This window comes from Cinclus cinclus, chromosome 2, assembly GCF_963662255.1.
Source record: "Cinclus cinclus chromosome 2, bCinCin1.1, whole genome shotgun sequence".
Taxonomy (NCBI): Eukaryota; Metazoa; Chordata; class Aves; order Passeriformes; family Cinclidae; genus Cinclus; species Cinclus cinclus.
In genome coordinates, this window is record NC_085047.1 from 112257420 (window position 1) to 112329508 (window position 72089).

General features: G+C 42.8%; 1 protein-coding gene across 1 annotated transcript; it reads right to left on the bottom strand.

The window, feature by feature from the left end:
- Positions 1 to 18176: 18176 nt before the first annotated feature.
- PDXK (pyridoxal kinase) lies at positions 18177 to 55388 on the bottom strand. The gene is made up of 11 exons (XM_062488146.1): positions 55264 to 55388; positions 36909 to 36963; positions 30481 to 30585; positions 27450 to 27533; positions 25715 to 25761; positions 24723 to 24808; positions 23839 to 23884; positions 21335 to 21446; positions 20251 to 20387; positions 19619 to 19685; positions 18177 to 18881 (listed from the first exon to the last, which is right to left on the bottom strand). Exons 1-11 carry the CDS (start codon positions 55348 to 55350, stop codon positions 18769 to 18771), a joined length of 939 nt encoding a protein of 312 aa, XP_062344130.1. The 5' UTR covers positions 55351 to 55388; the 3' UTR covers positions 18177 to 18768.
- Positions 55389 to 72089: the final 16701 nt, after the last annotated feature.

Here is a 72089-nt window from a genome sequence, read left to right on the forward strand (position 1 = left end):
CTGACTGATATCATGGGAAAGGCTTTGGGTTTCATCACTGACTAAAGCAGACTGCTATTAGGCTCCTGGATATCCAACACTACAGTTTTTTTCCCATCTGCTGTCCTTTTTGATCAAATGAGATACTCATATTATTCTAGGTGTGATGTGAGAAGAGGGGCAGACCAGCATCGGATGACTTTGATACCAGTTTATTTGTTAACCACACCACACCACACAAAGTCCTGCTTTGATGGAGAAATTGTCAAGTTTTCCTACTACCCATGCTAAATATCCTCTAGTTGGCATTCCTGCCCCTCTCAGGAGGGGAACCCCTGTTCTTTGGGTCACAAAAGCTTGTTCAAGCTCTTTTCACATCTTCATGTACGTACACTTACTCATCCCGACCTCCAAAAAATATGCAACTAATAAAAGGTCTGCACAAAGCAGGTTAGAATCTTCAACATTTCCCTTAACTAAGCACATCAAGAGGACCAGACCCAGTTTGGCCAGTAAACCCTGGATAACAGGGTTTGAATTCCAAGTCAGGAAGCCATCCAGCCTGTAACAACACTGAATACAAAAGGTCTAAGCTCTCCCCTGTTAATGAGCACATGCATCAAGAGGCAGAGCAACGCTGCCACAATGACTGCTGCTAATGAACAGATCAAAATATGTTCTATTCTCTTCTGTCCATATTAGCATTCTGAGGGAAGTTCCCCTAGTAAATTAAATCTTAAGCGAAATGATCGTTAGAGGGTGTAGGTCATTAAAGTGTATTGGAAATCCGCTAAAATGGGGGTAGAGTTGAAAGTACTTTTAATTAATTTAGGGTCAAATAGTCCTTGGGATGTCAAAATGGTCTCTCACTATAGCCCCCAAAACTACGTTTCCAAGAGACAGGTGAGAAAGGTGTCAGGATTTACAGGCTAAGGAGTGGCAGGAGGTAATTGGAAGCAGATGAAGCAGGGACAGCAGCACACAAACAGTCTCACCAGCAGAAGGTGAGCCCACACTGACAGCTGGGCTGTGTCTGCTCAGGTTACCACGGGCTTCTCGCTTCAAAGGCTGCCAGTAACACTCAGGTTTGTCAGAAGCTTCCCAGAGCTGATCTGGGCTCACAGCCCTCACCAGCCCCTTGGGTTGACCACAGCACTGGAAAAAGAAAAAGGAGCCTTGAAATGGTAACGAGCTGCAGACCAGACACTGCAGCCACAGGGCTCTCAGTGTGTCAAGGGACGTGGCTGAGAAAGGGCCTTTTTCTTGCAAGAGAGCCAGGTGAAATGATGGAGAAGCAGGAACTAAATCTGACCTTTCATTCCCCAATACAGCCAGCACTGCCCCATCTTCTCCAGGTATAAAGTGATGAGATGAGCTGGTACAGACTCCAGAAATGAAGTTCATCCATCATGCATGTTTGAGACCTGAGGGAAAGGTGATTAAAATGCCTAGATTTTTACAGATTTGATGAAAGTAGCTAATCTTCCATTGCAGGATAGATTCTGGGTGACCCTGGGAGAGGCTGGGAGCCTGCCTGAGTTGCAGCCCAGTGTCACATTAAGGAAGGAACAAATAACAATGTCTGTCCCATGGAAGGCAGGGAGTGCTCCCACCCTGTGGTCCTTTATCCAGATAACATATTAATCATTCAGGCTTTACAGAACAGAAGGAATTTACTTGCCTTGCACTGATTATTGGGATATGCTAATGAGTTCTCAGTCATAGCTAGATAATTACAGGAAGCATCTGAGACCTTAAGAACTGCATCTCTAAAACCAGATGTTTAGATAATGAGGTCCTCAAGAAACCCAGCTAACAGTAATTAAACAGATAAGAAATTTAACAGCACCAATTACTATTTTTTTCCTTAGCAAATTACCACTAAATTAGAAATCTCCATTTCTTTGCCCTGTGGTCATTTTTTAACCCGAAATGACAACGGGGGGGGGGGGGGGGGGGGGGTTGATAAAACATCTCAAAAACCTTTACTTCTCTCTGTTTTCACTGTGGATCCAAAGCAGGGAAAGGAGGGAAGGCAAATAAATGTCACTGAATTAGAAGTAAAGCGATGAGCACTGGGACACAGAGAAGAGTATGTGGAGATCAAATAAGAAATTTCAGAATGCATTAAAGAATTACAATAAATTGGGTGGTGATGACTCAAGGAGAACAAGATCTAAATGCTCCTTATAGGAATTACCAATGCCTGACAACAAATGGATCCTCAACTGGCAAAAGGTTTTTGCATGGAGAGAGAAGTCAGGGATCCCTCTGAGGTTGGAGAAGCTGCAATACACATCAGGGCACCTGCTTGGCAACTGGGTTTCAAATCCCTGCCCCAAAATACACACACTTGCCCTGGTAAAGAGAGCAGGAACATAAAATTTCAGAATTAAATTCAGAATATATCAACATTACAAGGACAAAGAACAGCATTAATGCTGCTCTCTATTGACAGATATAAACAAAACTCAGGGAACATGACTTGCAATTTTTTTCCTTTTTCTGTAACTGTCCAAAACACTTGGGATGTTAAAATATCATTAGGGGCTATTACTGGGGATTTCAGGAATGAGGGAAAGGCTGTGCTGGACAATGGATTGGAGTTTTTTGCTGCCAAATATCCCACAAAGGATGAGAAAGAAGCAAACACAGGCCCCTGAGTTAAGGTTTGAGTACAGCAGGGGCTGTTAATTAATGCCTTTAGCATGTCATGATCCACATTTGCTGAAATGGGAATATCAGGAGGGAATATCATGCATGGCCTGGATACAGGCAGCATTTGTACCAGCTCACTCAAGGATGTAATGTGCATGGACAGAGGTTCTCTTCTCCACAGTTTATCTGTTCCACCAACCTAGGATGTCACCTTGTGTGCTCAGGTTGAATGGGGTGGGGTTTGGGGTACAATTCTCCCACTCCACCCCAGGTCCTACAGTGGTTTCTCCTGTTTTTGTACTGAGTTTGGCTTCATATTCAGTCTTCCTCCATTTTATTATTGTCGGGGTGACCCTGTATGTTTCCATCCATTCTTCAGGGGATGCTATTTCTCTAACCTGTGCAGTGTCTGGGGGATCAGGACATTGCATATTCATCACCTCAAATTTCCTTCCAACTTTTCATTTTTCCCTCTTTTCTTCCTGTTTCTGTAGCAGCCCAATTTTCAAAGACAGTGATAACTCAGCTGCTTTCCTGCCTTCTATTTCTTCCTCGAGGTCCTGCTCCCTTTTATTATCATTCTTCAGGAACTGACAAGTAGCTGTTGGGTGGCTGCCTAGCATTTTACAAATAATTCCATTTCCCTCCTGCATGTGATCCTTGGCCACCTTTAGGTATTCTTCACAGCTTTCCAGTCATGCCAGCCATTACAAGTGCTCTCTTCAGAGGGTTCAGGACTTGGATTCCTTCCATGCTTTTGTAAGGAATCAGGGATATCTCTTGCCATCCTGTCCACTGTGCCACTTTGTTATGCATTAGTGGTTTCAGGTTGCTCTAAGTTTCACCATCAAAGATATTAGCAGAAGTAGGTTAAATATGAATTTGTAAAAGTGGGACTTAACAAAATTTGATAGCAAGGGTCACTCAATTCACTAATGAAACACACAAAGGAAAATTGAGTTAAAAATGATTTAGAATGATTTACACACAAACTGAAGATGCAAAAGGTTAAGGGCAACCCTCCCATTGATCAGAGAGGACCCTCTTGCTTTCTAAACCCCTGATAAAGCTTAGGTGAGCTAGGTCCAACTTTAGTCTCAGATTTCATCAATAGCTTGTATCTATAAAACTTTACTTAGGAGCACTTAATCATCGACTAAACATTTATGGAGTGAATCAATAGGATTTACTACAGTCACAATAGTGATTTAATTACAGGTCTGAGATCCCAATGAATGTTTATACTATACTAGCTATAAGGATTTAAATCAATTAACACATACACACACAGAGAAGAAAAAAATAAAGAGAAATACATCTATGAAGGATTAAATATATAAAAGTATTCCTGTTAAAAATTCCCTTTGAGTTCAGTGAAATGTTTCAAATATCTTGGTATTTCTCAATGGGCGAGGGTGGAGCCTTGAGGAGTGAGGAATTTTGTTGTCAGCTTTTGGTGACCATCCTCTGGGTATGGAAAACCTGAGGGTTGGAGAGCTCCAAGAGGTGTCCTGATCCCTTGTTTTTCATGCTACTCTGTCCCACATTCTTTAGTCCTTTTATCGTCTTTCTCTCAAACAGGGAGTTTCCAACTTTCCAGGCCTTTATCTCCTCTCTATCTTCTGGTTACTCCACCACTCTCGAAGGGTCATAAATTTAAAATCCCAGATACACAATCTTCAGCTCCCTTTGGCTTTTTTTATTGAAGCCTGTCAGGGTTAGTTTCAGCAAACCTAAGGTTTGGGTGATTTCATGATCAAAGTAACAAGAAGGATCTGGGAAGAAACTCCCAAGTGCTCACACAGGCACTGGCAAGATGATGTAAATTGGGATGATTTCTGGCTGCTTCATCTTCCCTCCCCAGGGCTTATAAAAGATTTCCCCAGGCTGACCTCACAATTCTGAGGTGGGTTAAGAGCCTCTAAGAAAAATGATGAAGAAAACCCCAGTCATTCAATAATAAATCAAGACCAAAATCAATTCATAATCACTGAGGTCATGAGTTAATGCTTTGGATTGAGTCTCCTGATTTTAGAATTAGAACCACTTTGCAGATCTTCTCTCTCAGCCTTTCCTTGGCCTTTTGCAAGCCCCCACAGGCTGTGTAGCAGCTCATTAAAAATGTTGCTTAGGGGTGCAAAAAGGATAAAATGGCTTTCCAAGAGCCAACTGCTCTTCTCCCCAGAAATCTCATTCTAAGCTGCAGCTCCTGTGCTCAGGACAGCACCCAGGACTGCCCTGTGTCCTCAAAATCAGCACTTTAGGATAAGGCCCATCAATTGCTGAAACACAGCCTAAAATTCTTGACTACACAGCACCCTGGGGAGAGATGTGCATTCCCAGCCTGCCACAGCAGCACCATCCAGGAATTGGGGTTTCCCTTGCAGGCTGAAGCTTTAGACAACTTTGTTTCTGCATCTCTATTATAGTGGTCATTTTTAGATTAATTTTGTTTAGTCTGCAGCAATTTCCTCAGTCAGCTGGGGCAATTTCCTCTTATGGCTGGGAAGAGTCATTCACTTCTCAGGGGAAAATTCACCAGCTTCAGTTCAAATGTTTGTGAGAGGTTTTGGGAGGAAGGGAGAAGGGGTAGGTGGGGATGACCTGAACACACCATTTTTAGCAAGGAGGAAAAAGCTCCACTGCCCTGCTTTGCTTTGGAAGAGATGCCCAGCTGGGGTGTCTGGAGGGAGTGATGGCAGCTCTGAGCCCAGGTATGGGGCACTACCATGACAGACCAGGAAAATGCAAATAACTCCCCTGCTACATTTTCTACAGCTATTAAATACACCTCAGTAAAGGTAATTTTATTTTGAATGTTTGGAAACAAAACTCAGAGTTGCCTTTCCATTTAAAACTGCCGTTTCTTTTTCCCCTCTTTGCATTTTTGTCCAGTTAACTCTGCGGATATTTCCCTGCACATTATCTGTGCACCATGCCCTTGTTTCAAAAGGTTTTGCCTGCTCACCTTCAACAATTCTGGGTTTTCAATTAGGCACCTCTTGGGGTTATCCAAGGCAGTGAGGAGCACCCCTCACCTCGGAGAGGGGAAGAGCAGCCCGGTATTTGGGGGATTCCTGGGGGGTCCCTGGGAATGGGGGAACAGAGAGGGGAAAGTTCCATCTCCCTGGAGCACTGGGAACAAAACAGGGAATCCACTCACCTGCCAGGGTGCTTTGCAGGGCTGGTTAGCCCAGGTTTGGCCACCATCAGAGCCCTTCAGCATGACAAAAGTTATGGGAGCTAAGATAGAGAATACCATGGATTTAATTAGCATGAACACTTTGATAACCAAGATGCTTTGGCAAGAACAAACAGCACAAGAAGATTGAATCAAGTAGAAATGTTGCAAAATGTATAAGTTTGTTTGTGTGATGTTTCACCCAATCAATGTAGTAAGAAATTACTAGCCTTCCTAAAATGTATATAAGCATACATAGCTCGCAGTAAAATTTGGATTCTGATCACCAGTCAGTAGTGCCTGTCTCCCTCTCAATCACTGATAAAAAGTGAATTCAAACATTTCCTACTGCCCCAATAAATCAGCAGCTGCACTGTTTCCCAGCTATTGCATCATTATTACTTCATGCCTTCCTCTGCTCTGCACCTGACAGGCAATAGAACAGTCCCTGTGGAGTGTGGTGGGGTAAGACAGCTCCACCTAGACTCTCCCAGAATATTCCCCAAAGGCAGGGCCTGGGGGAAAAGTCACCTGCCTCCTCCAGAATCATTCCAAAATCACCATGTCCCTGGTCCCAAGAGAAAGGCAGGAACAACCCTCTCCTTAACCTCATTTATCTCTCTGTATGAAGTGAGGATCTCACCATCTGTCTTTACCAAGTCCCAAGCAATTTCCTAAATATCTGTGCCCTCCTTCCTGCCCTTTGTCCCTGCACTATCCCTGGCAGCCTGGTGGCTCAAGGAGCTGATCCAGGTGAAAAGCAGTCCCATTTTTGGCTAGTTGTGGTTTCCAGCAGGATTAGCTCCCTGAAAAGCTCACTGTGGGCTTCCTTAGCCACTAAAGGGAGAGCTCTGGAGTGCCCTACACTAAATCCACCCCCTCAGCTGCCTTGAACCACGTGTATTTAACCAGGAGCACATGGAAGTCCCCCCACACGCCTGAAAACCTCATCTCTCCCTGCCCCTGACCCATCCAAGGCATCTCTGGTGCAGCCAGTGCTGCTTAAGCGGCTGCTGCAAGAACCTGAATTGTGTCAAGGGGGTAAAAAAGCCTCAGGAATACTGAAGAATTATTCAGATCCAAGGAATAACACAGGTGACCGCTAAAAGTATGCCTTAGATTATTTGGGTGTTTGCCCTTATTGACAAGGGCACCTGGGTTGTTTTTTTTTTGTTGTTTTTTTTTTTCTTTTTGTAGTAGTGATTTAGAAAACCGTTGTTTAAATATTAAACACAAAGCTCAACCTTTACCAGCATTAATAAAGTTGGGTTTTGCCCTCAAACAGCCTTGCTGGTTAACAGCACAGCCCAAAAAACCCAGCTGCAGGAGCCCAGGCTGAAGAAAATACATGAATGTCTTGATGCTGCATTAGCACCCAGGACCTAGCTGTGAAATGCTGGATGCTGGTACCAATGAAGAGGGATGTTAAATCCCTCCCTGGTTTCCCTGCAGCTGAGGTATTGCTGACAGCAGATCTAATTGCCTTTGTCCTAGCAGGCAGATAATGAGCATTGTGAATAATGCCCTGGCTTTCCAGCCCTCCTGAAGCCATTTGTGGGACCTGACTCATAATTCAGCTTGAATCAAAAGGCTGCCAACCTTGTGTATTACCCTCCTGTTCAGACTTTATGCTTATTATTCAGGCTAGCCTTTGGAATTAAAGGGAGGCAATAGCATAGGGAGGTGGTAGTAGCTTTTATTATTTCACTGATATTCCTTTTGGTTACATGGCCTGTAATGATCTTCCGTTGAGATTGCAACTAAACTTATTTATCAAAGGAAAACAGGTGTAAAAAAGCCCACCAGGGCTAACCAGCCTGCTCCATGGAGAGGGCTGGGCTTTGGGCAGTCACAGTCCATGGCTGGGACAGGAATGTGGGGACTCCAGCTCCTTTCATCCTCAGCAGCACTACTGGGCATGAACAGGGCATGCAGAGCCCAAAGGCAGAATGTGGCTTTTCTGTAGCAGGTAAACAACCTGTTCAGAAGCTGAGTTACCTCCAGAAATTCTCCCTGGAGTCACACCCACCTCCTGAGTCTTTTCCTCCTTACATTTTGTTCCCCCTGGCTGACTGGTCTCTGTACCACCACAGCAGCATTCAAACCTGTCACAAGGGGACAGCAAGAGCAATTCCTGATTCCCAGCTCCCCTGGCTGCCCCAGTGACCTCCTTTTTTTCAGGAGACACTCCTTTTTTTTTTGGGACACATGAGTGCCAAGTGTCTTGCATCACAGATCCCCTGGGCTATGTAGATAAATACAGATATAGATAGATACAGACAGATGCCATAGAATCATAGAATGGTTTGGGTTGGAAGGGATCTCATCCAGTTCCAACCCCCTGCCATGGGCAGGGACAACTTTCACTAGACCAGGCTGCTCAGAGCCACATCCAGCCCGGCCTTGGGCACTTCCAGAATGGATGAAGCCCTGAGCATTATGTAGAGATGGATGGAGCTGCATAGAGCTCTGTACACATCTCTATATAAACATTGATGTATGCATCTCTTTGCCTGTGTGCACCCATGTGAATTGATTATGGTATCACTGTTATCATGAATCTATAATTAAGTCACTGTTATAATTGTAGCTAATCCTATTGAGTCACTTTTAAAATGTTAAATTAGTTGATGATTAAGAGTTGCTAACCCCTTCTTCACCCTTAACTTTCTGTATCCATATCCTTTACCCCCTTACCCTTCTGCATCTCTGGTCTCTGTGTAAATTGTCCTAAATTGACTCTGATTTTCTTACATATGCTTCATCCACGTCCTAAGTAATAGAGTCACCTTTGCCACTGAACTCTAATAAAAGTTGCACTCTCATAAATTCAGATAAAAACCTGCTTCTTGCCAACACCTTTGACAGTGGCTTAACTGCTCAGTCTCACAGGGCTGTGAAGAGGGAGCAGCTTCAGCACTTTCCCCTAAAATATTCAAATCTTTTTCAGACCCTTACCCAGCTGCTGTTTGTTTGTATGAGAAAATAGGAGAAACAAACATGAAGTAGGAGCATTGGGCAGCTCCCAGAGCTCTGACGCCAGGTTGTGGTGAGACTTGGAATGCATCCCACGTTGGGAGTGCTGGGATGGAGGTACAGGGTCAGGAGAGACAGGTGAGGAGTAAGGGAGAGAGGTTGGATTGTACAGGCCTTGCAGATAGTGATGGTGTAGTTCAGAACCTTGGAGAGACGACAGGAGGGATGGAAAAGACAGGAAATTTGTAGTGGGTGTGTGTCACTGATGGCCCAGCATCAATGAGTTATTGTGTAGGCACTCAGGAGAAATGTCTGGACCTTCATCCCTGTGAAAGATTTCAAATTCCCAGACACCAGGTGGGAATGTAATTCTGCTAAGATGGGCAGATCTTGGAAATTCCTGGCTTTTGTAGGACATAACCTTTTATCACAGATACTCAGTGAGACAACTCACAAAGATGCTCTTGCTCTTTGTGGATAGCAGAGGACTTTTGTGGGATGTGGTGATCTGTGGCTGCCTTGGCCACAGCGATTGTGAAATGGCAGAGTATAAAATTTTCACTGTAATGAGTGAATATTCAGTGAAATGAGAAAAAAGGACAGCAGAGTTGCTACCCTGGACTGCAGGAGAGCAAATTTTAGGCTATGCAGAGAGCTGTTTTAATGGACTATGCTCAGAATCTGCTTCTGAGGGTTTAGGAAGCCCACAAGTGCAGGTCAGACTTTAGGAACCACCTTTTAGAACCACTGGAGCAGATGATTCCACTGTGGTTTGAGTCAAGAACGTGGGGCAGGTCAGCTTGGCTGAACAGGGGAATCCTTATGGAACTTAAGAGGAAAAAGAAATTATGCAATCTCTGGAAGAAAGGTCAGGCTTCACAGGAAGAGCACAGAGCTGTGGCTCACATATGTTAAAAAAAAAAAAAAAAAGCCAAAGCTCCATTAGAGTTGAAAGGGAAACACCACCAAGGGAAAAAAAACAGAGACCCATGTTTAGGAAAGGAAATTTATTTTATTGAAAAAAAAAATTACATTTCACTTATACACCATGAAAATACTGAGTTGTGTCTTATTTTCATAAGAAGAGGTCAAGACTTGCACAAGAAAACCACATTCTTTATTACAGCATTACTCCACGAGATGAGGCTCTGGTGGCATCTGCACTGGGCATTTTCACTAAACAGTAGAGCAGGGCTAAATGTGCTTTGGGCAAAAACCCTAAATATTGGCCTCTTCCAGGTGCTACTGCCCATTGAAGACATGGCACTCATTTGGTTAATACTGAATTATTTCTGAATTAGAGACAAATCTCATCGTTTCTCTACTCACACAGGTCCTAGGCAAATTCATAGCTTTCCTTCCCCTCCATTTTTAACAATCTTAGTTAGTTTTTAACATTCAGCCAGATAAAAGCTTGTTAAAGCAGTGTATGGGTTGCCAATCTCCCATCTCCCAGAAAGAAAACCCTGAAAGGGGATGCATTGCACTACCAAACACTGACAGCAAATGGCAGGATCACTGGATGGTGCTGAATTCTCCAGCGTTTCCTCCCATCACTGCAGCTCCAGCAACAAGCACAAGTTTCCTCCCCTACCAAGGCATGTATTCACATCTAGCACATGCTGTGCCAAATGCAGGACAGGAGTGCCTGCAGGTGGCATCCCAATGCCATCTGTCACAGCTGTCCCCCCAGGACTGTGCTCCAAGCCAGCTGTGACAGGCTCTATCACACCTCTGAAAACCCCTTGTGACCTAGAGACCTCTCGTGTGCAAAGTCTTATCAATCTGTCGGTGGAAATGAATACTAATGCCACATAAATTCCCAGGTGACTGCCCTTATTTATTTACTTGTTTATTGATGTCATTTTTCCCTTGCTTAAAGGGGGCAGGAAGGAGAAGAGCCAGACTTGGACAACTTTGACACCATGCAAGTGCTGTGAAAACAAACTTGACATTTTCTCCACCTGGTTCTCCCTATTATAGTCCCTATTTAGAGCACTGATTTATTCAGTGCTATTTTCTGCTCTGCTAGGCACAAGCATCATACAGATCATTAGGAACAGCCACACCAATTTTTTAGTACTGTTTAATATTTTTGTGACATAGGGGATGGGATGGATTGAGAACACCAAACTCTCCTTACTGAATCACTAGCTCTTCTTTCAAGTACTTTGTTCACAAATATTTATTTTCTTTACCATTAACAGTGCAGCTCTGCAATTAGGTCCTGCTCACCCAGTACCTCACTTCCAGGAGAGAGGCAATTTCACTCTCCCTCATTTTGAGCAGCTGCACTGTCCCAGACCCTCTCTAGCAGCAGCACGGGCACCTATCTGCTCCCAGGATGAGGAGTTTAGGGAACTAAAGAAGATTAAAACTTCAGGAGTTTTGACTGGATGAATTCCCCACTGATTCTAGCTCCTTCATGTCCCTTGTTATGGGTACAGGCAAATCAGGGACAGCAGAGGTGTTGGGAGAGGAGGATTAGAGCACAATTTTACGGTGCAGCCAAGATGGACAAGTTAGATCTACCACAGCAGCTGATCCTTCTCTCCCTTTCTTTTCAAAAGCACAAAAGCCAAGCCTGAACCATCTGAATAATGCAATTCCAGAGTCTCTTGGTTCTCCATGGCCTGCAGGAGAGATCTAAGGGAATTACTCCATGGCCAGGGAAGCAGGGGGCTGTACACCAGGAGCTTTGGGGTGCACAAAGAGTTGTGCTGAACAACAGCCTTGGTACAGCACTGCCCAACAAATCCCACAGCTCCTCACTGACCTCAGCTCCCTCTTGCTCAGTCACTCCTCCTCATTTCCCCCACAGGAGGATGCAGGCAAAACAGTCACTGCCACCACCACGGGGACACTGCACCCACAGATTCCCAGGGGAGGAAAAGCCAGGCACAACACATCCCCAGCACTGCTGTTCCCTGCCACAGCCTCCCTCCTCAGCAATACATTATTCATCTTAGTGACATTTCTCCTGATAACTTAGCAAAGCAGAAATGCTGCTTTTTTAACACATCCAGAAATCGGGAACTCTTGGGAGAAAAACTCAAGATAAATTCTCCTCTACTTTTTGCAGTGGTGATTTATTCGTAAGAGTGGTGAGGATGCTGCCATATTAATTAAAAGGGACATAACAAGTGATGCTCAGTTTTGTCAATCTCCATGTGCTCATTTATCAGAGGACAGTGCTCCATAAACTCCTTTATGATGCAGACTCTTGTGCTTTTTACAGAGACCCTGAAGGTCAACCAAAAGAATTAATCTGGACACTATCTGTGCTTTAGCCCTGGTCCCCCAGCCCTAAGAAACAAAAGACTCAGTATATTTAGCAAGATGAAAAAATCCTGCTCTGGTTTTGAACCCTGTGAACAGCTTTGCCTTTTGACTGAATGGGATTTTATCAGTAACTCAGTTCTCCTGAAAGGCATTTATGAACTTGAATTCAGAACAAACAACTAGCATTCTTCATGCTATTACAGTTGACAACCTACAAGGAAAAAATCTTTTCTTTCCCCACTTGTCTATTCACCTGTCTGTGCACAGGTTTAGCACAAGCTATGAATTAGCTTGGTCAGGTCCATATAATGGGAACAAGCTATTTTTGTTCTGTCTCTTGGCTTGTCCATGTATATGTTGCCATTAAGCACTTTTAAGACCCCTCTGTCTTATTTAATTAAATAAACAAACCCATCCCCAATTTTTAACCTAACCTAGATGTATTTGAAAATTCTTTCCAATGCAAAATTTCAGGCTTATGCCACAAAGCTTACCTGATTTTAAAATGGATAAGGTAGCAATATTTAGGGTTTTCTTGTTAAACAATGGTTATCTACCATCCTATTGCCTCTCTCTACAATCAAGCATACAAGCCTTACTGCAGGAAGGATACAACTTGTAATGGCCAACCAGAAAAATACACAAACACTAGAAAGCCTACAGTTTCATCAGAAATTAAATAATTTGCTATAACACAGAACTTCATTGTTTTTTTCTGGCATAGAAGTTGTTGAATTACTACACATACCTCAAGGACAATCATTTAAGATGTGTAAACAGGTAACAGGTTCACCTAGTCAGTACAAAGCACCACACAAACTTTAAGTACATAGAAAGTTTGCTCATAAATATTTCTTTGTTTAACAATTCAGCACTAAAAAAATATTACTTAAAAAGGCATCTTTTATTAAGTTATTCAGTTTGTCCAGGGCTGGTGGGGTTGTACTATCCCTACTATATTACAGCCACCTGACTCTCGTTCCAAACCATTTTACTTCTCTGGAAGAAAAGGCTATGTGTGGCTGGGACCCAAAACTTCAGCACAATCTATAAAAATATAATTCTTTAAGACCTTCTGCTCACATCCTGAAGGCCTACTCAGCCAGCCCCCCAAATTCTGTTTCCCACCCCTACCACATTGCAAATAAAGCTTCAACATACACACACACATACACACAGAGTACATAAATTACACTCCTCTACACACAGATTTTTTTCTAAACAGCAATGCAACCACGAGGGCAATAGGTAAGTGTGATTTCAGTGGTAACATATGGCACAGCCTTCTCATATTGCTGGTTTTCTCTCTCTGAATAATGTGCTGCCTTATTCACTGCTCTGCACGTGGGGGGATTCATTGCCATTATTTGCACTGTGGAAGCACTGAGTCAGGAATGCAAGCACATCCAGGAGCATCCCATCTGCCTCAAGGTCCTCTGCTGCCAGAGCAGTAAAAGCACCAAACTGGTGGCACTGGGGTGTCACCTGGCACTGGTTTCCTGGTGAAGCAGATGGGGGTTTTCCTTGGCTGTTGAATGCCACACCACATTCCTCCCTTCTGGGAAATGGTGAGAACTAGCTGGATGTCTCCTGAAGCAGTGCCCTGAGAGCAGCACCCCTGTGCTCAGGGCACACTCCTCCAGTGGCTGACTGAACCTCGGGGATTTACCTGAAATCTGCTCCTGCATGCACGTATAAACTCAATGGTTTAGTCACTTATTGACAATAATGCACTTCCAAGAGTTTTCATTTATTTGAAAGAGCTATTTTTGGGCTGTGATTGAACATCTTGAAGCTTAGTTTCCATGGATGACAAATGTCTTTAATGGACATGTTTTAGAAAGCTACAGAACTGCTCAGCAGGCTGTCACTTACCAGGAACATGAAGAACATGTGCTTTGAGGAAGAACAGCTCTCTGGCTATCTAATCCTGGGATTCGGAACAGGAGTGGAATGACTACAGTCAATAAGCCAGCAAGGGGATGTAAAATGTATGTGTTTCCCTTTATGAAGAAATATTTTAGTACCAGAGTGACCAAAATTTGTAACATGTCTCAGCTTATAAAAGCATTCTTCAACTGGACAAGAACCTTTACTCAAGAGAGGTGGTTTTCTTCAGTATGAACATAAACCAAACCTCTCCAGGACACAAGTGTAATGAAACAGCACTTTCTGCTCTCCTTAACCTGGGTCCCTGCTCTCCTCCTGCAAACCACCACCCTGGCAGGGACTCTGCTGAGTGCTGGCAGAAGCTCTTGTTCCCACAAGAGGAACATTTGTTTCTCACTCTACAGCCCTGTGTGCTCTACCCTGCATAGTGAAGGTAAAAATGCAGTGGAGTGCAGTTAAACACAAGAAAGAGATCTCAAAATGAGTTATGGTTCTTATTCTAAGCCCCTCTTCTCACCTTGTTTGCAGGAATAAAAAGCACAACACAATGAGGTCCTACAAATACAAATAAGAGGAATGCAAGGGAGTGGTGCAGAAGGCCAGTGATTTTCTTCCCACAAAATGTCTTAAAAAACCCCAAAAATTAAGACAACGAGGATGTTACTCACTTCCACATCCATATCTTACAGTAACATGATTACAGGGCAGAAATGTGCTCTCTTACATTAACTACCCTTTCTCTATCCTAGGACACAACTAAGGAAACATTTAATTACATCCACTTTATTCAGCAAGACTATCAAACCATTCTTGTGCTGTTTAATTCTGAAATGATTAACATATTTAAAAATAGGCTCTAACAATTTGTGTGTGCACAGTATAATAAATGTAGATGCTTTTATTACAATCTTCCTTGCTACATACTTTAAAATAAAATTAATCAATACAATCACCATAACAGTCTCAGACAACAAATTAAGACCATCCAACCAAGACACAGTTAAGATACTCAAAAGGCAGTATGAGTAGCTGGAAACCTTGGTCCTCTGATTCTTTTGTATAACACATGAATTATAGATTTCTCCCCACTTGAGATAAAAATCAGCACACAAACATTAACAATTCATACTGCAGGTTTCTGAAGTGTTTCAATTGAGTGTGAATAGCACTGATTTTAGCACAATGTCTTTATGCACCTCTCAATTCTCAGCATGTAGAGACTAATTCAGACCCAGAGTAGATGGTTTATAAACAACTTTTGGTCTCTCCTGCACAGGTGGCTCCAAAAATGAGTGAGTGGACTTGAGCAGCGGCCACAGGCACTGCAAATCACTCCAGGAAAACGGGGTCCGACACAAATTAGTTCCAGAATAGAGAAAGAATGTTAAGTGACGTGGAGTGGATGCAAACACAAAGCACTGACCTCTCCTAAGCCTCCATGTGCTCAGCAGAAGCCTGGCGTGTCCCTGGCCTCACACAGGTGGCACTGAAGCCACCAGTCCCCAAGTGGCAAGTCCTGGACTGCTGGTTACACCCTTTATGCTCTCAGGATGGCCAGGGAAAACCATCCATTATTACAGACTCCATTCTCTGGGCTAAAGTGCTTGTTTTCCTGTCATCAATTAGGACCTGTGCTAGTTTAGATTAACCTTTGATCTTTAACTAAAGGTTTGCAAGTGAATCAGGCAATGCTGGTCAGTCTCCTCCAAACCTCTAAATAAATTGTGGGTGCTGTCTGACACTGGAACTTTCCAGCTGCATCAGACAGACAGCAGGAACTCAGAAAAAGATACAGGTGTTATATGCACGAGGAGAGGAGGGAATGGAATACTAGACAAGACTGTGCTGAGTCTTTGAATTTTGTTCTGCACATGAGCTTTGTGTAACTCTAAGCAAATGCAAACGTGTACCTTGACATTCAAAAATACCTGTTAGCCTGCTGTGGCTACAAACGTTAGCTACAGAATATATTTACAGGCAATTTCTGATGTTTGCTCCTGGCAAGAGATGTTAAGCCCAATTCTTCACTGAAGACATAAACCTGACCTAATTTAGATCAGGTCAGTAGGAGTTTAGAACAGGTATCACATGAGCAACCCTCAGGGACTTAAGCAGATGAAGTCAGCAGCTCATTGCTACAGGATCCAGCTACTGTGAAACAGGAACTTTTGCAAATTGAGCATACTAGTATGAATATGCTTTTTTTTTTTTTTATGGGTATGTCACAGATTCTAAGGAAGGTGTGAATTACTGAATGGATCCATTCTCTGAAGAAGTGGGAAAAGATTACACCTGACAGGTATAAACTGCTCCAACAAACACAACACTTTGTCTTTTATGTCAAGATCACGGCTCATCATGGTTTACAATTAAAACCTTGTTTGCAAGGTAGCTCCAAGATTTCCAAACTCCAAGCTTCTTTATATCAGAGAGAACAGCCCTTGCCTTTTTCTCAATCCTCTTATGAAGTCTGTTTATTCTAATGGCAAAATAAAATTGTGCTGTCTCACACTTACTAAAAGGGCATTGACCATTGTCTGTACAGGCAAGGAAGTTCAGGATATTGATCCCTTCCTTCTAAGAGGATGGCAGAGATTATACACTTCCACATGAAATAGTCTAATTTTAAAAGATTAATAAACTCATAGTTATGTTTGGAATATGGCATGCAGCACTTAGTTAATCAATGTTAGAAACAGTTAAAATCCTTTTTGTGTTCAGCTGTTGAAACCTATCACCAGCTACAGTATTTAAATATATTTGCTGAAAGCAAGTATCTCAAAAGAGGTAATTGTCTTCATGGCACAGCTGCCCAAGCAAACAGAAGCTTACCTAAAAAAGGGGGGGAAATATTAGCATGGGTATTTTCCAGCCCATCTGGAAGTTTGTGTTGCAGGGAGAACAAAGTTTAAAAATCCAGTGCTGCAAAGACAGGCAGTTCAACCTGCTCAGAGAATCATGGAATGGCTGAGGTTGGAAGGGACCTCTGGAGTTCCTGTGGTCCAACCTCTGAGCAAGCAGGGCCAAGCAGAGCAGGTTGCTCAGGGCCATGTTCAGTCAGCACCTGAGTATTTCCAAGAACAGAGAATCCACAACCTCTCTGGGCAACCTGTGCCAGTGTTTGAACACCTTCACAGTGAATTACATTTTTCTGATGTTTAAATGGATTTTCCTGTATTTCAATTCGTGCTACTGTCTATTTATCACTTCTTTGAGCACCACTGAGAAGAGCCTGGCTCCCTCTTCACTGCTTCCCATCAGACACTTGTACACACTGTCAAGGTAGTTCACATCTTTTTACAGGTTGGGTATCAGCCATGAGCTCATATATCCGTTACTGACTGCTAACTTTAGCAACTGTTCACAACACCAAAATTATTATTGCTAGAAAGTTATTTCATGACAGTGGTTACTAAAAACTGTGGCAGTAGAGTCACATTCTGTAGATAAATTCCTGCTGATTTTTTTTCCTTAAATTCTCAAGTAACATGATTTTTTTTTTTCACTTTTGATGCCAAATGCAGGAGAGGAAATCAATCAGAAATGCCATTTCCATCCCCTTCTGCAGTCTGAGACAAGTAAAGCTCATCGACTCCATCTGGATTTAACATTACACTAGACTTTACCTTGGGACAAACAAGAACATGGATCCCATAGACAAATCCTACACAAGTGTGAGTGACCAATACCTGTCAGCAGACCTGCCCTGCTGCTTTAGTATGTGGCTGTGATACACAGCACACTGAAATGATTAAATATCCATTCTGAAGCCTTATCAAGCAGAACTATGCATTAATAGTAATACTACTACTAATAATAATAATGTATTTCTGTAATCTCTAATTGGAGTTGCTGGCAGAGACATTTATGAACAAGTTAATTTTTCTATTTCACTGCATTTGAAAAACACGTGTAAAAAACACTTTTGGTAAACACGTGTAACCGACCAGATCTTACTAAACCAAAAATACTGTAGTTTGCAGGTACATCCACCCACAATGAACAAACCAAGGCAGCCAACTTCCAGGGTATGAGCTGCTTTCCCTTTTGTCCTTAGTTAAAAGAGAATCAAACCAAATCAAATCAGAGGCCACACTTCTAACCAGTGCTACTGACTAAAGGCATGATCTTGTTCACGAAGATGTTTCTGGAGCAGCTTTTGGAGGAAAATCACGTGGGCACCCATGGACATGAGAAATAAGTTGTGACAACCAAAACTGTGCAGCTGTTCATGGACAAGAAACAGGAGCAGAGATCAGCAACGTGAATGACACCTCAAGGTCACTTCAGAGTACTAAACATGCCAAACATCTTCAGAGTACCCCTACACACAACCAGAACTGTGTGTGCAGCTTTAACCCTGCTTAGTTTCATAGCCGAGATACTGAATACCAGAGTAGGTAACCAGGTACCTCCAGGAAAAGGGAGCATGGAGCCAGCTCCATTGGCACTAGATGCCATCTTGAAATACATTTTCCAGTCAGTCAAGCATTCCATTAGCAAATTCTCATCTACAGTCTTTGGCAAGGCAGGAACATTGCTCTCTTGCCCTGGGTAATCACATAGACTAAGTGAATCTGACAAACATTGGGATACTTGGGAATATGCTTCAATGCACACTAACTGTTCTGTTTTTAAAACTGAGCAAGGCCAGCACATATATTTGAGAGTGGATATCTGCCTATGCTGGGCACTATTTCATGAAAGTCAGGTTTCTGTCACAGATCTAAGGCAAATATTACAAATTACAGGAAAGAAATGAGGACATCGATACATTGTGCGTTATTGGAGATGTGGAGCCTTTATAACACGGTAGCTTTCACTATGATCTCTGGGTTTTCTATGTCCTTTTTGCTTTGGACCATTCTCAGTTCCAGCTGGGCTGAGTTTGGTTTGTTTCCTTCTCCAGCTTGCACTAAAAAGATGACATCAGAATGTCATTAAACACAGCAGTATAAAAAGAAACAAGTTACATTGTTCTGTTACCCCTCCGATTTTCTCTACTTTCCTCCCTTCCCCATTCTCCTTTACTGCTCCCTGCTAAAGGCTTCCAAGGTGGAAAATCCAGGTCAGCACTGTGATTTCTTATCACCACTGTTCAACACCTCTCTCCAGGAAAGAAACATAGCTCTGTTGTTAATTAGGAAGTCACACAGACATGCTCAGAGAACACACAGATTTTTTTAAGAACTGAAAGATAGGAACTCCAAGGGCAGAGAAGCTGAAAAAAACTGCTCCTCACATTGGCCAATACAGCAAAGAAACTATTACTAGTTGATAAACCCCTCTCAGTGCTAAACACACTCTCAGAGGGACAGTGGGTGAGCTACCCTGTAGCAGGAGCTCTTTGGCACACCAAACCCAGAATCTCCTCAAGTTCTGCTGGATTTGCAGAGCTGAGTCAGGCACAGTCAGCATGACTGGCACCCACCATAAGCTAAACAGTGACATCTGCAGTCAGCTCTCTCAAAAATGGGCTTGGAGACACAGCAGGAATGTGCAGATACAACTACCAAGCTCTCATTCTGAAAATTCTCTGCCTGCTTCTGCAGTGAGGGGATGCCTTCAGTCAGGAAACCCAGAAAACTCCTTGAATATTTCTTCTGATGCCAATCCAGACAGAACACAGGAAAAAGGCCTGGAAGAATTTACCTTTTGCACTCTTAATGGTCCTTTGCAGAACATGCTGCATGGCTGACACAGTCTTCTCACATGCCACCTGCATCAACACAACATATTCAGGGTTTAGTAAAACTTCAGCTACCTACTTTATTATTATTTAATATTAAGTAATATTATTTCAAAAACACTGCTATTAAGAGGAAAACATGGCTAACAAAACAAACATGATGACAACTCTGAAGTGCAGAGTTTGGGATATTTTTTTTTTTTACTTTAAACTCTCCCCAGACAGGTATTAGAAATCATAACTGTATCAAGGACTTTATGTCCTTAGGGGAAAGAAACAAAAAAATGGATTTGAGAAATCATTTTCAGTGCTTATTATGAAGTCATGATAAAAAATGTAATTATAAACATGCATGTAGTCTGTCTCTAGAAAAAAACAACATCATACTTGGCAAAATTACAAAATCAATCCAACTAATATGTTTACTGTCTCTTTTGGCAAAAGGGACATTCTGTGGCTTTTTCTCTGAGGTGAGGGGAAAAAAAGCCAAAACAGAAGACGGTATTTAAATAATGTCACAGATTATAATTTTTTTTTTAAAAATGAAGATAAATAAGGTCCAAACTTGCAAAGAAATGAATAACTAATATCCTACCTTCAAATTGTTTGGGTGCTTGTGTGTCCATGCCAGAAGCATAGCAGCAAACAAGTCTCCTGTCCCAACAAAGACAGCATCCACTTTAGGAGACTCCACCCGAATTCTTTGTGTCATCTTGGTACCATCTGCTTTAGCTACAACACAGATCCACAGTTAAGTGACAGACCCAGCAACCCATACAACAGCAATCACTAGAATTTACAAAGTAATCTTTTAAAAAGTCAGCATCAGATTTGAATTCCTTTGCTGTCTGGAACATAAAGGATTATTTTAAACTTCGTACCAGCTCTTTTAAAAGGCACAGCCTTCCAAAACTTGGCCAGCTTGGGATAGCATTTAAAACTTCTATACTGTACATACTTCATTTGAGAAGGAGGAAGGAGCTACCACCTTCATTTTTCATCCCTCATAATTGCCCTTCTCAGGTGGAAACATCGTGTGACAGGCTGAACACACAGCGAATCCTGGGGATGGTACAGAAGTGGATATAGAGAAGGAGAAGGGTATTTTATAACCTATCAAGGGAGGAACAATCTGCTAATAGGACAGTGTGACTCTACAGAAAAGCATTCAAAAATGCCAAGTTCCTGTTTTATAGCACCACCAGGGGCTATACGAGTCCAAATAAACCTCACCTAGGACATCCTCCTCCTCTGCCCAAGAGCTGCATGGAAGCTCAGGCCTGATCACAAGCATCCCTGCCTGAGATACAGTCCAGATATTTCTGTGTACAGCCCTGCTGTCATGATGTACTTACTGGGTTTTCCAGATTAATCTCAGACTTGCACTGTCACTGGGACCTGTCTGTCCTGCTCACCTTGCTTAGGTCCTGTGATCTGTGCCCAGTGGGTGGGGACAGAGCCCTGCCTGTGCTGTGATCACACTCAGCTCTTGTCTTCCCTCCTGGAGCAGCCCCAGCCCTACCACTCCTGATACCACTGCAGGACAGGGTGCTCACTTAGGGATCTGTGCTCCTTCCATGCACTACAGATGGGCCTGATGGAACGAATTCTTCAAGGAGTAACTGCAAGCACAGACAGCTCAGAAGAGAGCACAGGTAAGGAAGGCGCTCTTGACTTACTTTTTCTGTGGCTTCCCAGAGCAATCAGGTAGTCGTTTCCTAGAGGTGCCTGTAGATCTGAGCTTGTGATCACCACAGTCTCTGGTCCCATGGCATGGAGCATATCCATTACCTTTCAGTGTGCAAAAAGGCAGGAATCAGTGACTGCAATATGGGTTGATTAAACTTTCATTCACAGTACTGAGGATTTTTAACAAACACCTTACTTTGGCATCCTTCATAAAGAGAAAAAAAGAGTCCCTATTCAAATAATCCACTTGAATCAAGGTCATTTGAAATAGGGGAATCAAAATACCCTCATTTAAATGTACAAAGCTGTTAAAATATACAAGAATTTCTGTTTGTGTTATCTTTGGATACTCCTCTGGATAGAATACTCTGTTTCAGCTGTGATCAGAATTTTTGCCTGCATCATGTTTTCAGAACATATTATCAAAAGAATAAGAGAATAAATATACTGACGTGTGTACCTGAGCTGGCATCGGAAGCATTTACTAGAAAGCCAGCAAATCCAAGTCATGAAATCTTATTTAGCTACTACTTTGAGAGTTATCAAAAATTTAAAAACCTAAATCAGAAGCACGAAGTTGTCTATCTTAATCTTTTCTCATTCTGTTTCAACCCCCAAACTACAGCTGTAAATTACATAACTTTGCAAATGTACTTCCACTCTGTGTATTCCTCACTTAAACTCATTAATACTCCTGACATCACAATTGGTTGTTCCAGACAGAAGTGATTTTGACTTCACAGAAAAAAGAATGACTTCAGTAATGAGTTTAGTATAAAACATGGATAAAATATTAATTCTCCCAGAAGAGTTTAGCTAAAAACCCTCTCAGGCTAGTTATGACTCATGAGCAGCGGAATGATAAGGATTTATTTCTGCTATTTTTTAATACTTCACTGCTTTTCTTTCTTGTCTAAGCCTCCAACTTTCTTCAGCTCTCAGATGTCTTTGCACAGACATCAGCCAGGTTTTGAAGAAGCAGTAAATCCACCAGCATAGACTGACACAATCAGTCTGTGCAGGAATATTAAACTAAATCTCATTTCTCAGTCACAATTCACCAGGATCTTAATCTCCACTATTTCTAGTTGTAGGATTTAGTCCTTTCTACATTAATTTTATGTTAGGAGACACTACTGTCATCACAGGTTTTGTTAAGGAAAGGAAAGCAAGCATGAAATCATGGAAATCAATGCCAGAATTCCTACCACCTTTAAAGGGGACAAATTCCAGCACAGATTATTACTCAGACCCATATATGACATACAGCTGGAAAGACAGATTAAAATATAATATCCTGCAAACACCTTCTTTTAAAACGTTTCCATTTCTAAGCATAATTCTGTCTCCTTGGGAGAGATTTTTTTAAAGGCCATCACAAATCAGAGCTATGGCATGAATCAGTCAGACGACTAATTGGCAAAACTGTTTAGCACATGCAACTCATATTTGTAGCTGAAATATGAAAATTTAAAACTAATGGCTTCTCAGCTAATTATGTTCTTCTCCAGACTGGTTCCACTGGTGAGGATGAGAACAGAACTGAGTTCCAGATCCCAGTCACTGGCATGAAGCACAGCTCATCACCCTCACCCAGCACAATGGGGTAATGTAAAACTGGGGGCAGTGGAAATTCAGATATGAGATCTCTGTAGCTGCTTCCTGCAGTAAAGGGACAGTGACCAACCCCTGTTGTTTGACGTTGCTACAGCAGAAGAACAACAAACATTTGGGCTGACAGACCTCCAGCTACTCTCCAGGGTGCCACTGCAGCTGCTGCTTGTTTAAAGATTTTGTGTTCTTTTGAAGTTCAAAATCAAACTGGAGGGAATAAAATCAGTCCATTATGAAAGCACTTGACTAGCCAACAAAACAAAGAGCTCAGCCCTTCTCAAGACATCAATAAAACTGTATTTCTATTTTGTCCTTTGCCACCAAACCTTACAGCTTTTCATTTTCTTCATTTTGTGTGCAAGGGTAAATCTTTACACCTCGATGCAACATATTTGCAGGCCATCTATCATCTCTATATGGCAATGACAGCAGCTGTCAATGCTGTGGATTTATCTGGGTAAATGAGGAAAAGCTGTCCTCACACTCAGCATTGCTGAATCTGAACAGCAGAGCCCCAGAAAGGTTCCTAATCCCAGGTTCCCTGGGATTTTCACTCCACCCAAATATTATCCACAGAGCTGGCAGTGTCTGGGTATTTGCCACGTGTGCTGCTGCCACTCCTGCTTCACTGCAGAAAGCAAGTTCAGAGAGATGTACTCATTACCACTGTAATCTCTTTATCTGCAGCTCTTTCGGGAAGTTTCTTTGGAATTCTGACACTAAAACAGGAAATCTTTTGTGCCTGCAGTGTACAAACTTTAATGATAAACACATGGAAAGAACAGAGGCCAGAGTGACTCCAAGGCTGAAGGCAAACTGCAGCACTGCAGGCAGGAATGCAGAAAAGAGATGTCACACATCCCACCCTTTGCCTACTTACCTCCAGTGCATCTTTTTCTGTGTAAATCTTCCTGCCTGTGAGCAACCTGAGAATGAAACAGAAACCTTAAAAGAGCAAGAGTTCTCCAGGCAGTGACTGTTTGACTGCCCTTTTCACTAGAGGAAAGCTGGGGCTGCAGCAAACAGGCCAAACCCATCTGTAACTCCACGGTCTGCTGGACCAGACCTCTGTGTTTAAAAGCTACGTGCACAGACACACACTGCTGCTAAGTGCACTCACACCAGTCCTGCCCTGCCTCCTCCAGAGATCCCTGCAGCACAAAAATTCCCTCACAAGTGTTTTCTCTCCCTCTCCCATGTAGCTGCTCCCTCCTCTCAAGGGGACAGCTTGTGCTGCACCACCATAGATTATCTCCTGACCAAAGGGTCACACCTATCTATGTAGGCAGGACAGGCAGGAGGCATTGAAATTCTGAGCTCCTATGAGATGTTGTGCCATAGTAGTATTTCTGAGTCTAATTTTGGGGGGGGTGGGGGTGGGGGCGGGGCTGAACCAAACTATTTCAGTTCTGATATTCTGGCACATAATAAAAATTTTCATAATAATGGGTAAGGATGGCGAAGATACTTTTTTAACCTGTCCTAGAAACAGCCCTCTGGTGATAACAAGAAATAATCATGAAAATGAGACCCTGGAGAAAACAATAATATTTTCCTCATGTAACTCCTGGATCTTTTATTGGTTTCAACATGCAGCAGTTGAGCTTATCTGAAAAATACCACTTGAAACTAACAGCTAAAACCCAAAACCCAACACAAACATACACAAGGCACTATACTGAGACAAATTAAATTAAGGGGTATCAGTATTTCCTGCTTTTTATCCACAGGTTTATTTGGCTAGAAAAGGAAATAAGCACTTACTCAGCTTCAAACTGGTTAGGAGTGATTATATCTGCAACAGGTACAACTTTGTCCCTGTAGACTGGCAGGAGATCCTTGGGCACATACTGGGGAGAAAAAAACAGTGTCAGAAGTTGTCAGCAGTGTTTGAGGTGTGGGACTGCAACTCTCCTTCCCTCAACCACAACTCCTGCTGTCAGTGACCTGACAGCTCCAATCTCTGCAACTGCAGTGGCAGAGCATCCTCCAGCTGGGGACACTGTCACCAACAGCCCTTTCTTCCCTGGAGGTGATGGGAAGCACCTCTTTTAAGCAGATGGACCTAAACTGGCAGCATTAAAAGGAAATGATGCTTGGCTGAAGAACTTACAAGTTTTCTCTCACCAAGGTGACACAGCAGCCCAGGAAATTGTGGGGAATAGTGGAGGAAACAGTGTCCCAGCTCACTCACGTCCTTACTTCCAAACCAAACTATTTCATTCAAAAATTTCTGATCAAAAATTAATATTTTTTTGTCAGTGTGCAGCCTGGCATTGGCACATGTGACCTTTCTGTCACTGATCACAGCCCAGTGCCCAACATCTGTCAGATCCCACATGAAATAAGTCATCTTCATTTAGGTTCCAGGGCTGTGTCAATTCCCAGGATGACTGACAATGATGGCAGCCAGGCTACCAGCCAGAACACAGCTCTTGACAGATGATGATGAGAGAACTCCAGAGAGACAAGGATGGGGAGCAGGGGGATATTTTCCTGTGGACAGGGTCTATATACCCTCTGTTGTCTCAGGAGAGAGCCAGAAAAAATCCCAGGGCTGGGCAACTCTCAATCTTTCCAGATACCAATCTCATTCAAAACCAAGATATTTAAATACAAACTTACTTGATGCTGGGATCCAAAGCCACACTTAAGTAAAGCACCTTTGTTTTGTTGTTTAAAAAATAATAAATATTTATATAACTTTTTATAACAAACATTCAGTACACAAAGAATCCAAAGAGAAGAGTACTCACCATAGAGCCTTCTCCATTCCATTTGTCACCCATCACTGGATCACACACTGTAAAAAAAATTAGGTTTAGAAATAGGGTACAGTTATAAAGATCCTGATGAGAAGGAAAAATTTAGGTAACAGTAGTGGCTACAGAACAGCACTGAGCACCTCAAAGCTTACACACTCTCACAGCTCTTGTAGCACACTGGAATTTGTATCTGGTGGCTGCCAATTTTGAAAGAGTAGGTCATGTGTCTTAAAAAATTGTCTGGAATGGTAGTATGGAGGGGAGAAACATGGGAGAAACAAACACCTCTGAAGAGAGTCCTAATTTTACTTTAGTGTAAAAAAAATACATGTCAAATGTACACACCACAATGCTATGTGTATATTAAATAAATATTATAATGAAACAATAAGAAAATTCATGCCAAAGGACTTGGTGAATGATATGAACACGTTTGGCACAGGTTCTGGATCACCAGCAGTGATAACAACACATTCCAAGTGTCCTCAGTGAGGATGGAAACAGCCTAGCATTGCACTTCAGAAAGGAACACTGTTCATTGCATTAAAAGACCTTGAAACAAGATCAAAGACAAACACAAATCCAAAGATATGAAATCAGTGTCAGTACCTCAGGAAGTTTCTATGAGTGAAAAGAGGGCAATTTGTTTTACATTTTAAAAATATTTCCTTTACGTTATAGTCTATTTATTAAACATAAAAGATCTTAGAAGCCTGGCTGTGATCTCACCACCTGACTACTTCCTTCCTGTTCCACACAGTGAGATCCCTCTTTCTGTTCATATTCCAAAAGAGTTTTTAGCTTTCACACAAGGCTATGAAGAATTTGACAATCCAATAGTGTAAATAAAGGCTAAAAAAGCAACAAAACCAAGACAAGATTTCTCTGCTATGCTTTGCTAATTAAGACCTATGCTTTGTTAAATTTAAATCAGGGATTGCTGCTAAGTACAACACTCTGCAAATCCTGCCAAGCATTCTAGATGTTTCCTGGCCACACTTTACTGAGCCTGAAGATGTCACCTCAAACCATCATTCCCAGCTTTTTATCCCACTAAATCCTCACTGACTTTGCCTTATCACTCTGGATTCAAGCCTATTCTGGTTATGTTCAAAATTCCTGAAACACCTGGGAGAGGAAGGAAGGGAAGAGAGAATCTCTTCTCACGGGTTGAAGCCTGATGTGACATATTAGTGACAACAGCTGCTGGAGCCTCTTGCTCCCTGGATACTCCTAGGGAATATTAGAAAGCACCAGAGCTAAAAGAGCCCTGGAGTTCAAGGTAAATCATGAAACTATGAGTCAAAGTAGGACATCTCTGGGTTGTTACAAGGAACCATGGCAGGGCAACATGGGAGAGCCTGTCCTGCTCTGGCTGACTTGGAAATCAAGGAGAGGCTTCATCTGCCAACACACACAGCCTCTGACTAGCAGCTGCAGCTGGCTGAGATTTTTATCTTTTCCTGGATACAGACAACCAGTCCCGAAAGCACACTCCCCTTTGGATGGCATAATGCAAGAAACACACTGAAAGGCAGCAGATAGAGAGATTTTTCATGTTTCCCTCAACACCTGAAGCTGAAATGAAGCATCACTGGAGGACCAGCTGGATCCTGAACAGACCAGAAATGTTGTGTAACGTCAGAACTGTGTTTCCCTCCTAAAATGTGAAAATGATGACCATACTCAAAGAGGAAGCAGAAAGGATTAAAATGCACATCCTTACCATACACGAGGTTAGAATTCTGCTGTTTCAACTCCTGGACAATATCCACCACCATTGCAAGAAATGATGTGTCTCTTGTATACCCTTTCAGGGGGAAAAAAAAAAAAGACACCTTTGAAGTCCAATTTCATGAACACTTTTGCTGTTTTCAGTTTTGGACAGGAATGCTGCATACTTCTCATTCTTTGGATAAATGCATTTTTAGAACAAAGGCATTTCAGTTGTCTCAGGAATAACAGGTTGGAATACAAATTCATACAGTGCTTGCACAAGTACAAGTATAACCTTAGAAATCCATTTACTAAGAATGTTGTATATGAAAGGTTCATATAACTCCAAAATGCTTGAACGTATATGTAAAAAGGTCAGGCTAGAAGGAAAAAACATTTCTTTTAATTAAAACAGTATTTTGATCAGTATTATTTTTCATACAGTAAACAGGATTTTTTTTTAAATTCCATATACTTTTCTCATTCTTTGTCTCAAAGCAATTTTTTATTATAAATAGTGTTCATGCTGATAAGAGTCCAACATATTAATGCAATAGAGATTTAACCTTGATAATTTCAGAGCAATTTCCAAAATACCAAGAAAGTTCCTATTTTTCAGACTTAGCAGTGAAATGATCTGGAAATAAGTTTTACTGTATTTCAAGGCCCATTCACAATGCTAACACCACAATATTCTTACTTAATCATTAGTTTTTATATTTGATAGATGCTCCTTAATGTATATATAATTGCATTAACTTTAGTTACAATATCTATGAATTGTCAACTTGCTTTTAATTTACTGTAGTTCATTTCTTGGGAATGGTGCTGTGCACAGCCAGCCCAGTATTTGTGGGTCCCTTCAAACTCAACATATTTTATGATTCTGTGATTTAATACTATCATTTTTAGCAAGGTGGCATCTTTCAATGTCCTTGGAAATGTCCACTCTAATGAAAGATTTTAAAGCACATTTAAAAGGTGGATTTTGGAGATAATTTTTTAACTTGAAAAACTGGTAAGTTCTTGGGTGCTGCAGAGAAATGGAAAAGATTTTTTGCCAAAATGCTGAATTTTATCCATGAAGTGCTGATAATCAGTCAAAAGAGTAAGGCAAAGATTTTTTTAAAATGACCTGTGATGGCAGACTGGCTGGAAAATAACACTGAGTTTGATTAACATCATTGACAGAGGTGTTTAAAAGTTACACTGAACTGAAATTTCTCTCTTACCTTGAGTGTCTTACTGTAAATGAAACAAATACAAGAAGATCTACAAATAACTAACAGTCACATAAAATCCATGGAGTGTTACTTTGTATAACTGGCCTAAAGATAATATTTTTACTCTCAGCTGAGCTATCAACAAACATCAGACAAGTAACAGTCAAATCCCACCTGCTGATAAATTCCTTTTCAGTGTTTAAATAATCATATCCAGGTTGTTTGAGGAACAAGGTAGTTATGCACTATAGTGAATGTCTGCTTGAATAGAAAAATCTGACTTTTGGTCCTGAATACAAAAAAAATGGATTTTAAGCTCAGCCAAAATGCAGCTGAAGACTAAAACACAAAAAGTGTTATTAGATGTTCAGAAATTACTGCTCTTTCTACCCATGCCTTCTTTTTGTTCACACTGAAAATGGCTGCAGCAAATGAGATTTTAAAACAAACTTGCACAACACACAAAAATCCTATTTAAAAATAATTTTATTAATAAAGAGTCCCTTTTCCTTTTTGGTGAAGATTTCTATTTTCCTTCTACCATTTTTAATCTCTTACATCTATTTTACCAGTGATAGGAAAGAACTAGAGGTCTTTTCCAGGAGTTGGAAGTGAAATAAAAAAGGAACATTCCAGCTAAAAGAATAATCAAATATTATTTACAAATTTTGCACACTAGCATCTCCTGACATTTCCTACAATACACTGTGCTTTTCCTGGAAACATCCTCTGTGTGACTTCCTTCCAGGAAAGAAAGGGTGTTTATCTATTTCTCAATAACAAAGAAGCCATTTATGCCAAAATTAATTTCTTAACCTTAGTTCAACCTATTTGCAATTCAGACTCCTTTATTTTGGAGATATTCCTTGAAAAAACCCTGACAATAACTCTTTGGACATGCCACACCCTTGAAGCCAGAAGGACTGCTTTGGAACTATAACCCATGCACTTAAAATTTCCAGTTTTCCCTGTGCATAAAGAACTTCCCTACATGTGGAAGCCATGAAATCAGTCAAATCTGGTGATGTATTTCTGCTTACCTTTAAAAAGTCCCTGTTCCCTGCTGTAAGAAATTGATACTGTTATCCAAACCAGATGCACAGCTCTTAATGAGGAGAAATCTGATCAGTAACCTACTTTTGAGAAGCAGGAATTGGGCGAGAAGGAATTTTTAATCAAAACTTCTTGTAGAATCTCTCCTTTCTATGAAGTATCCTACAGGAAGTTCTCTTTGCCTGTATTTACAAACACTTAGTTTATAAGTGGTGCAAGAAAACACTGCAGAACTGTACTCACTCAGATGATCTCTACACAGTAACAAGAGCAAGAAATCAAGATATACGATAAGTCAAAACCAAAACCCAACTCTACTCATACTTTGCTCACTGTCCAAAGCACTAAGCCTTAAAGATCAAATAAAAAAACAAAGGACAGACAACTATTTATAAAATCAAGCTGCAGTACCACAGAGTACTAATACTGCAGACTTAGGATAAAAGGTTGAACTTGTCTTCCTAATAAATTTTAAAATAATACTCTGACATTCCTCATTCACTGTTCCAGTGGAGGCACTCCCAAAATATTAAGTGTGCCTGTGTATGCCTGGCCTGTACAAGTCTGCAAATTATACAAGGGGATCAATTTACCCTACCCAGTTACAACCTCCTGGCTGTTCCAAATTAAACAGGAGGAGCCAGTTCAGGCTATAATATACAGATGGAGTTTTAATTGCTTGGTTTGCAGCAAGGATGGGTATGTTTTACATTTCTTTGCCCCTGTTTACATCTCCTGGGAACTCCAAGGAACAAGCTCTCTTACCTGTGAGCACGTAATCATACCGGTTGACTTTGTTCAGCTTAAGTCCTTCATAAAGTTCATGAAGCTCATCTGAATTCAACACCTGACCCTTCCAGTGGGCATAGCCTGCAAAGCAAACACCAGGTCATTTTTCAAGAGATGGATTTTGTTTCAGATCACACAGATGATACACGTGGAGGGACCACATCAAATATCAGCACCAGGAAGCATTTTCACCTCCTCTCCTGTGAAACACTACTGCTGAACAGTTTATGTGCTCAACTTCTCCTTAGCTCCTCTGCCTCCCAAAGGAACTGGAGTGATTACACTGCAGTCTGAGAGTGTCTATTTACCAGCAAATCAAGCTGGGCATACACAGGCTCCTCCAAGATTTCTCATGGAGCTTTTGCAACTATCCCTTTCCAGTGTGGAGGAGGAAAAGCATATGCTTTAGACTTTACTGGAGGAGGGTGGCAGTATCGTCTATTTTTGTTATTTTATACTATATATATAAAAAAAAGGAAATGTTGACAGTTAGATGACAATTTTAACAGGTTTATAGATCTGTCTGGACACAGGCCTGCACCCATCAGATACAGCACCCACTGGGACCTGCATGTCACAAACAGAGTGACCACAGTAGAACACTGCCATGGATGCTCTTTAAATGTACAGGGTCACCCGACAGACTTTCTTCCAAAAATAGCACAGCTTCAGTGCTGAGGATCCTGGAGGAGGAAATGAGCAGCAGAAAGACACTACAAACAGGTAAGCAATACCCATATACTCTCATCCTTGAATGATCTCTAAGAACTGCAAGCAAATATGCTCAGCTGAGAGAAGCAGATGGAAGGTAGAAGTCACTTGGGATAAATTCAACTGATTTCAGCAAACAGTGGACCAAGGTCCATGGCAGCCAATTCCAAGGGGAAAAAAAATTATCTCCCTTAACAGAATCTAAACATTTGTTGGAAACATAAAGGCACCTTGCACCTTGTCATCAAAGCCTGCCCATCTAGATGGCACCAATCACTCCCTTGTATGTAAGAACGAGGCTTCCTCCAGGATATTAGATGAACCATCCACAATTTAACTCCTTCAATCTCCATAAATTCAGAGTTTGTTTAAAAGCTTATAATTTTATTAACTGGAATTACGAAAAGTGAAAGGTTAAGTGAAGTATCTTCTCCTCTGTGTAAAGACAATGGTATTTTGTTTGTTTTAACTTCTGCTCTTGCAGTTAGAAAATTCCGTGATGAAAACTGTTGGCTTTGATTAGCACTCTAAACTGACTTATTAGAGTGACTGCCAAAAGGTGCCTAGAGCCTGGGATAAGCACATTTTTCAGTTTTCCTTCTTATGAATGCAAATACACCCACAGTATGGTGAGCAGATGGATCATTTTGCTCTCCTCAGCTCACAAAGGCCAAGCCTCTAAAACACAACTTGCTGCCAGCTGGCTGGGGGCCTGACTCCCTCCCAGGAAAAATGCTTTCCACAAAGTCCCTGTGAAGAAAGGGACAAAGTAAGGCATTTCTGTTCCCACTCCGAATGGGCACAGCCCCAAGTGTGGGAAGAACCCTTGAGTGCATGCAAATCCAGTATTCAGTTTAACACAAATGCAGGTATTTGTTCTGTCACATCTGCAGCATCACAGAGAAATTATCTGTCCTCTCTTCTCTCCCAGCCTCTGTAGCACTGAAAAGCCAGCAAAGGGACACAGCAGAGTCCTTCCATTGTGTCCACCAAAGAAACTGGGTGCACTTTTCAACCAGAACCAAGGTAAAAAATGCTGGCATTTATCTAACACATGGCCATAAAAATAACTCTGATAGATTACCCAGGCAACCTGGCTACTTTCAGGAGCCATCCCTACACAGACCCTGTAAATTCACTACTTAACCAGAGGTTGCCATGTCAAATTTGCACAGGGTCAGTGCACAGGGTTCACGTTACACAGATCCTCCACCCAGGGAGAGAAACAAATACAAAAACTCAACTTCAGGCAGCAGTCCAGGTTATCTCTGGAGCTGGTGTCACCCACATGGGGTAGGGACATTGTCTGAACTCTGCAGCAATGACGTCCACAGGTAACTTGAGGATCCTTTTAATTACCTGGTAATGTGTACTACAACCTAAAGTCTAACTACATGACAGCCAGAGTTAAAAACAAAGCCCCAGGGAAGCTCTCAGGGAAGTTCCAGCTATTGAGACATTAAAAAAAAAAAAAAGAAGGTAATACCTTCAGTGGAGCTGCAGAGAAGTGTGATGTCACTAGGAACTGAATTAATGTCCACACAATAATCAAACCGAATCAAAACTGGTAGCAAGATGGGAACTCCCTATGCTCTTTTCCCAGGATAATTTCACGTAACATGACAAACAAAAGGGGGAAATCCCATGACTTTCCTGGTGGAATATAACACCAAAAAGCAGAAAGATAGAAGAAAAAAGAAAAAGCCAGTTTCTCATGCTCAGAAAGGGTTTAATGAACTGGAGGACAAAGTCTCAGAAGAGGGACTATCTTGAAAGGAGAAAGGCAAAAAGGAAGAAAGATGAATCTTCCTTGTTTTGGGTACAAAGCCACCACATAATTCCCCTCAGTGCTGGTCTGAGAGCAGAGAGAACACTGCAAATCACGACACAGCTCTGCAAAACTCCACTTGGCTCAGACTGCATTAGTCTCCAACATCTGTAATAATTTTAAACACACAGATGAACATAAACACCTAAACAACCTTATACCCCTTCTGTCCATCTGTGTTAAGATCTTTTATTGCAATTACATGTTATCTATTTACTTTTAATAGATAAAGCAATGATAAACAAGTGAGATACAATGCCTCATGTCACTAAAATTATGAACATATTCATCAGTCTCCACGGAAGTGTCTTGGTTAATTTGTATGAAAAATAGATAAAATTAAAAAAAAAAACAATCAAGAGCGCCAGCTAATACTTTACCCGAAATGAATTTATATATTTGCCTTCCTCTGCTTTTTCTTTTTTCTGTTTGGAGTGTATTTATAATCCTCTTAATTACTTTTAAAAACAAGGATGAAAGAAAATGAAAGTACCAAGCATACCAGAAGAAAAAAAAAAAATTAACTGAATAACACAGCAAAACAACAAGCTACCATTTTAGTACAGCAAAGCATGTAAGATTCTTCTGTTTTCCAACCCAGAACATTCTGTTCTGAGGTTTGAGTTCCTCCTGTGGTGCTCCCTGCAAAACTATTCCAAATGCCTCCAGTAACAAAGAATTTCACACAGGAAAAAGGAAGAAAGTTGTAGTGTTTAAGGCTCATGATGGACAGGCAATCTGGGCCCAGCTGTGTCACAAAACTCACATTGCAAACTCTGGCACACAACCTGGTGTGAACACATAACTCACCTGTATCTACCAGGAGGCCTTCAACAAAACCAGAAATTAAGCACCAAATTCCCCACTGGATTTTTTACAGCTGGTCACAGTGTGGGAGTAAAACTCTACCAGAGTCAGGCACGAGTGGGGATCTTTTCCTTCTGCCCTGCACACACAGGGGTGAATGAATCACCTGGGTGGGCAGACTGTGCAGAATCACATCAAGACATAATTGTAATTTCTCATGTGCTGCTAGACCTACCAGCCAACCCAACCACCTACTACACACCCACTAAGCAGAAGTCAAACGTGCTCAAGAATAAAAGAAAAATTAAAAGAAAAGAGCCCCAGGCTATTTGTTCCAGAGCTGTTGCAAAGGTAGGATTTTGATGGTAGAGTAAGCACATTATTGCTTAAAATTAACCTACCAATGAGAAACAAAACTGGAAATCACCGAAGAATTAAAAAGGCGCCCCCAAAAATCAATTATACAATTAAATCTAGATTTTTATTTTTGCACATTATATAAGGAGATGCTTCTGCAAAAAAGTATATTAATATAGGATAAAGAGCACAGTCTTAATAGGCTGCATGACAGCTTCTTTTATTTGTATGTGAAGCATGATGCCACTCAAGTGTGAGTCACCCTAACCACTGAAGTTCCTCACAAAGCAACATGACAAACTGCTCTCCCAGGGGCACTGATTGCAAGCACATTCTCCAAATTTCAGGACGATCAGAGACTGAAGAAAGCTGAATTTTCTGAGCAGGAGTCAGCAGAAAGAGGCCTGTGGTATCTTACTAATTTGTAGACAGGGCAAAAAAAAGAGCAGTAATGAGTCACCAAAGTCTGTTAGTCATAAATTCTCTCTGCATTTTATTTGCTGCTAATTCCAAATTTAAAAACAGGGAAAGAAGGAAAGAAAAGTATACCATGTCCAAAACCCCACACATTCTTGTACCTATGCTCTGGCATTTTTTCAGAAGCTAAAGTTCAAAGCTAGATTTTGAAGGAGGAGTTTGTCCTCCAGCTTTAATGATGACAGAAATGGTTCTCGTAAAGTTTTGTTTTTATAGGAAAACCAAGTTACCTTCACCCATTCAGCCAGCTCACAATGCCTGTGTACTGCAGGACAGTGCCAGACACAAGCTCTGCTTCCCAAAAATATGGAGCTGTGTGGCAAACTTTGGGATTTTGTAACAGATTTAGTAAAAAAACAACAATAACAACAACAAAAAACAAACAAACAAACAAAAAAACACAAAAAAACCAAACCAACCAAACAAAAAACCCCAAAACCATAAAAAAATCAAACTTACAGAAAGAAAACAACAAAAAAAGTGACTCCTAATCATGAGGAGTAGTTCCAATATTTCAAAGACTTGTGATATTTGAGATATTTTTAGGTTTGGGATGCTCATTTCAGTCTTCCTGTGGGAGGAGGAATCACTAATTTATTGTTCCTTCCACTGTCTGCCAAACCTTGAATGAAACACTGGTAACCCTTCCTTGGCTGTGATACTATTAAAAATAAGTTTAACATCTTCTCTCTTTTTTGTTTTAAGAACCTGGTCACCCTACTGGTAATGTAATTTTCCCACCTTCAGACACATTCAGTTTATGGTCAATAAAACCTCTGTGAAGCTCTTTCAGTGCCCTATAAAGCTAATTTAATCTTGAAACAGAAAACCAACAAACACCACATGCTCATGCATTTCAAGCACTGAATAATTTGACATGAAAAAATTGCTTAATTTCTGGAATATTACAACAGTTTTACCCAGCTATGGAAACCAAACAACAGAAAATCCCAAACTCCAAAACCAAACGCGTTCTTTAAATAAACAGTTACACCCAAGTATCTCTGAAAAACACAAGAGAACCTTTGTACTGTGCCAAAGAGTACAAACAAAATAAGCAGTTTTTTGCCTAAACCAGGAAAGGCTTCAGTGCTTTCCCTTGTTTAATTATTACCTCTTCTGTGCCTTTCCTCAACAAGCAGTGATAGCTTCAAGCCACCTTTGAAACATTAATTTTTTTCTTCTCGAGGTGACACTAAATTCCCTCCATGACAGGCATATTAAAACCTTTTGAAAGCTGCATGAAGCTCAACAGAGTAAGAGCCTGATCTCTGTTCCAAAAGTTAGTAGTAGTTTATTAACTCGTAATTTATATCCCATTTTCATAATCCCATGTAATTTATTTATACAGCTGTACCTGTAGAGATACTGGAAAAGTACCTCAACTTCTGCCCTCTTTTTTCTTTGTCAGAAACACCTTTTGCTCTTTTCCAGGATGTTAAAGTCAGAATTTGCTCCTAGATTATTTTCTGAAGACAGCTATAGATTTTCTCTATCTAGAGTAGCTCTCCTCTCAAACAAGTTGCCACCACCAAGACAGCACACGTGTCTCCAGTGATCCAAAAATAGCAAGTCACTTGGAGCTTCTGTACGGGTGAAAGGTATTGCTAAAATAAACACAAATTTCATCTTTCTTTTAAAAAACAAAGTCCTCTAGCACTGTGAGTATCAGGAAGTCCGAATGTATTAGGTGAGTGCACTGTGTTCATGCTTGGACCTTAAATAAAAATACACCCAAATGTATTAACACCCTTCTTCCCACCAAAATGAGATTGTGTGATACTTGACAGTACCTGGGTGGGTACATAGCAAGGAAACATTACATCTTTCTCAGTATTTTTCTAATGACTGGGTTGGTAATGTGACTCTGACTCTCATAGACCCATAATTCACAGAAAGCCATTTTGAAGACTCCTTTATTCACATGCCTGGCTGTGTAAATGGCTGTATTTCTGTTATTTCACTATCTAACTTAATCAGATTACTGCCTAACAAAAGAAACTCACACTCTGCAGGGCAAGAGGGCACATTACCACATCCATCATATCAATGCCTTACTCCCATATCCAGCCTTCTGAGAGACTTGAATCAAAACATGAAAATTACACTGCCATCCTGTATTGTGAAAATGTGAGTGAAAACATAAGACCAACGTCCTATCATGGGATGAGGTGATCCCCATACTGAGTTCAGTGATTGTGGAGTAGTATCTGTAAAATCCTACCTGTGTGGTTTGAAAACTGGACAGAGTTCACCGTATCAACTTCAAATCCCAAAACCTGTAACAGAACACAGGAATACTCCTTTTACAAACACAACTTCATTAATACATTATTCACATCACAAAACATGGGGAAGAACTCCTTGCCTGCCAGTGCATACTTAAAAATCTTGGGAGCTGAGTCAACAAACATGCAACATAAGCAAACAGCACAGTGCTCTACTACAGCAACAAACAGGGAACAAAAGTGCTGCTGGCAACAGCACCAGGAAAACACAGCTCAGGATCCTCAGGATCCTCAGGCTGGAGTTCATCTGGGGATAAGGACAGACAGGCTGGTCCAGCAGCAAGCACTGAAACCTTGAAGAAAGTCTTGGCTGGCCTCTCCTGGCAAGAAAAGAAGTACAAGGTACTACATTAATGCACAATATGGAGGGATGATGCTGTTGGCATTCCAGAAAACCAATTTTTCTAAAAGGAGGACAGAAAGATCTTAAAAGGGATCAATATTACAAGCCATACTTGGGTGTCGCAATCAATTCCTTTACAACTAAAAGAAAATAGAAGGAAGTCATGGTGGATTAATTTGGGGTATGATTGGGCAATAAAGGGGACAAACAAACACAGAATAAAAAAAGCCTAAAGCATGCTCCAAAAGCCATCTGCTACATTGCATTACCAGCAATCCAAATACTGAAATATCCAATAATTTCCTAGTGCAATCAACAAATATTCTTGTTGCTCAAAAAATATATCAATAATATGAAAATAAGAGCATCCAACCAGGAGAAAACAAATGAGGATTTTTAACCTGACAATACCTGTTTAATACACTGCTAGTCAAGCCATTTTTATACATTTTTGTGTCACGCAAGGAATTCTAATGCAAAAGTGACATTAAGAGTCTGACGCTGAGCCTTTGTTTCCACATCCAGCTTGCTCTGAGTAAGAAATCTCCTCAAAAGAAGTGCTGCTATGTATGGCTCAGTGAGTCATACTGGGAGATAGCAGAAATGATGCACCACTGTGTGTGATCCTCTTTCAGGCAATTTGCTGGGAGGGGGGAGAGAATGAACAAACCTTTTCCAGTCACGTTTTTCAGCCAGACTCGCACCTCTCCCTTTTTATTATTTTTTTTTCTTTTTTTGTAGTGAAGGCAACTCCTTTGCACAGATTAAAACCCATTTGGGTGTCTGGTGGCAGACATCAGGTTTTCCCTGTGCCTGTGCTTTCCCTGTGATAAGCCCTTTATTCCAATATATCCTAGATGAAGCTGTGTGCTGTCGCAGGTCGTTCTTTCTGCCTGCAGGTGCTACTCTTCTGTTGTTTCACAGCTCATGTCCACACAAGTCTTCCTAGAATAAATCTCTTATTTCAATATTTAATAAAGGTTTCTGTTCCTTCCTCACCAGAAAGCAAAGTAATTTTGGATTAATGGTACACAGAATGGTGGATTACCTCAACCTGAGCAGGTTCAAATTAAGCTCAGCACCTATGTTCCCCCCAGGTTCTTACTTTACCTTGGTGGATTCTATTTTGAAGTCCCAGGAGCTGAATGGTTGAGAACATGACAACACTGCTATGACCTTAACCTGAATGTCTGGACATGCTCTCCAAGGAAATAAATAGGAATATGGCCTCTAACCAGACTGTCACCCCTTAATCAATTCCCCTTCCTGTAATGAACAGCCCTAAGCTGTTACCTCCTCAAAGTATCTTGGAAGTAACTGTGAATTAATCTATTTCTCTGCAATATTCAGATCATGTCTCTCCAGCTACTTAACCCCCGAGACTACAGAACACATTTACTGTGATTTACTCACTCATCAGGTTCACACTCAGTGCTTAGGGAAGGAGAGCAGGCACAACTGCAGCAGGCAGGGCAGCTCTGCAACACTGGTCAGCAGCATCCCCCCCAGATGATGGCCACAAAAATGAACAGTCCTTCTCTTGTGTCTTCACCACCACTAGTTACCATTTGATTTCTCAACCAGATTTTCCACAGGATTAGGGACTTTTTGATTGTTTTGGCCAGTTAATCTGCTTTAACCAAAAGATGGGAAAGTACAAGGGAGGCCACATCTCTTGGTAATGGACAGGTGCCAGGTTACCTTGGCTGTACACTTGGTAAAACAGCAAATAAAATGCTTTGGAGAGTAGATGAAAAGCCACAGACAGTTCAGATTCTGCAAGGGACCTTGATATTCTCCCTTTTCTCACCACTCCAAAACAGCCTACAAAAAAAACCTTCAAAAGTCTCCATAAAAACCACTTACTGGTGTTAAGTCTAGTCCGTGACAGTTTCCAATTTCCTCCAAAGTTTTGTTTTGAATAAACACGTATGACTGAAATCTAACACACCTAATTTTGAAACTCAAAATAGCTCACAGTTACTCCAAAGCACTTCTTTTTACAAAGGTGCTTACTGAGCCCTAGGCTTAGCATTAGTAGTAGAATAACCAAAGAAGAATGTTGAAGCCAAGTTAAGCCAGGTTGTCCTTGTTTACAAGGCCAACTGCACTGAAAAGTCCTACAGAATTTAGTCACCAGAAAACAACCTGAAAACAGGACTGAGGTGACAAAAGCAGATTTTCACAGCCCTCACCTCTCCTAAGAGTAGAGAAAAAACTGTATTTATTTTGGTTTGCATAATTAATTTTAACAACCTGATTATTTCTAGTGGATAAGGAAGTGTTGTTTTCTTCCTCCAACCAACAATTAAAAACCAGTGTTAGTGACTGTCATCCTTCACACCTAAAGGACATCAGAGACAGTTTCTGATGCACTGAATGATGGACACTTTCCTTGTTTACAAAGGGAATTTTATTCAAAAGATGTCTTGTTAAAACTTTTTAATACATAGTCATACTTTTAATTCCTTGGGCAAAGCTACCTAAAAATGCTGGTTTTGAGGTTTTTTTCATTAATTAACATTTCTACTCAAACCAGAGGTTAAATAAATATTAAGGGAAAATTAACTACATTAATTTTGGATGTACAGACCTAGAAAACTAAGATCAGAGCAAATTAATTGAATGAGACAAATCATACTGAAGGAGTCAATCTCTCATATTCGTAACAATGACCTGAAAATAAGTATTTAGTAGGATATAACAATTTTCCTACTGTAATAAACCAGTAAGAATCAACTTTTTCTTCAGAGAACTACCAGAAACTAAAATTTCAAAACAGGACTAAACTCAATATATAAAATTTCTTGCTTGGGTACACACATATGTGTTCCTTGTACCTCTCTGTAAATAAACTGAAGGACTCACCCCACTTGGATTTTGCCTGTGGCAGAACAAGTCATATTTGATCAGCATCATGACCTAGCTTACAAACAAATGCACCTTTAATGTTTGATTTTTGCTTCTCTACACCAGCTTTAGTCCATACCTGTGCTACCTCCCCTGCTCCTTGCAGCAAGGGTCCTGTGGTGATATTGCTGCCTCTGGTTTGAGAAGTGGAGGTGACATCAGACACTCTGCAGGTGTCCAAGGGACACACATCCCCTACTCTGCCACCCTCCCCAGATCTGCATCATCCGCTCTCCTACAGACCCTCTGGGAGAGAACAATTCCAAGTTTCCACGCTCTGCTGTCACGCTGTATAAGTATCATTTGCCCACAGAACTGGAAACCTTGGGCAAATCTAAACCCAGAGCCAGTGTGGGTTAGGATGGTAAGTGCTCTCCCAAGGAAAAAAGATAACTGAGTCCATCCTAAATCTCTCAGCCTGCAGTCTAAACACATGTCAAATGTTCTTCTTAAGAACCAAACCATAGTTGCCTGGATCACATCATACAGTGATCTTTGCAATTGGAATCTTAAAGGAAAATGGGAAAAACCAACATATTTTTCAAGTATCTTCAAATAAAAGAGGCAGAAGTGTAATCGTTCTAAAATTAAACCACACAGCATTAAAACTGGAGGAGTTCTATGCTTAGAAGGCATGGCTGGCAGATCTGAGTGACACATTTCAGAAAAATATTTGCAAGACTAAATCCAAGTACCCACACCAGAGCAGAACAATATTAGAAGAAACACATCAGCATGAAGCACATTATGCATGACATCAAATTCAGCCGAGTTCTTCATCCCAGGTAACTGAGGGAAAGGAACAAATGTCATCCAGTTCTTCCCCCAGATGCTTTCCCAGCCTTGCAAAGAAAAAAGTGGGACCAGGGCAGGGAAGTGGTCTAGAGACCTATCCAAATGCACCTCTTCAAAAATGTAAACACTCAAGGGAAAAATCAACGCACAAGAAAGGAAGAGACTTCAAAATACATGGACAACCTCTAAAGGTGTTGGCTGTCTTGGAAAAGAGGATAGACAGGTTAGTTTTCCTAAAAGCACAGATGTAATTGAAACTTAGATCCAGCCATTATGCCCCAAATAAAGAGACAAGAAATGGGTCTCCTTCAGGATTAAAATTTTACAAGATATACGAGTTGGTTCACTAATAGAGCAACCTAAAGGCCCAGACAGACAGAAAATGCCTTGGATTGGGTAAATTACATAAACAGCTGGAGCTCAGCTATGGTTCACCTCTAATCATGCAACCCTTTGGACTTTGCCACTGTGCCACTAATGACAGCTTTGTTTAAAATTTAGTCTCTCTTCCCATTCCTTCCAGAAAACATTTCAACCATATAAACACTAAAACGTGTTACTTCATCACCACAACAAACCACTGCCTAAGACTGTCAGAAATCAAATACAACAAACATACATTCCAGAGGAGAGTCTCAGGTGTTACGTAAATGGGAGTCTGCAGAACAAGAAGAAAACCATTTCACAGTATGGAAAATTGTGGGTGTAGCAACAGACAAATGAGCAGGAAGATTTGGAAGCAAATGCAACACCTGAAATTCAGTTTTAATGATTGCCAACCTTTATGTTTATATTTGTGTAATCTACATTATGTACCAATGGTCTGAAGACAAGTAAAGGTACTCATTTTTACCTCCTAATCCTATTTGGTATCTGATTATTAACACCACTTGAGTCAGAAAACTGTTAACTTCAAAGATTAGCTCTGCCTCAGAGTAAATATTAATATAATTTCTCATTTAATAATTTTTATTTACTCTGAGAAATGTGAAAAGCTGTTACGGAACTGCTTCTGTTTAAATTTGTATTGCAGCTTTACTGTGCTCCTGCAGGGGAAAAAGGTGTATTTCCAAAAGTGTAACACACTTTGTAGTACTCAAGAAATTCACTTGTTTTTTGTTGTTTGCATACAGTTTGGGGAGAAAAATAGTAATTTTTTAAAGAGAGAAATATCTTATGTCTCCTAAGTGTGAGAGAAAAACTGTCACTTGATTACAGAAACACCTGATCTGAACTAAGTTTTAGTGGCTTTCAGGGTACTAAACATTAGAAAAAAACACACACACAAAAATACCCAATTTCCAATGCATTATACGTACATATTCAGAAAAAGGGGGCCTAGAGGAGGCTGAGATGCTCTGGGAATTGCTGTCATTGGAGGTTTTCAACATCCAAGGAGGATAAACCCCTGAGTAGCCTGAGCTGAACTTGGTGCTGCCCAAGCTTCGAGCCAGAGGCTCCTGAGGTCCCTTCCAGCCTGGGTCACTCCATCATGAAGTGATACAATTATCTACAAAAAAATCAGTTTTATCCGTTGTAGAACTCCATGTGTAAAATCACATAAAATACCACCACAGGCTCCCCAACCTGAAGTTCTGGTTCTAAGGATAAAGCCCAGGGGTACTCTATGTTTACACTATTAACTATGCCAGCTTTGACAGTAGAGATAATATATCCTTTGCTGTTAAATGACCAGTGGACCAATTTAATTAGAATGCTTTAGTTTGTACCTAATTTAAACAACCTTGGAGAACAATGACCTAGTTCTGCAAGAATGAAATTCAATTAAAACCACCTTTCTAATCTGCAACACGACCAGTATATATTGTCCTCTTAGGGCACTGGCTTTGTGCCTCCAGTGGCATTTCATTTTAAGGTTTGAAATTAAAACCATGAAGCAGTAACACAGCTCAAGTTGGAGGAAAAATCTGGAATGAGGAAAAGGCAGAGGGAAAAAAAGAACCCAACAGAACAGTGTAAGAAAAGAAAAAATCCAAAGTTTGTTTAAAACCACATTGTGCAGATCTTCATACATGTTTCTTCCATAGTATTTATGTTCTTGATACATGTTCACAGGTTGCTATCTACATTTCATGGGATAAAGGCAAAACCTCCATCCAAATTCTTCAGTTTCTTTGAAGTTCTTAATTTTAGAAAACCTTAGCTTTACCATACCAGAACACATCAAAACCAATTTTCTTAGATGAGTCCCCAGACAAAACCGTTTGTAAATCACAAATCCAGGGAAACTATCAGTAGTTGAAGTTGTAAATCAAGCTCAGCCAGTCAGTCATACAAATTCTTTTATTGTGAACACAAGGTATCTTGTGGGCTTTTTTATGATCTGAGCTACAAATGTGCCACAGGTAAAAATCTCACAACTCTGAAAGATGAATTTATCTCTAAGGGAAACAAAAGGCACAGAAAAATGGTTAAAAGGTAGGAAGGAACAAGGTTCTGCTAATCATGGGGAGAACCTTTGAGACTCCATTTCTGAAAGGAGGATTTGACTTTCATGCGTCCAGTTCTCCCCAAAATAAATGCAGCCTTGTATTGTAACACTTAAATTCCTTGCACCTCAACACTTCTGCTTTGTAGCAAGATACTGTTTTTGCAAGTAAATCTTTTAAGAAAAAAGGATGACTCTTTTTCTAATGAATATTCAAATGATGAAACATCCAATCCAGCCATGTCCCATCCTTTGTGTCAACAAATGGTAACAGATTGATGAGTTAGAAGTATAACAGACATCACCAAATGAACCAAAACCACACAAATCTCTCAGCCTTTCCTCGTAAAAGAGATGATCCAGTCCTCTAATCATCACACTATGAGGCTGCATCTAATATTCAAAAATTAATGGCAGCACATGACAAGCCATGGAGCTCTACAGAAAGAAAAAAACAAAATTCCTCAGCTTCAAAAGCCAGTCAAATTTTCCAAGCACTGAGGAGTACTTTGATTTATATCATTTAAAGCACAGAACAGCATTTTAAGAAACAAGTGAATATTTAATAGCAAATTCTACATCTCAAATATATACAAATACACAAAATACAAATATTCCCCCGTTCCCTATTGCTTTATTAACTCCCTTCAAGGTGAGGTCTTATCCCAGCAGTATCATCAGTCAAAGGACAAATTTTTATACCACAAAGATGTACATAAACCAAGGGGGTTACCAAGACTTAACTAGACACAATCTATGAGGAATTTTCAAGAAATCTGGTGGTAAGACTCCAAACTGCTGACTTTTAGCAGAGCATGTGTACAGTTCACAAACTGAATTAGACAGGAATATCTGCATTTGTGTAAAAATATTGCTGCATCATATAAACCAATTCCATTCTTTTCCTTCCAACTTTTATATAAATATATATGTATTAAAACTGGTCTTAATTGAAAGACAGTAATAGAATTAACTCTACTACCACCATTAAAATTACCCTGTCAAACAAGGTAATTGAGGCTTGAGGTGGTTTTTTGCCATGTATTGGCAGAAATACTTTCCAATAAGAAAGTCTCTGTGTCAGGCCAGAATTGCTCCATGCAGCCATTGTATTAAAAACTGTTTGCATGAATGTCCTACAGTTTGGGACTTCACCTCACACAGCCATCACTGCAGCTCCAGTGAACATCATTGCTCCACTGTACTCCTCTGGAGATGGCACAGAAACATGTTTTAAAAGGCTGAATTTCTGTAATCAAACTAATTTGGAATGGGAGAAAAAGAAAAATTTCCCAGTTGCAGCTTGCACCTCTTGCTGTCTGCCAGCTCTTTCACTTAATTGCATCTCCTTCCATTTGCTGCTGAACCAAAAAAACATACACTGTATTGGGTGCAGAAAAGTAAGAACACTAATTCAGTTTGAGAAATAGGAACTTGGTAAAAAGAAAAGGCATGTCCTGACAATTAGTGAAGCAGGAATAATTGCTGGCGTGGGCTGATAAACTGAACTGAAATTGCTATTGACTAACCCAATCTCTTTATTCTCTGAGCTTTTAATAAGGCACACCAAATATCTAAAAAGAACTCTGTACTTATAATATACTTGTATTTTAGTGCAGCATTTGACAAGGCACTGAAAAGAAAAAACATTAGGATATTTGGGATATCGTGCCAGGATAAAAATATTAGAGCAAATAAACTGGGGACAGGCATGCTGGACATATTATTGGTGATTTATGAATGGACCACTTCAAATTCTGAGGTTAGAAAGACAGTAAAAATATACACCAGATGAACTTGAGAAAAAGGCACCATAATGGAAGAAGGATATTAAGCTACCAGAGTGTATCCAAAGGAGGGCTACAAAGATGGTGAAGGGTCTGGAGGGGAAGGAGCATCACCTTGTGGGGAGCATCTGAAGGACCTGGGGTTGTTCAGCCTGGAGAAAAGGAGACTGAGGGGAGAGCTCAGTGCAGTCACAGCTTCCTTGTGAGGGGAACAGGAGGGACAGGCACTGATCTCTGCTCTGTGGGGACAGTGACAGGACCGAGGGAATGGCCTGGAGCTGTGTCAGGGGAGGTTTAGGTTGGGTATTAGGAAAAGGTTCTTACCCCAGAGGGTGGCTGGGCACTGAACAGGGCTTGTTCCTTCAGTGATGCTCTTTTTTTACCTGTGATCAACTGCATACCCATTTTCAGGACTAGTAAGCTGACTTCAGCACTGGACACCACAGAGGACACTGTAAAGACTGGAGCAGAAGAGAAATCCTCTCTCCTCTGCCAGAGCAGACTACAGTTTTTGTCACAGTGCTCTGGCAAAATTGTTACTCACTGAGAATTTGCTGATGGGCTGATCTAGCTGTAATATCATGGCCAACTGAACAGAAAAGACTAGAACAGCCTGAGACTGCAGTGAATCTGTTCTCAAATAATTTCTTGATTTTTCTGAAAAAGCTTGCAATGAAAATACTTATCTGAATCGTAATTAGGCCAAATTCAAGATTATCCAGTAACGACTTAAAGATGCTTTTCCAAAGAAGTCTTGGAGACACAGGAGTATTTCAGAGCAAACAGCATATTAGCAATTTTTCTTTGCACCTGGACAGACTGATTGGCATGCACTACTAACAGTTCAATGCAAGATACTCAGATGACATAAAATATATCCCTTTATCAAAATTCGCCTCAGCCATTTTATTCAGCACTAAGAAATTCCTTGTTTTACATCATGACCATTTCCTTAGGCTACTCAAACAAACAGCCTCTTGTGCCTGTAAGACACACCCCCCCCTCAGCACTGCTCCCTTCATCACAACAGTTCCAGTTTGGGATCAAGATGACTGCAGGGTCAAAAGATTTGTGGTAGAGCTGCTCTACTGTCCTTTCTATGGGCAGGAGGCCATTCCTGCCATCTGGAGTGGTATTAAGTGATGGATCTGCAAGACACCCATTTATAAAGGTTAAGGCCAGTGAAAGACAAGAAAAAACTTGTTTCTGCTGCTGTTTTCCTCTTCATTCTTCCCACTGAAGGACAAACATTAAAACATCAGAATGAGGTGGTGCTGGGGGGCTCTGCACATTCTACCTGAGACTCTTCAGTGTTAGGCACAGTGACTTCAGATGCTGATTTTAGATGGAAAAGTAGGTTCACTGCAGATTTCAGATTCATCATCTTCGCGCTGCTTCCTTCTACACTTGGATGTAATTTGACAAAAACACCATACTGTCACTGCAAACTCCTGCCAGCTGGAATCCTGCAGTGCTGCATGAGGAAGTTTGCAAATACTGATAAGGAGAGGAAGGCAGACAGCACCAAGAGGTTCAACAGGCATGGGAATTCTCTCTTTTATTTTAGTGAATGAAATGGCAGAGGAGGATCCCACAGCACATTCTTTTCTTCTGACTTTTACTTTACTTTTAGTCCTGCTGTTCATATTTTGGCTAGCCAGGTCCCTAACCACCAGTCCATTAGCAAGGTATGGGCAATCACATTCTGTATATGTAAGGTGGAGTTATCCTACCTGAGAGATTTGTTTTACCAGCACATGCTTTATGTGGAATTCTGAGGTAGATTATGAATGGATCCCACTCTACCAAAGGTTTAGACATTAAATTGCACGGTAAGAGACACCTGAAGAAACAAAACAGGAAACAGCTCCCCGAAGAAGGTACCACATTATGTGAAGATCAGACCAAGGCCACGCACAGGAAGAGTGGATGCCTCACCACTTCCTTCAGAATAAGCAGATGTCTTATTCTGAAGAGAAGAGTACTCTGAAAAATGTTCTCTTCAGCAGACAGCAGGTACAGGAGCCTGGGGCTTGCTCCTACACTGGCACCTCAGCTATGACAGAAGAGCTGTCTGTGGGGCTGTGTTAGAGAACTGAATCAGGAAATTGGCTCACAAAATAAAAACTCACTTTCTTCTTTTCCATTTTTGCCAAGTCATTTATAACCTGGATGGTTTCTCAGAGCAGTTTACCACATGGCCTCACAAAAATGACTTTCCCTGGAGCATTGAAGCAGACACAAAATAGTGCAGGTGGAAGGACCAGCTGGCAGCAGCATTTCTCAAAGTGGCTTCTCTACTGAAACCAACAGATTTCAGTACCCTAGAGGACAGGTGACAATATAAAACTTCTCAAATTTAATACTAGCTTGCCACGTATTTGTTTGGTTACTGCACAAATGGACAGAGGCACAATGTTACTTCCATTAACTACAGTGAGAACAAAACAACTGGCTTTTTAAAAAACTTGTGTTTTCATTTCTGCGAAATGCTCAGAGTTGTGTTGATTGTTTCTCACAGGAAGTGGGGTGCTCACCCCTGTGAGCCAGGGGCGATGGTATCCGGCCAGAAAAATAAGAGTAACCACAGTGAAGATGGATAGAAAAAGAGCTTTCCTTCAGTGTGACCTCAAGCAATAGTACTCATCATCCAAAAAAGTCATAAAATACACAGATTTGTAAGGTACACAGATTTGTAAAATATATATATTTATTTTTTCTAGATTTAGACCAGACTTTACTAAATATGTAACCATAAGCTCCAGTGTACAATTCTGCAAAACAGGATTAAATTTTGAGAATTTAGCCAACACTTGTTTTTGCTGTAACTATTCTTTCTCCTTAAAGAAGTTAGAGACAGAATTACCACATTGAACAGCCATAAAGAAGCATGGTAAAATTCAGGAAAAAAACCCAAATAACTATGTGTTAAAAATATGGGGAGTACGAAAAATAACACTTTTTCTTGGCTTTACTGGCTAGCAATCTGCCAAACGAAGCAAGAGAAAAAATGCTGCTGTATTCTGATATTTTGGGACAGACAAGCACTGCATTTCTTTGGATGTTTCCAGTGAGCACTGCTCTCAAAGACTGTCACGGATTCCTCCCTTCAGCTTATTAATGTCACTGCTAGCTGTGCCATCCTTGCTGGAGATGCCCACACAGATCTTCTTCTGAGAGGCAGAACACGAGTGGACCCCGCAGTGCGGAGAAGGGGAAAAGTTGTGGCCAGACTGGAAGAGTTCTGCAGGTCAGGAAAACCATTCACTGCTGGTTTGGGGAGCGACTGCATCCATACATCAGAAAGCAGCCCTCCAGCTTTTGTTTTTCCACAGGGAAAGAGACTTTCCATTTTCCAGTGTGTGCTCTAGCACCTCCTCAATCCCACACATCCAGCTGGCAAGAGGTGCTTTGCATTCCCAAGACAGCAAAGTTAAATCATCATGCAAGGATTTCTACTCAGCCCAAACTACTCCATATGCTTAAAATTTACAAAGGATGACATAGGGTGAAGAGAAGTTTGTTTTGTTTTTAAATGAACCACAGAAGAGGTTTTGGTATCTCAGTTCTCTCTCTGGCTCTATGGATAATTGTTCCAGATGATAAGGGAACTGGAGTTTGGACGTGTCATGGATGAATTAACATGAACAAATACGAGTCCTGAACAAAGGCTTGAAAATTTTCAGGTAGTTCAGCACAGTAATATTGTTTTAGCTATGATAAGTCACCCCACTGCTGCCAAGCCACAAGATGATGAACTAGTCTGGCTTCTTGTGGGGCTCATATTATCTATCAGCACAGACCTCCCTGGCATGTTTCAAACATTACGCTCATCGTACATTTTTTTTTTCCTCTGTACATATTGTTATGCAGCTGAACACTCTACTGCATATAGTAATTTCAGAAGAATGACATTTTATGTCCCAAGACTAATGTCCAGCTCCTCACATTAACCTTGCCTCACCAACTCCAGCCTGTTTTCCATATAACACGAGCAGCTGAAGCAGAACTTCCACTTGCATCCATTCAGCCCAAAGAAGCTAAAAATACCTGCCTGGTATGTGTTCAGTCAGCCATGGATAATGGTTTATCCCTTATCTAAAATGACTAAATATGCTTTTCAAGGAAAAGTGACTATCATCTTTTGGATATAAATAGAGAAAGTGAATAGTAAAAGACAACAGTTTACTTAAAGGAAGATTTTAGAGAGCTGTCTGTAACTTTGTTTTTTATCAAGTGAACCTTTGTACAATTTGCATACATATATATATATATAAAGATTCATTTTATTATTTCAAACTATACTTTTGCTTTTAATACATTTCTATACATTTTAAGATGAACTTAACTTGAAGCTTTTCTTCTTTTCCCAGAAAACTGATCACTCTTCACTCTGTTATCTGTCTCTCTTTGTTGATACAGAAAAAAATATTCTCTCACCTGGAGATTTCATCTGGAGCAGAAATAAGACATCAAATACTGGAAAACTTTAAAAAAAGTCTCTAAGACTTGAAGACAGAAAATAAGGCCATTCCTAATATAAGAATGCCTTAAGCAAGTAAACACTTGCTACTGAATCTCTGAGTACATTATACTCCCCATAAAAACAGTGCAAATCCACCTCTAGGCAATGTTTTCCAGTCTTTTAATAAGATTTGCAATTTCTTGACAGCTCCAATTTTTTTCCAAAGACAGTGGGTGAATCAGGGTAAAGTATTTTTGCTTCCTCTGAAGTCAAATATTTGCATGTACTTGTAGACACCAAATGGGATCCTCCTTCATCTTTTCCCTTTGCTGTGTTGAGACAGATGAGAAGATTACACTTCTGTCAAAAACTATTTGTTCACTACACACACTCCAGTGTAACTATTGTGTCAAATACCAGCACATGCATGTGCACGGTTCAAACTTTCACAATTTACTATGAAAAAGGCAGCAAATTATCAGAATCATCAATCATTGTAAATATTCATCACCATCTTTTTGAAAAGTTTAAAATGCCAACTGGTGAACTGGCCCCATAGGCACACTGCAAAATAACTTTTAAAGCATCTTAAAATGCTTTTTGCAGCTTTACAAACTGTGTTATGCAATCAGCATGTGTGAACAACCCTCAGCATTTCTGTACTTTCATGACTGTCTTTTCATGACAAAGGCTTATTACTGAGTGACCTGCAGGAACAGTCAGAGGCCCCACAAATACACAGACCTGACTTTGGATGAGGATGGTTCAGTCAGTCCCACTCTGTTCAGAGAGGCTCTGCCCAGCCATTCAGAGTCCACAGCACATCTGCAGCCCCAGCTGCACCTCTTATAGGCAGGTTGAAATAAGTCTAATTTTTCAAGCTGATTATTTTGCATTAGTAGCTGAAAGGATTCCATTAGGAATTCAAAGAGAAAATTAAGGTCTCTTTGTTTAGAGTTGTGCACAAGCATGAACTCCTATTGTTAGGTAAAAGTGAGACCCCAGTAGCCTCAGTCTAGTCCATCTCAAAGCAATGCTGGGAGCTGAAAGTGACACAGACACCCTTTGTTGTTTGTTGGTTTTGAGTAATAATTTACTTTCTTTTCCACTCCCAGTCCTGTCCCACTCACCTTCCCTCCCATCTTACCATGCAGGTGGAAAGTCCATCCCATACAATCTTCTGAGAGGTTCCAAGTTCTCCCAATGCACCTGAACTGGGTTCATCTGGACAAGCACTTCTGCAAAGATCTGGTAAAGCCTTTCCCCAGAAATAACACTGCCAGGTGGATTTGGACTTTTTGGTTAACAAATGTTTTTCAGGGCCTCACCTTGTGCAAGGAATTCACCCGGCTTTTGCAGCTACATGTGCTGACATCCACATAAGAAACAAATGCTCTTTACACAGCTTTGAACAAGCCTTCCCAGAGGGGTTGTGAATTTTTTTTATGTTTTCAGGGGGTTTTTTTTGTTTGTTTGTTTGTTTTTTTAATTCATTCACCCCTTATCTACCTTTCTTGAAAGAACAAAGTCGGGGGAAAAAAAGCATGCTACCAGAAACTTAATTTGAAGTATGATTCTAGAGCAATAATTGTTGTTTCAAAGATGCAATTTGGGACAATCTTTGAATGCTACAAAGACCAAATGCATTCTTTCATCTTTGTATTTATTTTTTGTTTAAGGTTTAGGTTTTTTCAGCCTTTGATCTGTAACAAAAATAAGGCCTACCCAGTAAGAACATTTCCTATTGTTACTCTGTAAAGACTTTTGATTGATTCATCCTTCTTCTGACTCATACTATTAACACAATAGCAGGGTTTGAAAATGAAAAAGAGTCATCTTAAATAAGGTATGTACTTTATTTTTCTACACAATCCTTAAGCCATTTAACTCTACTTTTCAGCGAAATAAAGAAAAAAGTATTTAACTTTTTTGCTAAGGAAATAGATAATTAGCAAAGATCTACTGATACTGGTTTTGGTCTCAACATATACTGGACAAGGTAGTTCAAGACTATCCCTAAATATCAAATAAATTCCTGTGCTGACCAAAGTTGTTTTCCCATCTTTTCTACAATTAAGAAGTACCTAAAACTGTAGACTTACTGTTTTATTTCCAGAGGAGAATTACTGAAAACTAGTCTGAGAATCATCAGTCCTTGTAATACCTGGACAACTATCACCATTTAGCAGAGGGAAAAAAAGTTAAAAAGCAAATAAAGTACTTGAACAGATTTCAAAAAGCCATTTTATGCTGTATTGTAGAAACTGTTTATGGTTCTACAGTTCAGGACAGACAATTTCCTTCTCCAGATCCAAATACGTAATGGTGTTTGTCTCAGCTTTTAGGTCCATCTTCAAGGTAAGCAGATATAAAAGGAAATCAGGAATTAAATACTCAAAACATTGGCACAATTTTCTCAAATTCTGTGAGTGTTAGGGCAGACAAAACAAACAAAATTACCCCAAACCATTACTGTTACTGAGACATAAGCAGAGATCAACATTTTCTGGTTTGCAGACAGGGGTATGAACTATTCCAGTGGCAACCAAATGCAAATGTCCAGTGCCCAGGTAAAACTGGCTGGGATTTTCTCATGCCCCTTCCTTATAATTTCAAAACTCTTTCCTGGAAGCTCATGGAGGCCCCAAGAACTGAGCACACAGACTGACACAATGATTCCCAAGAGCTGATATTATGATGGGTGAAGCATATGAATCTTAAATTTCTCTGCCTCCCAAAGTTTTCATGTTGGTCAGAACAAGGTACCTCTGCAGAAGAGAAATCACCTTGTCCTTCTGGATTCTCTGTGGTTTGAGAAGTAACTCTCTTTGTAACTCTCTGCTTGGCAGTTCTGCTCCCTTTACTTATTGTCGCATTCTGCCTACGTAAAAGGTGGGGCAGGAAGGACAAGCTAAAATTATATTTAAAATTAACAGCTAAGAGAAGTCTCTAAGGAAAAAAAAATACGTATGATAAAAGTGAAGTTGAATGTCATGGTGACATTCATGGTGACATTTTTAAGACATAGCAACACCATGCAAGTAAAAACTATTTAAACTACTGTCAAGGCAGAATTCAAAGCAGTGCCGAGGGCAGTTCACTCTCTGGCAAATCCAGGTGAATGTTTCCTCTATAACCTATTAGTTAATCTAGACTGTCTAATTACTTAAATGTATTTTAACCTGAAATTATGTAAAGTTCTAACATTTCTCACTTAGCTCTATTACTTCCATTATTGTAACTGCTCTAATATCTGGTCTAACTCTGTTCTGCTATGTTTGCCATATAAAAAGTGTTTACAACACACTCCACAGATGAAAGTCCTCCTACATACTACATTTAAAATACTTTAGCTTCTCCTCTAGTGGAAGCCAGACAAAATGCAAACAACTGTTTAAAAAAAGATCTTAAAGAACTCTCTTCTGTGCAGATTGCTGGCTATTGATAGTCCCATCATAGATTTCCACCAAAGATCAGGTCATGCAAACACAAGTGATGTTTTTTGGATAAGTCTGCAAAGAGTCGGTGAAACCATGTCAGGTTTTCTATTTGGATGCTGCTGTCCAAATGCAGATTCCTGAACTGTTGTGTCAGGATTTCAGCCCATAAGACCTCACAAGCACACAGACACACATATCTACATACACTCTGCCTTGCAAACTCAATACTGATGAGCACCAAAGGGAGCCTCACTTAACTGGTTCAGAAAAATAAAGAAAAAAAAATAGGAAATAAAAGCATGCCAGATTTGTACCAGTCCTCAAGAATAGATACAGGTTATCATTTATATGTCTATATAAAAACAATGTAAGAACAAGACTCAGGTTTGTAATTCTCTTCACAAATAAAAGCAAAATTTCACTGTGGGGCACCTTGCCCCTCCTGATGTTCTAGCAAAACAAGGGTTTAGGTAACTGTCCAGCAAGCACAACTTGACTAAGGTCTGCCTACATAGTTTTTGCAAGTGCAGCCAGTAGCGGCAAGAGTTTGGCTGCTCCCCAAATGAATTTCTCTTCCTCCCACTCCAGAAACTTCTTGTTATACTACACACTGAGGAATATTACACAGTGTGAGTGCAACAGCTTCCTGAACAAAACCCAGCTATGCCATCAACAGGGTTTTTTTTAACCCCAGTAGTATTTTATACCATCATAGGCGAGGAACTAAAGACACTTTCCAGGAACCCATTTGCCAAGTTACACAGCTCATGTGTCACAGAAAGGTTAAGCTACAGAAAAGAGAACATTTGACAGAGAATTAGAATGGAGAGAACAGTTTAAGAAACTGGAGACTTCTGGAATAAGTATTACTGTGTGCTCTTCTGCTACACAGAAACTGAAAGGGGAAGAACAATTTCGAGATTGTTTTTTTTTCAGGAAAGGAAGAACAGCTAGCCTGCAGTACACAACCTTTTTTGGCCTGGAACCCTACATACTTGTATTTTTCCACAACGCTCGGGTTACACAGGTACATCACCCTCCACCATACAATAATTTTGAGGAGACTTGGTTACATTATAACTGGATGGTGATACGGGGGTGTGACAGTGGTTCTTGCAGGCCCGATCTCGCACCATTTATCAGAGTACATCATCTCTCCTGTCTAGTCAATTGAGTTACACCATCGTTGGTAAGCACACACCAAGATAAGCCATGTCACAACACAGCGTGTTCTGGTTATGATGTTCTTAGAGAGCTCCATCCAGACACGCGTATGTCAAAGACCTCTTGATGGGCAGGCCCCAATGAGCCCTTGAGGATACAGACCCTACACAAGAGCTAACAGTGCGATGAGCAAGGGTTCACCCAATGTTTTCCCAGTACCGGCGAGATCCAAGCAAACAGCTCCGAAGGCAGCACATGACAGCCACGAAGGCCAAGATCTAATTACACCCCGGAGCCCCGGGCCATGCCAGGCAGTTTCTCTGGCCCTGTCTTGCACATGCACTGAGCGGCCCTTACACCCCACTACGGCTTCCCCAGACCAGCCGGGGTGGGGGATCACCCAGCCCCATCGCTCCCGGGGGCAGGCGGGGCTCAGCTGGGCGCCAGCACAAGGACACCGCTGCCGAGTCCCCGGCACGGGACACGGCGATGACCCAGCCTTAAGGGGCAGGAGCCGCGGCTGGATATCCGCGCCCGCTGCCGGCAGCGCGGAGCCGAGCACACCCAGCAGCAGCAACAGCAGCAGCAGCCGCGAAGGAGCTGCCCCTCCCGTGCCGAGCCCGCTCGCCGTGCCACAGCCCCGGAGCAGCTGCGTTAACGGGAGCGGCGCGGGGCCGGCGGGAGGCGCAGCCGCAGCGGGGAGCGCGGAGCCCCGGGACGGGCACTGCCGCCGGCACCGGGGCGGGCGGGGAGAGCGCCCGTGCGGGGATTTCCCCAGCGTGCCCTGACCTTACCCCGGCTTGGCAGGAGTCACCGGGGCGCCCGGGCTCGCCGGGCAGCGTTGCCGTCACGCACCGCCCGCCCGGCTCCCCGCGCCTCCCCGCAGGGAACAGCGGCGGAGCGAGAGGAGGAGCAGCAGCAAGTCCGCGCTCGCTTACCTGCAAGGGGAAGGTGGCCGCCTTGTTGCCCACGTAGCCGCGGACGACGTGGCTCTGGATGGAGAGCACCCGGCACTCCGGCTCCATGGCTGCGCCGTGCGCGCCTGCCCGCGCCGGGCCGAGGTGGCGGCGCCGGGAGCAGGAGCGGGAGGCGGAGCGCGGGCGGCGTGACGCGCTCGCCCTGCCCGCCCGTCACACACCCTCAGCGGCAGGGAACGGGAGGCGGGCACCGGCCGGCTCCGAATGGCCGCCTGCTTCCGCGCCGGCTGCCCGGGGCCGTGTGCGGGGCGGAGGGGACGCGGCTCCCGGGCAGCCCCAGCGCCGTGGGGCCCGCACAGCCACGGGCGTCACGCGGCCGCTCCGCCCGCCCGCGCCCGGCGGGGCCAACGGCACCGAGCTCCGGGCCCGGCCCGCTCCGACCAGAGCCCGAACACCGCGGGATGCGCCAGGCTGCTGGAAGGGACCGCAGCGGGTCACCAGGTGCAGCCTCCCTGCTCAGGCAGGGCCGGCGCAGAGCACAGGGTTGTGTCCATGCGGTTCTGGAGTATCTCCAGTGAAGGACATTCCGTATCCTCTCTGGGCTGTCTGTCCCGGTGCTCGGTTGCTGCACACAGTTCTTCCTCATGCTCAGAGGGAACTTCTGACCGTCAGTTTCTGCCACTCGCCTCCTGTCCCCTTGCTGGGTAGCACCAAGCAGAGCCTGGTCTATCCTCTAACAGTCCCCTTTTAGATATTCATACCCATTAATGAGGTCCCTCTCAGCCGTCTCTTCTAGAACCTGAACAGGCCTCGGCCTTTCCTCGTAAGAGAGGTGCTCCAGTCCCCCAGTCATCCTCATTGCCCTCTGCTGGACCTGCTCCAGGAGCTCTATGTCTCTCCTGTCTCGAGAAGCCCAGAACTCACCACAGTAAAGGAGCATTTTCTACCTGAAAAGAGATTGTAGTGAGGTGGGGGCCAATCTCATCTCTCCATACCTACAGTGAGAGGACTAGAGGAAATGGCCCTAAGCTAAGGCAGAGGTGATTCAGATTTTTTTGCAGTTTTAGGGTGCTCAGACATTGGAACAGATTGCCCAGGGAAGTGATGGAGTTACCATTCCTGCAGGTGCTTAAGAGACATCTGGATCTGACACTGGGTGATGTGTTTTAGTGGTTCAGGGGTTGCAGTGATACAGTCAGGTGGACAAACCATGCTCCTTTGTGCCATGCTATGAGCCACCCACAGCTGCCCACATCCCGCTGGAAAGCGGGTACGGACTGGTACTAACATCCCACCTGTGCAGCAGTTTCCCTTCCTCGAGTGTTCAGAAAGCCCTGTGGAGTCACAGATGCCACAGCAATACCTGGAGGTGGCATGCTGGCCCAAGCTGTGGTTGCCCTGACAGATCACCACCCTCACAGCTGGGTTCTGAAGTGAGTGCAATTGTGTGTTATTGACCCAAAAGAAAAAAAAGCCCTTCGGAGAACTGCCAAGGAGTAAAAGAAGATGTATGTGTTGGCTGGCAAGTGCTACAATACATCAAGACTCTGCTGAGATGGGACTTGGTAATGTGTTCAGGAATTCCATCATCCTCTGGCCATTTGTCATTATTGACCGTCACAGGTTCAGTCGCAGCTCACAACAAGAAATGGCACCTTATGCCTCGTTCTTCTTCGTGGATGGCTTTGAATCGACTCTTGAAATAGTGCAATTATTTCTTAACAAGGTGAAAGAGTATTTTCCTCATCATAAATAATCTGTTGGAAAATGGGGGGAACATACTGTTCTCTCTTCAGTTGTCACTTGCATTTAAAAACTCGGGGTTTATTCTAGGCTGGCCTTACTACCAACTGTTGCTTCAGCCCTTCAGTACATTTTTTTTTTTAATTGCAGAAATCAGTGCATCTCCGTGGAGGGCCAGAGCAATGAATTATCTGCATCATGTATGCTCCCACTCCTCTGGCTTAGAGGACAATTGTTGGAATACAGATTTTTTCTCCCTTTTCCCTGGTTTTCATCCTTTGCTCAGCATTAGTGCTTATTGCACCACTTCGACCTTGTAAACAAAGATACACACCAGTTCTATGCAGGATTGCTACTGTCTTCCTAATGTTCTGAAATGTCCAACAAAATCCAGTTCCTAGAAAATGCTATGCTTTCCTGAGAGGAATATCTGAAGCCTCTCTGGATGGTTTTTAATGGATTTAAGGAGTAGAATCTGTATACACAGAATGTGTGTGACTCAACAGTATCCAGCCCTAACATTTTTCAAAGTATGGGGGAATCTATATGACCGTACACTAAAGAAGTTGTCACCAGCAAAAAAAAAGGCCAGAAAACAATTCTCCTTCCCTTCCAGAAAGCAGCTCATCTAAAGATGAGTACACAGTTTCTGAGCAGTGTTTTTTTACAGATTTTGCAGTATTTCTTCTTTAAGAAGTCAGGCCCCTCCCTCTAAAAAACCACTTTGTGTCTCAGAAAAAAGTGAAGCTAATCTTCAATTTCATAGTGATCATGCTTCCTACTGTGCTATCCTTCTCAAAAAATAACTCCCAGGTACTCCTCCAAATTTGAGGATTACTAAGACTGCTCGAGAAGCAAATAACTGTTGAATGGATGACAGAAAGATTCATTAAGGAAAAAAGAAAAAGGCAGGGCAGATTAGATCAAAATGTCAGCAATAGAGCAGCTGTTCTCAGCTTCCTACTACAGCTGCTGCTGTAGAACTGCTTGGATGACACCTCCTCCAGCTCCTGGCCTCAGTGGACTGTGCATGGAGTTCTGTCATTTATTTTCTTTAAGGTAACCTGACCTCTCAAACCAGATTCCCTTGGTCAGAGCAGAACATTTGTTGGAAATAATGAAATTTGAGAAGTTTATCAGAATTTGATCAAGAAAAAGGATAGTCAAAAAGACCACAGTTTATCAACAACTGGCAATCTTTCTTCCACGAATGTTCCTCCTATGCTCTTGTTCTACAACTTGCCGGAATGTTTCTCACATCTCCCTCACTCTCTGCTCAGCCTGGCAGTGCACCACAAACACACCCTGTGGTAAACCTGAGGCAAGAACACACGTGAGAGTTGTCTATCCAACAGTTCTGGAAACACACATCTTTCCCTGCCTTCCTTGCTCCTGGGCAGACAGGACTAACATCCTTCTGGGCCAGTTGTTGCACAGGCTGCTGCCTTCCTATATCTGTATTGCTACCCTTTGGAATTCCAGCTCACTATGCATGAAGAAATTGTGAGATTACAGCAAATAACAAGCTTAACATGGGTCAACAATGTCACAATATTGCAATAAAGGTAATCACCTTTGGACTGAATAAACAACAGCAGAGTCTGTCAGATATAGGAAGCCATCCTGGACTCGTCAGCATGGTTGGGTCTCTGGGGAGGTACTGCCAAGTTTTTGGAGTGGTGTTCTATTCAAAATGGAACAATGGCACAATGAAAGAGGCTGTAAGAAGGGTCCAAGGCTCAGGATACACAGCTAGGAGAAAATGGTTTCTTTAGCTTAATGGAAACTCAGCTGTAATGACAGCCTGCAAATACATATGACACAGAGCTGTGAGGGAGCAGAAGGGAGTAACCCAATTTCCATAATGGAGGGTTTGCTGCCATTATGAAAGCGATTATGAAACACACAGGAATAGATTGCTTTAGAAGATTGAAGAGGTTTCATTTTCAGTTTGTTTGTTTTTCATAACTAGTGAAAGAAATAGTTTATAAATATTGATAGTTATGTGTAAGTTTGTTTTGGAACAGGGGACAGACTTTACCTACCAAGATCTCCTGAAGCCCAGATTTTCAATATAAGCACAATGGGAAAGATATGGGGCTGCCCAGAATATGTTCCACTGAGCTTGACAGAAGATTCATAGAGAGGGGCCTTAAATCAGATTTTGTGCATTGTATATGGATTCTGTAAATCATCATAGAGGTGACAGAAAATAAAAAGGTCATAGTTATGTGAAAACAGTATCAATACCATTCCTTTATTCAATAAGTCTTGAAGGTGGCGGAATGAGATCATCAGAAGGTAATAATTAGAATCACATAATCTTTTAGGTAGTCAAAAGACCATTAAGATTGAGTCCAGCTGTCAAGTCCATCACTAAATCATGTCCCTAAGCACCACATCATATCTCTTAAATACCTCCAGGAATGGTGACTCAGCCACAGGCAGCCAGTTTCAGTGCTTAACAACCCTTCCAGTGAAGAAATTTTTCCTAATATCCAATGTAAACCTCCCCTGTTGCAGCTTGAGGCCTTTTCCTGTTGTCCTGTTGCTTGTTACTTGGCAGAAGAGACCACCCCCCACCCTAGAGTTTCCATTTAGGTACTTGCAGAGAATGATAAAGTCACCACTGAGCTTCCTTTTCTTCAGGCTAACCATGCCCAGCTTCCCCAGCTGCTTCTCACAGGACTCATGTTCCAGACCCTTTCCCAGCTCCAGTGAAGAGTGCACCAATCCAAGTCACAAGCAGCCAGGCTTTTTACAGAAGGATTCCATGGGAAAAGGCATCAGAGGCTTTGCTCACATCTAGACAACATCTAATTGTTCATTTCTCTGTCAGAAAACCATCCGGATTTAAGATACTGATATTTGCTTTTCAGTTGAATGTTTGCTAAGACAGACTGTAAAGTACCAATTTATGATGGTGATAATTGCCATAAAGTATTAGCAACATTTGATGTAGGAGGGCACCATTATCCTTGTTTCATGCCAAATTTTCACTTGGCCTCATTAAAGTGATTAACTTTGTCAGGAATTGTCAATCTTAAGGGATGACACGATCAGAAGATCAAGTGGGCTGTGTATTCACTTACACTTTGACTCAAACCTGTTCTCTGTCACTGACTTGCTAAAGCTCCATGTACTTTGAGCATTCTTGCCTCCAAATGTCAGGCCCAGTCTTGCAATCCTCACATCCATTGTTTTACTGAGGTAAATGGAACTGCTTCTGGGATAGCATCCAAGGGGCTGGGTGTCAAGCCAGAGACGTACCAGTGATAACAAAGTTCTGATTAAAATGCTGCACTGCTGTCACAAGTTGCCACAGCTGAACAGCACTGTATAGCATGGCATTCCTGATCCTCATCTCCTTCAGAAACTAAAAATTCAGCTTTTCATAAAAATATGCAAGACCAGTATGCTGGGCAATTCTAAGCTAAAGCACTCCTTATTCTGGTACAACTACCCATAACTATACACAAATATTTTGTCTAGTGCTGATGTCTGCACATATTGGTTCCAGTGTCCATTTAATAAAACAGTTGAAGTTAATGAAAACCAGGAAGCCTTCTTTGCTTGGCTAAGGGAGCTAAAGTATTTTGTATTAACTTGCAGTTTTGTCCTGAATGCTTGCACCTTCAGGAGCCAGTTCTATTCCACGTAGTATCCACTGCCTAATACTTGGGAAAACTAAGTTGTCGGGAGTTTAATTACACTTATCTCTTTTTAATTATAAAAATTACAATTCATATAATAATTTAAGGGGTAGCTGAGTAAGTGGAAATACCCCTTTGTCAAAAAATGTATTTCCAACAGCAGAGCAGAACCCTGTTCTGGAAAGCAAAGAAGTAGGAGATGCAAGCAGTTATGGGGTAACACAGTACAACATGTGGTCAGGACACCAGCTTTAGAGAAATGCATACAAATGTTTTTGTTTTGCTTCATTTTTAAGGTACTTTTGGGGAAAATGTGAAGAAATTGGTGATCTTTTATTGCCTTTAATTCTTTGATTTCACAGGCACTTCTGTACCTGGTGTTTGATCTTTAACCTTGAAAATTGTTTGACTTAGATATTGGGTCAGGAATTCTGCACACACTGCATATTTGTTTTATGAAATGTGATAACAGCTGGGAAAGATGAAGGCCTTTCCTAGCAATGGGAATAAACCTCTCAGTCATGAACTGCATCTCTCAGCAGTTTGTCCTGTGTGTCCTGTCTTGCATCACATGCTGTCGTCTTGCAGTCATGAGTCACTTGCTTCAGCTCCCACTGCTTGGGGATATCAGCTTGGTAAAGCTGCACAGCTTATTCCCCGGGGAAATGTATGCACAAAGCAGTGGGAAGCCAGGACACTGCAGTGCTGGAAAGAGAACAGATTTGCATTTGAGTTTAATCTGCAGGGTGTACATGCTAAGTTGACTACTACCACAAATATCTATTTCTGGTCCTGTTACCTGGGTAATGGTAATTTCATTTTGTTCTCTTACTTCAGTGGTTACAAAGAGATTTTCTACTTTAAAATAACCTTAAAAAAAATCTCAATGAAATACAGTAAGTACAGGCATGAGCTACATAATTTTTACAGCTATTGTAATTTCACTAATTAGCAAAACAGCAGTAACAGAGCACAGATTTCAGGAGTTTGAGAGATGCTGGTTATGTCCCAGGCTGCAAATTCCTTCTAATTTGTTTTTTTTCTGTGTTATTAGGGGACAGCTCTCCCCATTCCTGTCCCTTTGACTATTGTAACTACTAGCAAAATCTAACCTATGTAGTTCTGAAAGATTCCTGGGTTTTTCTCCTTAGTACAAAAGTAAAATAGCAGAATGAATCAGCAGCCATTAGTGGCACCAGGATTTAATAACAAAGTTTGAAACTTGCATTCTCAATGATTTTTCTCCAGGACAACGAACAACCTCTACAATTAAATAAGCTAAACTGATAAAAAAGATATGAAAATTGCACAAGATAAATGGGCAAAACTGAAGAGCTGTCATCTGGTTCTGGCAGATATTTGAGCTGTCTAACATTATCAGCAGCGGTGGCAGGCTCCTTGGGCAGATAACATCTTTGTCCACAGCCAGTTAGAGATGATCAGCAAAAATCTGTGTGCAAACCCTGAACATGCCAGTGGCCAACTGCAAATTCCTGTGCCTGGCATTACAATGCAATACAACACTTTCTACCCTTGGCAAGCAACTCTGTACAGCTCAGGCCCTCAGTGGCCAATTTTGCAGCTTGTGAACAACAAAGAAATTTCTTGCCCTCTTTCCAGAACAGGTTCCTGAGTGGATTTCTAAGGAAGAAAGACTTGGCACACTCTGCTTTTTTGATGGTCTACTGGAAGGCAGTGCAGACCTTGTGAATGATTCCTATCCTCCTTTTCAAAGGGGTTAATTAAAGAGTTTAGGGCTTTATTTTCAGAAATAAAATTATTCCATTACAGTATTCTGCTAAGGCAAGTATACGTTATCGGATTAGACAAGTGTTTGCAGTTTTATCCTTCATTTTATAGTAGATGTCTCCCAGGTGTTTACTGTAGTGGCAAGGCCTATGAAAACATGGGTCAGCGCTGGAAGGAGATCTGGTCCCTAAACTGAGACTGGAATTTATATCCCTGAAGGGCCTAACTCTTTGCACTCTCAAGTTTGCTCACAGATTTGTCTCAATGAGGTAGGATTTCGTCAAGAATTCTCTCGCCATCCCCATTCCTTACTAAAGAGCAAAATTCCCTCACAGAGAGCTATTTTATTGCGTCCTCTGAGCAAGATCACTAAGAAGGGTCCAGGCTGGAACCTGACCAAACCTTCATTGATTGAAAGCATTCAACAGCAGAAGGAAATTCTAAGGAATGACACACTCACAAATCTTACTGGACTTAGAGAAGGCTGGCTTTTTTGTCATTAAGAAGATCTTGAGCAATTATTTCAACCTTTTTCCATTCAGTTTAATTCTTTATCTCACTGACCTAGTATGCATGTTTTTGTGCTGCTTTGCCCACAGGAGAGCTGTGGTTTGGAGAGTGAGCTATTCCAGTGATGAGGAATTGGCTGGATGGACACAGGAGTTGTGGGCAGTGGCTCCATGTCCAGCTGCAGTGGGGGATGAGGGGTGCTCCTCAGGGCTCTTGCATGGCTTCCCCAGAGACACAGACTGTGGATGCAGCTCTCCCTCAACACATTTACAGGGAATGGGAAGCTGAGCAGGGCAGGTGACACTATGGAAAGATGGGGCCATGCAGAAGGATCTGAGCAAGCTTGGGAAGTGAAACCACAGGAGCTTCAGGAGGTTCAACAAGGGCTAAGTGCAAGGTGCTGTACCTGAGTTGGGGCAGTCCTTGAGTCGCAGAATCATCATCTTCTGTTAGAGACCAGCAAGACCATCCAGTTCCATCATCATCCCATTACCAGCATCACCACCCTAAAGCCGATCCCAAAGTGCCACATCCATCCAGATGGCCAGGCACAGGCGTGCAGGGATGTGTGTGTGGGATGGGTGTGCTGGGCGCAAGTGTGAGAGTGCAAGCAGGGGGTGTGCAGAACCGGAGTGTGAGCACAAGTGGGGTGTGCAAACAGGACACCATGGCAAGGGTACAAACAGGCAGGGCCCCACTGCAGACAGCTGAATCAGCAGTGCAGCATGGGAGTGTGCAAGGAACCACTGGGAGTGTGCAGGGCACTGCCCTGAGCTTTGGAGGTACTGGAGGGGCTGGAATGTCAGAGCTGCGGTTGGCAAGGCCACCTGAAAGCCTCTGGGGAAGGATTGATGGATAAAGCAAAGGAGAGGGAGTCACTGTGGGAGGCTGCTCTTGGCCACTCAGCCAGGAGGTCAACCCCAACAAATGATTCTTTAAGGAACCAAGGGCACACCTCCAAATCAGCCACCCTTGTCCTTGTGGGGGAGTTCAGCTTGCCAGGTGTGCACTGGGAACACCACACAGCTGGTCCAAACAGCAGCAGCAGATTCCCCAAACACCTGGACGACAACTCCTCGGTACAGGGACTCGGGGAGCCGGCTCGCAGAGGTGCCCTCTGGGATTTGTTGCTTGTTCCCAGAGGAGCTCTCGTGGCCGACGTGGGATTGTCTTGGGCACAGCGACCGCGCAGCCGCCGAGTTTCAGATCTCTGCTGCTTTGTCTGTGCCCGTCTGGATCCCGAGATGGGCCAGGCCCAGGTGAGCACGGCTGGAAAAGCAGCAGCTTTTAGCAATGTGGCCATGGCAAAGCTGTTATCCCAAAACGGATTCTTTCGCCCCGTGTGCAAGAAGCCAATCCCCACACAGAGTTCAGGTATTTCCTTTATTTACAGTTCTGCACAGAAACAGGTGCTGGGATGGCAAATCCACAAAGCCAGCACAGCAGCTATCAAAAATGTTCACTATCTATATATTGCAGCAAACTAAGGCATTCATGTTCATTGGCTAACCATTATATGTCTCTCTTATTAAATTAATGCATTATTTATTTTTAAAATTATTTTCATATTTTATGAAAATAAACATTTTATCTTGGCTTTAATATATCGATAATGATACTTTTCTTCTACTCGTTAAAAGATTCCTTTGCTTCTTATGCTAACTAGTCTTCCTCTGTGCTCCATCTGCCTCTTGTTTCTTCTCTGCATTTCTGGGGTCACTGGGCCGGGAGTCAATGGTCGCCATCTCCCTGTGCCACAAGCACCTTTTCCCCAGCTGGAACCAATTTCAGCACAGTTGCGGAGTTGGCTTTGTGAGTTTGTTCCTCATCTGGGAAGTTCTGCCAAACGTCCCCGTGGCTGTCGCTTCCACATCCTCGCTGTCCCCTCTGAGCAGGAGCTCCTTCTGCCCAGGCTTTGTGCACCTGCCCTTGGCTCTGACACCCCCGGTGCCTCTGGAGCCCTAAGCCTCATCCAGGCCGTTCTCCCGACAAGGAGCTGCTGTCCCTGACACCCGGACATCCGAGGCAGCCACGGGGCAGGCTCCGGGCCAGCCACCGCCTGCGGGCCCGGCCTGGCGCTGGCGGCGGGCACCGATTGTCCGGCTGCGGCCTCAGGCAGGGCCAGCACAGCAGCCCCCGCAGTGCCCGCCTGAGGCGGGACGGGCGTTCCTTGGGGGGAGCCGGCTGCTCCCTGAGGGCCTGGGCTCCCGGCTGGGGAGCTGAGGGGCCCGGGGGGCAGCAGGGGCCGTGCGGGGCAGGGCCCTGGCTCCGTGCCCCTGCTGCCTGCGCCTGCTCAGCCGAGGCCGGACGAGCTGCTGCCTCGGCCGAGTCCCGGGGAGCAGCGTCGGGGTCCTGCAGGAGCTGTGGGTACTTGGGGTTGATCCAGATGGTGTGGATCACGATGCTTTCCCAGTCCTCCTGGGACTCCTTTTTGTCACTGTCACCTCTCTCTTGGGACAGCTTTGGATATCGTCTGACTTCTCCCCTGGACAGCTCTCGGTCAATGGAGTGCTCCCATTGGGGAAACATTTTGTCACTGCTGCTTTCCTCTCGGGACAGCTCTTGGATTCCCATGTCCAGCCACCTGGATAGCTCTTGATGTCTCTCAGTTTCCCAGTGGTACAGCTCTGGGTCTAACTCGCCTTCTGACAGCTCTTGGACTCTTCTCTTGTCCTGCTTGTACAGCTCTTGGCCATTCACATCTTGCCATTGGGAAGGCTCCTGGCATCTCGCATCTTCCCCACGGGACAGCTCTTGGTCTCTCTCAAATTCCAGTTGGGACAGATCTTGGCATTTCTCATCTTCCCCACGGGACAGCTCTTGGACACTCTCATTTTCCCGCTGGGGCACTTCCTGGCCCAGGCAGGGTTCCCACACTCTCTCCTCCCTGGCCAAGTCACACTCCACAGCCTGTGGCCCTGGCAGCTCCGTCCCCTCTACTGCCCCTTCCCCCTGCTCCCCGAGGGCTTCCATCCACCCAGGGCAGGAGCCGGGGGGACACACGGGACTGGGGGAGCAGCAGGGGCTGTGTGGGGCAGGGCCCTGGCTCTGTGCCCCGGCTGTGGGGCTGGCCGTCACCTGGGGCCTCATGCACAGGCCTGGCTGCTCCACGGCACAGGGGGAGTTGGGGTTCACGTCCTCCACAAAAGTCTCCATGGTGCTCTGCCACAGAGGCTCTCAGGGGAGCTGCTTCCTCCTGACTGAGCGGCTCTCCTGGGACTGGGCACGCCAGGGCTCTGTGTCCCTTAAATACCCCTCAGATCCCCCTCTGGCCGGGCGGGGCTCTGCCATGTCACAAAGGGCTCTGGGCACCACCCTGTCCTGCATCACCACGGGCCTGTGTCACAAAGGGCCACACTCAACATCCCTTCACAGCTGACCCCACTGGAACTGGCACAGCTCTGGCACGGAGCAGCCCCAGACTTGGGCACTTTTAGCCCCTGCTGTGCCCAGGCCCCTGTGAGGCTTTGGCCACGCTCCCACACGACAGCCCCAGCCTTACCCTGCAAAGCCCTGCCTTTGGAGGCTGGGCTATTCGGGGCATGAGCCACTGGCTGGATGGACACAGCCAAGGAGCTGTGGGTAGTGGCTCCATGTGCAGCTGCAGGACAGGGATGAAGGCTGTCCCCAGGGCTCTGCCATGGCTTCCCCAGTGACACAGACTTGGCCACAGACTACAGCTGTTTCAGTTTCAGAATTTCAGATCTCTGCTGCTTTCCCTAGCCCCTTCTGGCTCCTGCAATGGACCAGGCACAGGTGAGCACAGTTGGAAGAGCAGCATCTTTTAATAATGTGTCCATACTTGAAGCCACCCTGTGTAGCTCCCTTGGGAATCCACACAGGCTAAAAGGGCCAGCCTCTTTTACACTTTTCTCTGAAGGAACTCTGAGGATTCATGGTTTAACTTTACACTAGTGACAGTGGTAGGGATAGATCCGTTTTGTCTGAATAATTACTACTGCATTCCTAAAAAATTATGTGCCTGTTAAAACACCGTGATTAATTTTAATTGATCCTGAGCAGGTGCAGGGTCTGCTGCTGCCTGGGGTGAGGTTGCAGCACCCTATGCAGGGTTTCTCTGTATACAAATTCTTTTGGATGTGCTGCTGGAAACAAGCAACAGCTTCTGTGGATCTACAATCAACAGCAAAAGACCCAGACAACCAACACATTTCCATAATAAGTTATAGGTATTAAAACCAAACCAAACCCCAATGTGTCCGGATCCTGGATTTTCCTGTGCACACCAGATCCACCAAGTGATTGTTTGCATCTCTATCCTTGGAGGAACGTGGCTTCTCCAACCTGAGGCATTCACAACCATGCACATACAAATGGTTTTATGCATATTCCACATGAGACTTTTCACCCACAGGACAAAGCAACAGTACAACATATTGAACAGGCTGTAACGCCCTACTTACCATCATCTTGTCAACAAAATCCATTATGCTAATATACAGTGAGCTTTTTAAAACATAAATGAGCAATACTTGCATAAACGACTATCATTAATTTATCAATGTTTTCTCCAGAGTTCTTTATTGATCACAGAAACAGATAGAGCCTAGACCAATACCATAACCAAATGAAATTCAGTCCTTCACCGTAAATGAGAAAAGAGCAAAATTAATTTCTGGCAGTACCACAAACCATGGACTGTCCCAAACTTAGTGAGAGAACTGGGACGGATTAGAATTGAGTAGCTGAGACCAACCAGCCATCTGGAAGTACCCCAGTATTTTGAAGCAATTGCAGATGAGCTGCAAAAGAAGAGTTTCAATACCGTTGCTTATGACTAATCTGGCAGACGGCAGACAACATCAAGGACTGGTAAAAAAACAGCACTGAAGTTTGCAAATATGTCACAAAATGAAATTTTGCTGGCTGAAGTAGCTAAATAAACATTTATCAGTTTATTTAACTGATTATCCAGTTATCCTAAGACAAGGTAATGAAGCAGGCTCACCCTCTCTCTTACAGGTTCACAGGAATAACTGGTGTGGAGCTTCATGAAAGCTTTGCTCTGGCACCGGCTTTGGCTTCCACTCTGTGCTTCTAAGCTGAGCTCTAATGTAGAGATCTGCTGCAAAGCCTTTGCCTCGTTCACATAAGGAAAATTTCCAAAGAAAGATTTTGCATCTTCCAATTGTATCAAAAAAGGTTCTATTTTAATTTACTCTCCCCCTCCTCAGTGTTCCCATTCAAATTACATAAATTATCTCTTGCAACAATGCACCTCAATTCTTACCAAAGAAGCAAATTAAAACCAAAACACACAGAGTAGTAATAAAATACCCAAAGAAAAACTGAACTCTAAGCAATGCCAAGTGGAAATCTGATTCTGCATCAAAACCAAAACCAAGCTGCACAGGATGTAAAGTTCCACCCTGTACTGAGAGGCACCAAAGATTTCAGAGAAATGTGTCCTACCCAAAGATGCACTACACCCATCTAGCTCACTTCAGTTCATGCACTGAATGAGGGCTGAGCTCTGGCACAGTGTGGTGACACCAGCCGCTAAAGCAGAAAACCAGGAGTCTTGTCAGACCTTCAGAAAAGGCAGCAGAGGGGGCTGGGGAAAGACTTGTAATTTCACTAATTAGCAAAACAGCAGTAACAGAGCACAGATTTCAGGAGTTTGAGAGATGCTGGTTATGTCCCAGGCTGCAAATTCCTTCTAATTTGTTTTTTTCCTATGTTATTAGGGGACAGCTCTCCCCATTCCTGTCCCTTTGACTATTGTAACTACTAGCAAAATCTAACCTATGTAGTTCTGAAAGATTCCTGGGTTTTTCTCCTTAGTACAAAAGTAAAATAGCAGAATTAATCAGCAGCCATTAGTGGCACCAGGATTTAATAACAAAGTTTGAAACTTGCATTCTCAATGATTTTTCTCCAGGACAACGAACAACCTCTACAATTAAATAAGCTAAACTGATAAAAAAGATATGAAAATTGCACAAGATAAATGGGCAAAACTGAAGAGCTGTCATCTGGTTCTGGCAGATATTTGAGCTGTCTAACATTATCAGCAGCGGTGGCAGGTTCCTTGGGCAGATAACATCTTTGTCCACAGCCAGTTAGAGATGATCAGCAAAAATCTGTGTGCAAGCCCTGAACATGCCAGTGGCCAACTGCAAATTCCTGTGCCTGGCATTACAATGCAATACAACACTTTCTACCCTTGGCAAGCAACTCTGTACAGCTCAGGCCCTCAGTGGCCAATTTTGCAGCTTGTGAACAACAAAGAAATTTCTTGCCCTCTTTCCAGAACAGGTTCCTGAGTGGATTTCTAAGGAAGAAAGACTTGGCACACTCTGCTTTTTTGATGGTCTACTGGAAGGCAGTGCAGACCTTGTGAATGATTCCTATCCTCCTTTTCAAAGGGGTTAATTAAAGAGTTTAGGGCTTTATTTTCAGAAATAAAATTATTCCATTACAGTATTCTGCTAAGGCAAGTATACGTTATCGGATTAGACAAGTGTTTGCAGTTTTATCCTTCATTTTATAGTAGATGTCTCCCAGGTGTTTACTGTAGTGGCAAGGCCTATGAAAACATGGGTCAGCGCTGGAAGGAGATCTGGTCCCTAAACTGAGACTGGAATTTATATCCCTGAAGGGCCTAACTCTTTGCACTCTCAAGTTTGCTCACAGATTTGTCTCAATGAGGTAGGATTTCGTCAAGAATTCTCTCGCCATCCCCATTCCTTACTAAAGAGCAAAATTCCCTCACAGAGAGCTATTTTATTGCGTCCTCTGAGCAAGATCACTAAGAAGGGTCCAGGCTGGAACCTGACCAAACCTTCATTGATTGAAAGCATTCAACAGCAGAAGGAAATTCTAAGGAATGACACACTCACAAATCTTACTGGACTTAGAGAAGGCTGGCTTTTTTGTCATTAAGAAGATCTTGAGCAATTATTTCAACCTTTTTCCATTCAGTTTAATTCTTTATCTCACTGACCTAGTATGCATGTTTTTGTGCTGCTTTGCCCACAGGAGAGCTGTGGTTTGGAGAGTGAGCTATTCCAGTGATGAGGAATTGGCTGGATGGACACAGGAGTTGTGGGCAGTGGCTCCATGTCCAGCTGCAGTGGGGGATGAGGGGTGCTCCTCAGGGCTCTTGCATGGCTTCCCCAGAGACACAGACTGTGGATGCAGCTCTCCCTCAACACATTTACAGGGAATGGGAAGCTGAGCAGGGCAGGTGACACTATGGAAAGATGGGGCCATGCAGAAGGATCTGAGCAAGCTTGGGAAGTGAAACCACAGGAGCTTCAGGAGGTTCAACAAGGGCTAAGTGCAAGGTGCTGTACCTGAGTTGGGGCAGTCCTTGAGTCGCAGAATCATCATCTTCTGTTAGAGACCAGCAAGACCATCCAGTTCCATCATCATCCCATTACCAGCATCACCACCCTAAAGCCGATCCCAAAGTGCCACATCCATCCAGATGGCCAGGCACAGGCGTGCAGGGATGTGTGTGTGGGATGGGTGTGCTGGGCGCAAGTGTGAGAGTGCAAGCAGGGGGTGTGCAGAACCGGAGTGTGAGCACAAGTGGGGTGTGCAAACAGGACACCATGGCAAGGGTACAAACAGGCAGGGCCCCACTGCAGACAGCTGAATCAGCAGTGCAGCATGGGAGTGTGCAAGGAACCACTGGGAGTGTGCAGGGCACTGCCCTGAGCTTTGGAGGTACTGGAGGGGCTGGAATGTCAGAGCTGCGGTTGGCAAGGCCACCTGAAAGCCTCTGGGGAAGGATTGATGGATAAAGCAAAGGAGAGGGAGTCACTGTGGGAGGCTGCTCTTGGCCACTCAGCCAGGAGGTCAACCCCAACAAATGATTCTTTAAGGAACCAAGGGCACACCTCCAAATCAGCCACCCTTGTCCTTGTGGGGGAGTTCAGCTTGCCAGGTGTGCACTGGGAACACCACACAGCTGGTCCAAACAGCAGCAGCAGATTCCCCAAACACCTGGACGACAACTCCTCGGTACAGGGACTCGGGGAGCCGGCTCGCAGAGGTGCCCTCTGGGATTTGTTGCTTGTTCCCAGAGGAGCTCTCGTGGCCGACGTGGGATTGTCTTGGGCACAGCGACCGCGCAGCCGCCGAGTTTCAGATCTCTGCTGCTTTGTCTGTGCCCGTCTGGATCCCGAGATGGGCCAGGCCCAGGTGAGCACGGCTGGAAAAGCAGCAGCTTTTAGCAATGTGGCCATGGCAAAGCTGTTATCCCAAAACGGATTCTTTCGCCCCGTGTGCAAGAAGCCAATCCCCACACAGAGTTCAGGTATTTCCTTTATTTACAGTTCTGCACAGAAACAGGTGCTGGGATGGCAAATCCACAAAGCCAGCACAGCAGCTATCAAAAATGTTCACTATCTATATATTGCAGCAAACTAAGGCATTCATGTTCATTGGCTAACCATTATATGTCTCTCTTATTAAATTAATGCATTATTTATTTTTAAAATTATTTTCATATTTTATGAAAATAAACATTTTATCTTGGCTTTAATATATCGATAATGATACTTTTCTTCTACTCGTTAAAAGATTCCTTTGCTTCTTATGCTAACTAGTCTTCCTCTGTGCTCCATCTGCCTCTTGTTTCTTCTCTGCATTTCTGGGGTCACTGGGCCGGGAGTCAATGGTCGCCATCTCCCTGTGCCACAAGCACCTTTTCCCCAGCTGGAACCAATTTCAGCACAGTTGCGGAGTTGGCTTTGTGAGTTTGTTCCTCATCTGGGAAGTTCTGCCAAACGTCCCCGTGGCTGTCGCTTCCACATCCTCGCTGTCCCCTCTGAGCAGGAGCTCCTTCTGCCCAGGCTTTGTGCACCTGCCCTTGGCTCTGACACCCCCGGTGCCTCTGGAGCCCTAAGCCTCATCCAGGCCGTTCTCCCGACAAGGAGCTGCTGTCCCTGACACCCGGACATCCGAGGCAGCCACGGGGCAGGCTCCGGGCCAGCCACCGCCTGCGGGCCCGGCCTGGCGCTGGCGGCGGGCACCGATTGTCCGGCTGCGGCCTCAGGCAGGGCCAGCACAGCAGCCCCCGCAGTGCCCGCCTGAGGCGGGACGGGCGTTCCTTGGGGGGAGCCGGCTGCTCCCTGAGGGCCTGGGCTCCCGGCTGGGGAGCTGAGGGGCCCGGGGGGCAGCAGGGGCCGTGCGGGGCAGGGCCCTGGCTCCGTGCCCCTG

Excerpts from the sequence above, each read along its gene's own strand:
- PDXK (XM_062488146.1), bottom strand. The coding sequence starts at position 55,350 with ATGGAGCCGGAGTGCCGGGTGCTCTCCATCCAGAGCCACGTCGTCCGC. Across the intron at positions 19,686-20,250 it reads AGCACCCAAACAATTTGAAG|GTGGCATGTGAGAAGACTGT; the intron begins GTAGGATATTAG and ends GTGTTGATGCAG. Across the intron at positions 18,882-19,618 it reads GACCATTAAGAGTGCAAAAG|TGCAAGCTGGAGAAGGAAAC; the intron begins GTAAATTCTTCC and ends TCATCTTTTTAG.